The sequence below is a fragment of the Thamnophis elegans genome, chromosome 2 (assembly GCF_009769535.1).
Source record: "Thamnophis elegans isolate rThaEle1 chromosome 2, rThaEle1.pri, whole genome shotgun sequence".
In the NCBI taxonomy this organism is placed as follows: Eukaryota; Metazoa; Chordata; class Lepidosauria; order Squamata; family Colubridae; genus Thamnophis; species Thamnophis elegans.
This window is the reverse complement of record NC_045542.1, coordinates 28,987,045-29,059,133: the sequence shown is the minus strand read 5'-3', so window position 1 is coordinate 29,059,133 and position 72,089 is coordinate 28,987,045. Positions and strand designations below refer to the sequence as shown.

Here is a 72,089-nt window from a genome sequence, read left to right as displayed (position 1 = left end):
AGAAGATGTTTGGAGGACTGGATCCACAAATGGCAGAAGACATAAGATTGTTTTGCTATTGGAGAGATACAGGTTGATTGATGGAAGAGTATAATTTAAAACTAGCTAAACTTAGTTAAATTCAGTGATAATAGGTATAGTTAAATAAAAATTGATAATGATAGTAATGTATACAATGTTGAGCTGTTATGATAAGTAATAATTGGATATGAATTTTGAATGTTACCCGTGAAGGGAAGGTTAGAAATATTTTTGGACTATATATAAAGGTTATTAATAGCAATAACAATAAAAAGAACAAAATTAGATACAGCTAAGTTTTAACTAATAGGGGGAAAATGTTATGATATAGGATATAGTTAAATAAATAAAGGATAATGATAATAAACTATATATATGGAAGATTAGAAACTTTTGGTATTAAATATTATGGATGTTTAGCTAAAACAGGATATGAGGATATAATATTAATGGAGGATTTTCTAAATAAGTAAATGAAATGCCAGCATGTGGATATGTATTAAACCTTGGTATATTTTATGATGAAGGACATTTAAATAATTATAGTCAAATAAAAGTGGAGGTATGATGATGGTAATGTAATAAATATATGAGTTAAAATATTAGAATATGAATTATATTTGATGACGGTAGAAGAGATGCACAAAAGCCTTTTGTAACCAACTGATACACTTTCTTACAGTATGTAAAGGAGGATTTGTATGTTTGTTTTGAAAATAATATATATATATATATATATATATATATATATGTATGTATGTATGTATGTATGTATGTATGTATGTATGTATATATATATATATATATATATATATATATATATATATATATATATATATATGTATGTATGTATATGTATATATATGTATGTATATATAAGAGCTGACAAGGTCACACAAACTCCATTTTAATACTGTTTCCCATTGATTACCATACAGTGTCACAATGCTGCTGGTGAACCAGTGTTTCTCAGTGTGGTTACCCTTTGGATGACTTGAATTCTAATTCTCACACTACATAGTAGCTATGTTCCCTAGATGATAATCTAAAATATTTGTAAGATACCAGATATGGAAGGGGTGAATGACAGGAACTATGTGGAGAAACAACCAACTTCAAAATCCTGTATAGTTACTCAGAAGTAACTCCCATTGATTTCAATGAATGATTCACAGGTCTGCGACTAAAAAGCTGTTTGATTATTTTCATCTAATTTCCATGTATTTTGGTGTGTTGAAAACAAATAAAATATTGAAAAAACTCCTAGATGTCATGATTTGCCACAACATGCAAAATTGTCTTCAAATTTATCAATTTTTTAAAATTTTTGGTATTTTTTTATATTATGGGTTTTTAACCAAATTTAAAGTCCAAATTAATATTAATTAATTTACATAAGTGCATTTAAGATACAAATTCCAAAAAAACCTTAAAGGGTTTGTCCGAGTTATGTAAAAAAAAATATAGCACTATAAATCTGATGGTCAGCAATAGATACATAAGCTAAGCAAGTTTTAATTCTGTGCTTCTAATGGTAGAAGGGGTTAATCTTTCCTGAAGAATCCAGTGGGAGGGAGACACAGGGCAGATAGCAGCATCTCTGGTCAGTGCAGGGGGCGTGGCCAGCACTGTGACGTCTCATGTACAGAAACAGAGCTGCTCTCTCCTGCATGCCACACTTGTGCACGAATCATCATCAGGTTCTTGGTTCTAGGCTGTTCACACTTTTTCATCACAATTCATGTTAGCTCGTCATTCTTCAACCATTATGTTATGGCTCCGCGAAAGCGTATTAATTCGCCAGACAGTTTCTGTTTCATCTGTGGTGAATATACAGTGTTGAAGCAACAGCAGAATATCACAGACTTTGTGAAAAAAGTATACTTTGCATCCTTTGGACTAAAAATTGAAGATCAAGATAAAGTTTGGGCGCCTCATAATGAGTGCAAACTGTGTGTTGAGGACCTCTGAAACTGGTTCAAGGGTAAGAAAAAATCTTTCCGTTATGGGATTCCTATGATATGGCGAGAGCAAAAGAACCATAGTGATGACTGTTACTTTTGTTCATGCGATGTGAAAGAGTTTAATTCCAAATGGAAGCATTCCATTTCATACCCCAATCTTCACTCAGCAATTCGTCCCATCCCCCATGGCACAGATATACCAGTACCCAAGCCCCCTGCTACCTTGGAAGAGATACCTAGCTCCGATGAAAGTGAAGTCATACCTGAACCAGATGACGAATCAAGTTCTGACTTTGAAGATGATACAAGACCAAAATTGTTTTCTCAGGAGGAGATGAATGATTTGGTAAGAGACTTGAATCTTCCCAAAGATGCTGCTGAGTTACTCGGATCAAGGCTGAAAAGCAGGAATTTATTGTTGCCAGGAGTGTCATCTTCATGGTTCAGACATTGTGAAAAGGGGTTTGTTCCTTACTTCACCCAGGAAGACAAGTTGATTTATTGCATCGATGTCGAAGATCTGATGGGTCAATTTAAAATCCAATATGATTCAGAGCAATGGCGCCTTTTTATAGATTCTTCAAAAAGAAGTCTCAAAGCAGTTTTAGTCCACAACAGTTTTTACGCTTCCATCATATCATATTGTGCAATCTAGATTAGCAGTCCCTAATCTTTCCAGCTTGGTGGCCTGGCCCAGGCCCCAGCGCAGAGTGGGTGGCTGTGTGAGTGCCAGGTGTATGCGCACACACAGCTTCATTTGTGTGAGTGATGCATGCATGCACCCTTCACTCACACAAATGGAGCTTTGTGGATAAGAAGGTGTTTGCACTTGTGCAATAGTGCTTCACACATGAGCACAGGTGCCCTCTGCTCACCTGTGAAAATCCATTCATGTGAGTGGAGGGTGTGTGTGTTCACTACTCGCACAAATGCAGTTGCGTGCACATATGCCTGTCACTCACAACACACACATACCATACCAGGCTGCTTGCGTGAGTGGAGCTTCATGCACGCACTTGGCTATTTTCCATGTGGCCTGGTTTCAAAGAGGCTGTGGTGTGCCCTGGCAGTGGGCTGTGGCCTGCGGTTTGGGGACCCTTGATCTAGATATAATAAAATACAGAATGCATTTTCTATGTTTGTGTTTATTTCAGTGTTACAATTCCAGTTACATTTTCTAGGAAGCACCAGGTAGAGAAGAATAAACTTTGGGTTTGAAATATCACAGTGGAATGCAATGGGAACAGTATTTAACTATGGAGCAAATCCAGCTCTCCATCAGTCAGACATCTCTCATAATTCTCAGCTAGCATTCTACCTGGAAATTCTGTGAGTTGTAATCTCCATACACCTGGATATCCAGGACAAAATACTAATAAAACATTCTAGTTCAATTGATCACACTATTATCAAGGACCAGTGATAGGTCAATATAACAGTGAAACTGAAAATCTTGATTATGAGTGAATATATCAAGATGGGAAAAATGTTCAATGAAAGAGTTTCAGAGGGGAATAAAAAGGAAAGAAAACTTGTGAGATCAGTCTTCTGAAATGAGATTTGTTTAATTTGTGTGCTATGGGTCTTATGGAGATTTTTATTTGAGTGGATGTTAAAACAATTAATCTGCGGATAATCATGTCTCCAGAAGTTGTGGGTGCTCCAACATTAGAAGCTTTTAAGAAGAGGTTAGATAAACATTTGTCTGAAATTGTATAGGGTTACCTGCTTGATCAGGGAGTTGAACTAGAAGACCTCCAAGGTCCCTTCCAACTCTGTTATTCTGTTGAGCTCTATTCTGTTAAGATGATATCTGTCTTAATGGTTGATGCTTGTGAAACAAGACGGAGCTTGCTCCCACATGTAAGAAGTTGGATGAAATGACAGGGTCTAGAAATATAAAATAATATACTGGATTATTCAACTGTTCATTTCTTGTGTTTCTCTTTCATTTTCTTTCTAAAAGCAAAAATCCTCTCAGAGTCGAAGCTTCTTCGTCTCAGTTATTGCTTTCCTATATGTCCCCTTCATTTTGTTTGCTCTTGGTGAAGGAATCAAACTGCAAGCCTCTTGAAGAGCGAAACGTATGGATCACCTTTATATGCCTGTTCTAATCTGCTTGCTGCTACCTGACCAAGAAATGCTCCAGTCTTGCCAGTCAAGGTCCAAAGGGCTCCAACAGGAAGCAACTGGGTTTTTTAAAGCATTTGACAGCCCTTCAAACAGTGGTGGGTTTCAAAAAATTTTGGAACCTCTTCTGTAGGTGTGGCCTGCTTTCCGGGTCCACTGGTGGAACCTCTTCTAACCGATTCGGTAGATTTGACGAACCGGTTTTACCGAACCAGTGCGAACTGGTAGGAACCCACCTCTGCCTTCAAAGTAGGCCAACTCAGGAAACAGGCACTTCATGATCTACTACAGGGGTGTCAAACTCTATTTCATTGAGGGCTGCATCAGGGTTGTGTTTGACCTTGGGGGGCTGGGGTGGGAGTTGCCAGGATGGGTATGGTCAGGTCGACGTCACTCGTGTCGGGGGTGCCTGTGATGGCCCAAGTGCTCTGCCAATGAAAACGAGTTCCCAAACTCCGTTTTTGGCTGCGACCTCCTCCCGAGCTCCATTTTCACTAGCAGAGGCACCGTGGGCTGGTCCTTTGCTGTTTCCAGAGGAGCCCTGCAGGCCAGATCTAAGCAATCCATGGGCCGGATTCGGCCCCAGGGCCTTGAGTTTGACACCCCTGACCTACTGGGACATTATTGTTCTTCTGCCTCCCATCCCATACAGAATCAAGGCAGAGTCTCTTCCCCGTGTTTTTCCTTTTCTCTGGACTATTTTGTTGTTTACATCTTCCCTGAATACCTATTAACAATTCCGTTAATGGTTCTTACCTTCTTTCATTAGCTCTGCATTCCTCTAGAGCCCCTGAACTGAGGCAGAAAAACCTTTCAGAAATCTATGTCCAGCAATAAAATAACAACAACAACAGGAGTTCATTAGCATGTTGTGCTTTTTCAGAGCACTCAGTATGAGCCAGGGCCTCACTCTGTCTAATGGTAGGCCTGACCCTTTGCAGCTTGCCACCCTACTCTCTAAAAGTCCATTTCCCCTTACCCATGATGCCTGAGCATTACACTAAAACCTAAATGACAGAATGATAATTTGCAAGAAGTATTATTGGTCTCATTTTCCTGCCTCCCATCTGCAATATGGGGCTCGTATACTTTGCTCTAGCCTAGCTCAGTCTAATCTCATTTTGCTCAAGTACTTGTTACGTATGCTGTTGACACCTTCCTATTCAATTATTAGGCACTCTTGTGTTCACGTATATATTGTGGAACTTTCTCTAGCAGGTAGAACTCTTGGCAGCTTTGTATATGCATTTTTTTCACAATTAAAAATCAATGGAGCGAGGAGATATTTCAGAGGCCATTTTAAAAAAAAAGCCCAAGCCTTTTAAAAGCAACAACGTAAAGACAGTAGAATGATATATTCTTGTACTTTACTGAGGATTTTCTTTACAATTTCTGGTTGCTCTTATTGGGTAGCAGAGGGCTGAGTGCCCCCCCGATGCCATTAAACAACAATGGTAAATTGTCCATTATTTAGTTTAGCTTTACATTTTTATCTTTGGAGGGCAAACATCATTTGCCTTTTTTTTCTTCTTTTTTTTGCCGTAGATGTCAACGCTCTGTTCTAGTTGTTATTCTTAGGAATAGTATTTGGGTTACTGGAAGGTATTTGGATTTCTGGGGGGAAAATCCTGGGGAGGGAAAAAAAAGAAATAAAGCCGATCAATCAGGCTCATCTAAAAAAATATATGTGTAAGCTTTGCTGAGCTTCCAGCTATTGTCTTTCAAGGTTATATCCAGGGTGGACTGATGGGGGTTCTGGACAACCTCTAGCTAAGATTCTGTGCAGTTCGGAGAACCCCCAAATCCCACTCCTGGTTGGCCCCTCCCCTCCCAGGAATCCCTATACAGCCTGTTTTGGATGCAGGTAAGGCAGGGCGTGTGCAGAGGCTCAGGAAGGGCGAAAAACAGGCCTACTGGAAGTTCAAGAAGGCTGGAAATGAGCCCGTTTCCGGCCTCCAGAGGACCTCCGGAGCTTAGGGAAGCCATTTTTGCTCTCCCGGAGGCTTGAGGAAAGCCTCCGGAGCCTGGGGAAGGCACCCCCCCTCCGCCCATGGTGCAGGAGGCTGAGTAGGCCACACCCACCATGGCCACGCCCACCCAGCAACCGGGCAGAGAACCCCTTGCTAAAAATTTTGAAGCCCATCCATGGTTATATCTAAATCTTTTGCTCAAGTACAAATGTTCCAAAGGTACTTTTTTCCCCCAAAAGGCAACTGGACTTTCTTTGTTTTTCTTGGAGATGTTCTGCCTCTCATCCAAGAAATTTCTTCAGTTCTCACTGAATGGTGAACAATGGAAGGATTTATATTCCTTGCAGTCATCTGGACATTAGCGCAAGGAAAAACAAAGAAAGTCCAGTTGCCTTTTGAAAAAGCACCTTTGGGACAACTATGATCTGGATGGCTGAGAGTCTCCATAGATATTAAGCACAAATGCTAAGTTCATATGTTTCGTTCTCCTCTTTTTAACTTTGTGAATATTATTTAAATTGTTGATTTGGGTCAAAAGCTTATAATGGTTTCAGTCTTTCAAATTTTTGAAGAAAGACAATAGCCATAAAGTGTGATTATTGTTATTCAAATTGATGGTGGGTTCTGTTTATTATCCTCTTGAGCAAATTTCACAATAATTGTGTTTCTAGAAGAGTTTGGGGTATTTCTTTTATATTTCTGTCCTTCATGGCTTTGTGAGCATTTTAATATTCATATTGATTCTTCACCAGCTAAGGAGTATTTTTATTCTATCCTTTCAGTGTATGCTATTTCTATACAATGTGATCTGATGATTCATCTCTTTCACCTAATTTCAGCTGTTCTTTTATAGACTTAATTTTTTTATGCAGACAATTTTGTACTTTTCTATCATGTCTTCCTCCTCTATACAGTCTACTACTGACCCTTCCTTCCTTCCTGCATCATGTGACTCTGGCACTCTAGGCAGTTCACAATATAAAGAACTGAATAAAAATACAAAATAAATGAAAACAAGACAAGGAAAAAATAGAGAATCTGGCTGATATTCATATATGTATGCAACCTAGCTGAGGGCCTGAGAGAATAGCCAGGTCTTTAAGGCTCTCCAGAACACCATCAGGATGAGAGCCGGCAGACTCTCAGGAAGAACATATTCCAGAAATTTACTTTGTTTATTAATACCATTTAAGTCTCTCTGGAATTTGTATATTGCTACTAAAGGTCACAGGAGCTAGGCTTGTTTCGCCATGTACATCTGCAGCTCTGAGAAAAGAGGGAATCCTGTAAGATATTAGAAAGAACTTCCCCCTTATTTCCCTCTCTCACCCTTACTGTGGACACGTACAATAATTTTATTATTAGCAACAGGCAAAGCAGATGTTCTTTCAGGACACTAAACATCTCAGTGCCGGTGCCAGAAGTGGTATTCAGCAGGGTCACCGGTAGCGGAAATTTTGAGTACTTCGGAGAACTGGTAAATACCACCTCTGACTGGCCCCGCACCCATCTATTCTCTACCTCCCGAGTCTCAGCTGATCGGGAGGAAAAGGGAATTTTGCAGTAACCTTCCCCTGGAATGGAAAGGAAGTGGAGATTTTACAGTATCCTTCCCCTGGAGTGGGGTGGGAATGGAGATTTTACAGTATCTTTCCCCTGCCACGCCCACCAAGCCATGCCATGCCCACCAAGCCACACCCACCAAGCCATGCCATGCTCACCAAGCCACACCCACAGAACCGGTAGTAAACTTTTTTGAATCCCACCACTGGCCAGTGCTCATAGATTTTTTTCACCTTTGCAATAGTGAGCATCTCCCAAGTATTAGTTCTATGTCCTACTTTGTTTGCTCTTTATAATATTGCCTAGGGTGCCTTGATTAATGATCTAGATTTTGAGTTTCACCATTATGCTGATGAACTTAGACCTTTCACTGTTTAGTCATCTTTGAGGACAATGTGTGATCAATTTTATTATCATTTTGTCCTGGATATCTTCTTATCACTTGTCAAATATAGATAAGATAAAGAGTGTATTTTGGTCTGATTGTTCTTCCCATTCTCTATAATGTTTTCCCCTCAAGGATCTAAGACTATCCCATTTGCCTTTACCAGCATTTTCCATGTCTTTATTGAACACCATCTGGCTTTGCAGTCATCGACTGATCTTACAGAAAGTGTCACGTGTTGGTTTGATGAATAATTATTGATTCTGGAGAGTTTTGATGGGGAAATTGTGGCTTTATTGGTGCATGTTTTGATTGTTTCTTGATCTTGATTGTCTGTTGTAGCCCACATCTGGAGCTGGCACCAGATTCGGAAAATGAGGAGGTTGGGGAGGAACATGGGCCAGTCCTGGAGTCTGGGGAAGGCTCTGATGAGGGTTCTATGTCGGAGGCAGAGTGGGGGGCAGAACAGGATGCCAGTTATCAGCTGCCTTCAGACTCAGACATCAGTGAGGCAGATGAACAGCTGGAGCCTGTTCCCAGTGTTCGCATGCATAGAGTTGCCATACGAAGGAAACCGCTAAAGAACAGGGGTGGACTTGGGAGTAAGGCCATAGGTGGACGATGAATGGCCCCTCCCAGAGGAAATAAAAGAGGAGCAAAAGGGGAGTGGAGTTTGCAGGAGACAATTAGTTCGCTTAATTGGTTCATGACTCTCCGAGTCTCCTTGCCAAGTTCTGCAGATATCGGCCTGTCAGCTCTCCAAGCCAGATAAGGTCTGTGACTGTAAATCCTCCCTTGAAAGACTTTGCTGGATGTGAATCAGCAGAATTTACAGGAAATTGATAAAAGGGGTTTGCTTCATGCTCTTGGGAAGCCTAGGTCAAAACACTGTCTCGGGCAAATGTTCCCAATTCCCTGATCCCATGATGTTAGTCCTGAACAGTGTTTTATCCTGTTATTCTTATGTTTCATTCCATTGCAGTGCTTTTCACTTAGTTGAGTTACACACCACTTTCAACTACTGGTGCTTATGCTATATCTGTGGTTAGACACACACTCCCCTCCAGTTTCTACCCGCCCTCATTTCTTCTTCCAACTTTTTAGACACCTTAACTTCTCCCAGACAGAGTCCACATTGTGTTCTGCATTCAGGTCTCAAAGGTCTGATCTTTCAGAACTCTGCTTCTGTGACTCAAGAATCTGTTCCCTCTTATCCTTTGTGCCTATGACAGCCTGGTGTCCTTAAAATGCATTTTTCTTTCACTAATGTATTACAGTGTGATCTGTTTCTTTCATCGTAGTCCAATTAAATTTGTCATTTTCCCGGCTAGTGTTTGTTTTGCATAAATTATGGATGTATAGGGACTCTTCAGTGTCATCAGATGACTTTTAAATATGCATGGTTGTTATGTTTGATTAGTTTTAGTTGTAAATATCTGATTTATTGGTTGTGACCTTGCAAACTAATTTTATTGAATGGAATTTGCTTCTTGGATTTCATTTGCACTGCACCCTGGCAAAAAAAGATTATTAAATAAATGTTGTTGGCATTATTATCTGAATGCAAAGCTGAAAATTTCACTCTCTTCTTCTGAGTTCTTCTCCTCAGTTTAGCCTGAAGTGGAAATAAAGACAATATTTTAGAGCACTGAGGTAATTCTCAAAAGGTTTGCTCACAGTATTTGAGCCTAATATTTCATGTTCTCAGCATGACAACTAAGAAAATAAACCTATATTTTTTATATATTTTGTTGTCAATTTTCTTTCTAGGAATCAGTGCTATTTCACTCTAATTATTCACCATGCATAATTTAAACTAGTTTCATATCATGTGCCTTCTTTTTTTTAACATAAAAAAGCCAACCCCATATCTTGCAATCTTTCACACAGAAAAGCTATTCCAGATCTGTATCATTTTCATTGGTTTTTTCTGATTTTCCAATTCTGCAGTATTTTTATGGTGCAGTAACCCAGACTATACATAACATTCTGCTTGTAGATTTATAGAAAATGATTTTGTATTGGCAGTTTTATTTCTGACTCTTTCTCAAGGATGCACCCCTGATTAATGGTTTCATTAACATATCTATCACAACTTTAAATTTGATTTAGAATCCATAAATTATTAGATTACAAGCAGTGGTGGGTTACTAACCAATTTACTACTGGTTTGCTGAGAGCGTGTTTTGCATTGACATAAAACTGCTCTGCGCATGTGCAGAAATATGCCGGCGATGGCAGAAGAGACCGGGGAACCGGTTTGGGGGTGTGGAATGCCTGGGCGCTGCTGGTTCCAGTGACCAAGGCCACCATACCACTATCGGTTTGGCCGAACTGGTCTGAATTGGTAGGAACCCACCACCACTGGATTAAAAGGTCTGGGTTATGAAAGTCCAGGCAAGTAGTAACAGAGGGATATAGAAATAGCTAGCTCTCTCTTGCCTTCTAGTGATTGTTCTGATTTTTACAGCCCAGATCAAAACATCCTGAAAAACATAATATAACATAATGCAACAATAGGAAGGAGAGAGAGAGAGAAATTTTACCATTGACAAAAAGCTCATTCCACCAATCTTTTATAAACAACAATTGTCACCATAACGTCATCCTTATATCTGTGAATATATTTGGTCTGAATGCTAAATGTGCAATTCAAGATAATTTTGCACTACACATTTGGTGGGGACTTTTAAAGCAAGAAGATGCTGTGCATTGTAGTTAAAACTACCTCAAATGTCTAGCAATTTCATTGCACTAAGCAATGAATGAAAACAGATGGGTAGAACAAAACGTAAAATTAAAGCAGGCATTTTTACAGATGTTAGCATTACTGAGAAGTGGGACTATGATTTAGCTCATTACTGTGAGCAGTGGGAAATTGCAATAGGCTGTCAGAGATACTCTCCTCTAGAAAAGGAACCTGCTTCCTTATTATCATGGATATGTGAGTGGAGTGACATAAAATAGTGTGATATAGCAACACAAGCTTCAATCATCCGCAGCAGCAATGCTTTATACTACAATTATGGGCCTTCCATTTCAAAAGTTTTATAAGTGAGCTTTAAATTTAGACTTCTTTATTTTTCTTTCATCCACGCTCTTATGTTCCTCCTATTGTCTGCTCATGTTCCTTAAGATCAGCTTCTGTTCCCACAGGGCAAAGGAATTATTGGTTTCTTTTCATATTTATCCTTAACTTCTGTATATATAGAAATAGCTTTGCCTTCCTATATGAAAAAATGGGGAAAATGGAAGAAACCAGTAATTACATTCTTTCCCTGAAGGAACAGAAACAGACAATAAAGCAATTAACAGTCTCTATTCAAGGGGCAATTAAAAGCCTGTTCATCACTGGTTGAACTGGCAAGTAGGAAATTTTAATTAACCCTGGAAGTGACCTTTGGTGAATGGGACTTACTTGTGAGTGAGCCTTAGAGAAGAACCTTGGTCAATGGGAAGGTCATTGCTGTATAATAATGTCAAGTGCTGAGTGAATTTGCTTTCTATTGTAAAACCAATACTTCAGCAACCCTAAAGCATTCTTGACTGGAAGGAATAAGCTAAGAAGCCAGCTCTATTAGAAAAATTCCAAATCACCAATGCCTACATGAAGTTGTATCTATAAAGATAGAAACACTGTGTCAGGCCTGCAGTTATATTCCTTTTAGGATCTTTGGCCTGCCACACACTCTATTATTTTACTATGCTGTTTCATTATTGTAGTAATTGGGAGGGGGAATAGTAAGGAGTAGAATTATAGAATGTGTTGTTGTCATAATAGAACATTCCTTTCTAGAAGCCCAAGGTCATCTTTCGTCTCCGCACCTCTGCACCTGAATGGAACTAGATGGATGGAAATGCCAGCATGGCAGAGGAAGATTGGACCCTGCGATGGACTTGTGGGTGTGGGGCAAGGTTTTGAATTTTAAACTGGGTGGTAACTCAGGAAGCTTTCAGATTCGGGATTTCCACAGATGTACCAACATGTCTCTCTTATTAAATTGGAAGTTTAAGGAAAGTTCTGCCTTGGACTCTGATTTATTTCTGAATGATATTTGGAATGCTGACACACTGGCTGAATAAGAAAATTTGACAATTTTGAAGTATGGTGCAAAATACAGTTTAAAGTGATTAATTATGAGCAATCAAGTTGTTGTTGACACTTAGAAACCACATAGATGACCACAAATGACCAAGCTCAAATTATCCCACTTTGGATGATGTGTACACACACACAATCTCAGATTACAATCCTTTGTATAAATGCATGGAAATATATTTCCCTCCACTTAATGGGATACAATCATAAGGAAAAAGATTTAAGGCTACAAGATAATTATCCTTTAAAAGCATTGATAAATGTTTATTTTAGACCCAATTATAAATGTGTACAATTTTTTTTTCAGATAGCTATGATAATTCCTTTGGTTTAAATGTACTTTGGAAAGGAACAGCCAAAATGAATTCAGCAAATAAAAAAATATTTCTAAGTGGGCTCAGAAAAGAAAATTAAAAAGAATAGGAAAAAATAACACAACACAAAATCAGAGCGAGAGCAAGAAAGACCACCAAAAACAGAGGGGGGAAAAGTCACTCAGCACAATATTACTCAACATGGAACAATCTTAACTAATTTTTCCATTACATCAGTGCAGGATCTCTTCATAAACAGAGAGTGAACAAATGGTAGTCTTGAGATTGAAATTGTCTTTCCAAAATCACGGAACAATCTTTTTTTACTGCATCCCATGCTTGGTAAATATACAATTGTTCATATAATAATAAATTACATATATTAAGTATACTGTATAAATAAAAATACATTTTTATAAACCATATTAGTCTTTGTAATAGCATACCAGCTTATTGATATGAAACAAGTCCTTCGGGATTGCGCGGCCTATAAATTCAATAAATAATAATAATAATAATAATAATAATAATAATAATAATAATGGATCTGCACGCATATTACGAAAATACGTTATGACGTCCTAGGCCCCTGGGTGGGGCCCGACTAGTAACCAATGCCAAATCCGGCGAAACAACTGGCCGCTGTGATACAATTGTATAATAATAATAATAATAATAATAATAATAATAATAATAATAATAATAATAACAACAACAACAAAGAAGCATCTTTCTCTCAGCTTGGAACTGAACCAGATGCATTTTTCTTTCAACACTTATAAATAAAAGGCTTTTGATTAAAAACCCAATAGGAAATTGTTTTGTTTTAAAAACTTTTTTAGCTTCTTCCTCTTCCATTTGCTTTATTTCCCCCCTATTTCCACTAATTTTCCAGTCAACTGAAGTATAAGGCTGTCAAGCAACCTAAAGTTTTTTTGATCTATTTAAAAGAAAGGCATGGAACTCTTCTATTTTTTGTTTTAAACTTGTAAATATAAATTTAATTTAACATTGATTGTTTCTCTGTGACACATGTTTCTCTGTGTAAATGCAAGAAAGAGATAGAGATGGATATATCAGCCTGAATCAACCCACTGCAGGATAAAAGCCTCTTCATTGAAGGCTATGGACCATAAACTACCATGCTCATCCAAAGCAGGTTGGTAAACAGATGTTTTCCAATTTCCTAGTCTATAGCTGAAAGAAAGTGACTGACTCAAAGTTGGCTTGACTTCCCTAGCAGATGGGAAGGACAGAAAACAGGGGACTCGGCGGTCAGGTTTTGTATTTGAACAAGATTGTGTACTGCAGCCCAGAGATTGGAAAAGATTGGTGCATATACCTAAACCAAAATAAAAAATGCAAGAGAATGTGCCAGCTCAAATCATTGCAAGCAAAACAAGATCTGAGGACCCAGATTGCTGGGGGCAATATGATGACTCTGTCAACCGCTTAGAGAGGGCTGTAAAGCACTGTAAAGTGGTATATATGTCTAAGTGCTATTGCTATTATAAAATAAAACAATTCTATATGAAAATAAATGACAAATGAAAAGGCAGGTTTTTTTTAAATGTTCCATACTTTTTTTTACATAATATGCTCAGCACTTTAATCACCTTCTTTCCAGCTTCAAACAGGCATTTCTTCTACAATTGATGCTTTCTAATTTGGCAACTAGTTTATTGCCTCTGTGCTTTACTTTTCACAGGTCTAAGCAGCATTATCTGAGGCTACAACTTTATAAGGCTAGAAGGCTAGCAACTGATAGTTGGGGAATCAGCTGACATTTCTAGATGGACAGGAACAATAATCTTATAGCCAGATTCAAAAACTCCTGTTAGATTTATCAGACTTTTTTTTGAGATATAAGGGATAGAAATCAGTTATAGAACTCTTCTTGAGATTCTTACCCAATTACTTTACCTTATAAATTGGGGGCAATATGCTGACTCTGTAAACCACTTAGAGAGAGCTCTAAAGTGGTATATGTCTAAAATCTATTGATATTATAAACATATATTTGAATGTTGAGAAAGTATAATCAAAATGAAGACAGAACATCTCAAACAAAATAGCTGCAAATAATCTAGCTGGGAATTCTTTGTAAGTTTCAGAAAAAGGATTGGTGTTTACAGGATAGATGCTTGGAAAGAACTTAAGCCTAAATTTCTGAGTCATATATTTTCCCCATTTTGTTTTCATTATTAATTTTCAAGATCAGAATTGTGCAAGCCATGGTATTCCCTATGATCCTCCATGGAAGTGAAAATTATACTTGGATTTGTCTAGTCTAGTGAAAAGGGGTGTCATAGCAGTGTTCCAATATTTGGGGGCCTGCCACAAAGAAGAGGGGGTGATCCTATTTTCCAAAGCACCAGAAGGTAAAACAAGAAAGAATGGGTGGAAACTAATTAAGGAGAGAAACAACCTAGAATTAAGAAGAAATTTCCTAACAGTGAGAACAATCAACCAGTGGAATGGCTTGCTTTCAGAAGTTTAACTATCTTCAACACCAAAGTTCAGAATAAGAGTTGGAAGGGACCTTGGAGGTCTTCTAGTCCAATCCCCTGCTCAAATAGGAGACCGTATACCATTTCAGACAAATGGCTGTCCAATCTCTTCTTGAAAAACCTCACTGGAGCACTCACAACTTCTGAAGGTGAACCATTCCACAGATTAATTGTTCTGTCAGGAAATTTCTTCTTAGTTCTAGGTTGGATTTCTCCTTGATTAGTTTCCATCCGTTGATTCTTGACCTGTCTTCCGGTGCTTTGGAGAATAGGTTGACCGCCTCTTCTTTGTGGCAGCCTTTTAGATATTGGAATACTGTTATCATGTCACCCCTAGTCTTTTTCATTAGACTAGATCGTTCCTGCAAAAGTTCATGTTTTGGCCTCCAGCCTTCTAATCATCTGCTTCTGAGAATGCAGCATATATTGCAGAAACTTACATTCTGACTGAAGATGTGTGTTTTCTAACCTCAACATAAAACCATTTTTTTTCTTCTGTCCACTAGGTTTTATTTATCACACAGCCTGGCGGTACTCTATAGAAACCTTGCTTGCTGTTTTATTACCGGTTGATTTATTCTAATAAAGTAAAACTCTCTTGTGGCTTTTAAAACTTGGGCCAGAAATATGTTCCTGTACAGTTTTCCTTTCAATAGTTTAATTTATGCATTTATGCTATTATAGAAATCAGAGTCACGACAGGTTTTTTTTAACCTTAAAAAATGTTCTAGCAACTATGCAAATTATAAAAAGAATGCGTTTCTTCCAAGCGTTTAAAAGTTCCCTGTTGTTCCATTTCATACCCGCCCTCTCTTCCTTTAAAAGGAAAATGGCAAAAAAACCATGATCCTGGGTAAAACTGTTCTCAGAAGAACACCCCCAATACTGTACCGGGGTGGGAGGAAAAAAATGACAAGTAGGGCAAGCGTGCCCTAGAAAAAGAAGGCGCCCCAGGCGTCCGCGTTTCAGAGTGCCTTTCCTAATCGCGATTGGCTGAGCACGCTTCCTTAATGAGACAAAGCGGTGGCGGTGACGTCACGTTTGCCCTCGGCTACGTCGGTACTGCTCAACCAATCACGATTAGGAGAGGCCAACTGTGGTTGCGATTCAAACTGAACGGCGGGTGGGTCGCGAAGCCGTTTCTGCTTGGAGTGGATGCGGCGTCCTAATGCGGTGGGGTCCCAACGGCCTTTCCTCTCACGCGCCTCCTGGTAAGTTAAAATGGGGGAAGTAAGAAAGAAAGAAAGCGGCGCGGGAGGCTGGCTGGCATTTCAGGCGGCCTTTGGGAGGAAGCAGCAGCAGCAGCTAGAAAACGGTTCTTTTTTTTAATCAACGCACTGCGTTGATACAGACTTCGCAGTTTCCCTGGAGTTCCCCGGCTCTGTTAAGGGAAGGCGGCTGGGGTTGTTTTTATGGCCGTCCTGAATCAGGACGACCTTTTAAAAAAATATTTTACACGGTCCTCCCTCATTAAAGCAGGGTGTTCGTGGTTTTCCGATATCGAAACGGTCAGTCTTCACGGATTTTCCTGTTCAGCTCTCAAGGGGAGAGATTACGAAACGGCGTAACGACGATGAACCAGATAACAGATTAACACAGTTGGAAGGGACCTTGTAGGTCATCTAGTCCAAGCCCCCCTCTCCGCTCAAGCAGAAGACCTTACATCATTTCTTACAAATGGCAGTCCAATCTCTTCTTGAAAGTCTCAAGTGATGAAGCCCCCGCAACTTCTGTTCCATTGGTTGATTGTTCTCACTGTCAGAAAGTTCCTCCTTATTTCTAGGTTGAATCTGCCCTTGGTCAATTTCCATCCATTATTCCTTGTCTGGCCTTCGGGTGCTTTGGAAAATAGCTTGGCAGCCACTCAAATATTGGAACACGACTACCATCTCTCCCCTGGTCCCTCTCCAGTTCCCCAATCATCCAGATTGCTCTCCTCTGCACTTTTTCTAGAATCTCAACATCTTTTTTATGGTGTGGTGACCAAAACTGGATGCAGTACTCTAGGTGTGGTCTAACTAGGGCTTTATAGAGCCGTATTAGTACCTCACTTGATCTTGATTGGTATACCTGTTATACATTGAAGGAAATATAATCTATTGTAATAATCCTTTTGCAAGATTCCTTATAATATGCAGATAGTAATCTGCTCTAGGTGGGAAAGTAGCTGAAAGCAGAGGAGTATAATATAAATTGTTCAGATGAGGTTTATTCTCAGGAATAAGTTCAGGTCAGAGGCTTTACAAAAATAACAAGTTTGGAGGAGGGGGTTGAAGACCAAGGAGGCACGAGGGGAGTGAGTCATTTTAAAAAAGCAGGGGCCATTTAGGTATCTAAAGGCAGCAGAACTGAAAGAGCAAAGGTTGTGATACAGTAGGTATATGTTGAGGGTGGTCTGACCAAAGCAAGCTTTCAGAAGACTTTGAAGATAGGAGTAATGACCTCTCAGATTAAAGGGTAAACAAAAACCCAGGAAGGTATGTAATGTGATGTGCTTAGGGATGGGAGGTGATATGTCAGTTGATGTCAGGTGAGTGAAAATTGAGAAAGAACTTTAGTCGTAGCTGAAAACATGAAATTGCCGTTGGACGTGGTGCAAACATGAAATTTGGGCATTCTTCCTTTTCTTTTCACAATAAAGAACTGATTTGGTTGATACAGTATATAGGAGGAGGGCTTAAGGAAAGGCAATTTTGCTCTTGGATTTAATGGTGATGAAATATTTAAACAGAAATATATCAGGGCTTAAATAAATTTGGGGGTGAATGGAAGAGGAATGTTCTGTAATTGGAGTTACAGGTAATAAATATCTAGCCCCCCCCCTCCCCCATGTAGGCCCTCTCAGGTGACAAATTCATTCATGGATATGAGAGAGAATATAGAGGATACAAAACACATCCTTAAGCAAAGCCTTCCTCCATCCAATATTATAATTTTGGTAGGACAGCATTACAGCAAGCAGCTGAATGTGACAGCTGGTACTGAAAATGGTGGTGCTGAAAACATTGAAGTCATTGTATTTTTGAGGGTGATGTAATATCATTTAGATAAGAACAGTTTCATTGGACCATAGAAGCCAGAATCAAATTTTGAGGACACAAATGGGGAGAGTCAAAAGAGGTGCTAGGGAAACAAAACTGGGACATTAAAGGAGCTCAGAGGCAAAGGCAAAATTGGGCACCAATTTAAATGGGTTTGTTTGTTTGTTGTGCCTTCCAGTCAGATTTGACTCCTGATGAATGCTTGGACAAGTCCTTGCAGGTTTCTTCCTACAGTTGAGAGTGACCCAAAGTTATGTAGCTGGTTTTGTGCATAAGGCAAAACTAGAACTCTAGCCTGGTGCCTTAATGAGTACCCCGATCTGGCTTGTGCTTTAAATATATGGTACAGTCATATTATTATTGATAATATAGTGGCATGATTAAATACATTAGAAGAATTCATATCTGATTATTATATTGGAGGATGATAATAGTACGATAGATATAGAATAAAAGCTGGGAGGTAAAATCAGTGGAATCCCAGTAATCACTTTGTTTAATGTAAGCTTTGATGCTTCTTGTTCCTATTCCTTTTCTGATCAATAACAATAATAACTTCCTCAATTCCCTCTTACACCAAATCCCTTGGCCTAAGGGTAGCAATCTTGCTTGCAATTATTACATACAGTATCTGATAACAGCTACTTTTCTGTGTCTTTAGAAAATACATTCTTTTAAGTCCTTATCTAGTAGGTGCTTGAGGCTGCCGGAATGTAGGAATTGAAAATCATGTTTTGCCTTTGCTTCTTTATAACTGAAGCCATGGGACATTATAATTTTTAATTTGTGATTCTCTAAATAAGCATTCAATAATAATGGAAATTTCAATTATCCCCCAAACCACTATGAATCTAATCTGCCAAGAGGTAAAGGCACAATAGTTCTTGTCCTCTTACCAACAACTTTATTTCTCAGAAAATGGAAGACAGAACAAGGGGGTCTGCTTATTCTGGAAGTGATTTTCACCAAGGGGAGGTAATAGATGGAAGAAATGATTAGTATCTTGGGCAAAAGATTACCTTTTGAATTTTAATTGGATATTACCTTTGAATCTCTGATATTTGCAAAGGACCTAAGGTGAGCCAATCTATAAACTGGATTTCAGAAAATAGGATGGTTTGAAATCCTGAAGAAGAAAAGTGTCCAGGAAGAATAAGAAATCTTTTGGGGAAAAATTGAATACATAGTCACATTTTTTTAAGAAGAAAAAAATAGAAGTGATCTATAAACATACTGAGAGCCAGTTTGGTGAAGTGGTGAAGGCTTGGGGCTAGAAACCATGATCTCCTGGGTTTGAATCATATCTAAGGTACAAAGCCAGCTGGATGACATTGGACAATCACTCTCAATCCTAAGAATAAGGCAATGATAAACTATTTTTGAAAAACATTGCCAAGAAAACTGCTGGTCTGAATGAATTCCAAGTCTTCAGGTCTAAGAGAGGAGATGTCCCTACTTTCAAGAAGGCAAAGAATGAGGACCTGGGAAACAGCAAAGTTGCTAGCTTGATATTAATATTGAGTAATATCCTTGAACAGATAATCAACAGTACTCTAGTCAGGATTTGGTTAGGCATACAGTGATTTACAGGAGCCAACGTGGATTTATCACAGATTGTGACAGGCTAACTTTACCATTTTATAGATCAGGGAAACATTTAGACATAGGGAATCTGGACTTCGGCTAAATTTCAAGTTGTTTGTAATATTCCCCTTAGTAAAATTATACAATACAGATTACATAGCACAGCTGAAAAACCACACCCAGAGTACTTGTTAATGGCAATCATTCAGCATTACTATCAGTGACTTTGATGAGATACTTCAGAAGTTGCTTATCAAGTCTATAAATGATACAAAGCTGAGAGAGATAGCTTTTCTCTTTGCAGGAGAAAGAATAAACTCTAGAGAGGTTTGGGTAATGATTGAAATGAGTAGAATTTAATCAGAAGAAATATAGACCCTGCATCTGGGTAGGAAAAATGAAAAGCAAAAGCAAGGAATGGGACTTGGCTTGGCCAAGAAGTTCATGTTTGCTCAGTAGAGATGTTGTAGTAAATCCTGTAGTGCAGTGGTCCCCAACCTTTTTATCGCCGCGGACCAGTCAGCCTTTGATAATTTTACCGTGGCCCGCTGAGCGCGCGCAGGGGGGGGGGCATTGTTCGCGACGACACATTGATTGTTTATATATCAGATTGTTTTGATTAAACAACTTTTATTTTATTGTATTTAAACATGCCTTACAAAATAAAATACAAGAGCGCGGAGCGCGCGAATGCCGTGGAGAGAGAGAAAATAAATATATATATAAATATATAACTGTTTGGGAGTAAAAGCGGGGGGGGGCGCACCCGGCCGGGGGGGGAGGGGGAGGAGGAGGAAGGAGGGTGGGAAGGAAGCTGGCAAGCGAAGAACAGAAAGTAATTAGCAAGGATTAAAACGACCTGCCGGAAAAAGGAGAGGGGAAAAAAAAAACACCAGATCTGACGGCTAGTGTAGCCTCCACCGGAGGGGCTGCAGAAACACACACCGCCAGTCCTGTCCTTCCTTTCCAACCAGTCTCTCTCCGCGCGCGCATACACACACACACCACACAAACACACACCCGCCGGCAGATATGCACGCACACACACTTTTTTTTTTTTGCAATTGGCAGAACTACGGTTTTCTTTCTTTTAAAAAAAAATAATTAAATGGAGGTGGGGGGTGTGTGGAGAGAAAGGGAGAGAAGCGGACACATAAAACCGAGCCGCACTCGCGAACCACAGCATGCATCTGGGTGACAAAATTGCAGGGAGAAAGCAGGAAAAGCCGAGGAGAGAGCAAAAAAAGAAAAGAGCCAGACCAAGCGCGGCAGGGCGGGTAGGAAGGCGATGATGATTGGGGGAGGTTTGAAAAAGCAGATCCAAGCGCAAAAGTTACTGAGTCATTTCAGCGGCGGCCGGAACAGTTTTCTTGACTCCCTCCCTCTCTCCCTCTCTCTCTCCTCTCTCACTCTCTCACTCTCTCTTTCCCTGGCGATGGATCGGTGCGGGAGGGGGGAGAGAGAAGGGAGGAGACGGCGAGGGAGGGAGGGAGAGAGAGCCGAGGGTGGGACCAAAGGGGGGGGAGAGAAATGCATTTAAGAGGAGCGGATTTAAAAGAGCGATCATGGCCCCCGCCGCTGCGCGGCCCGGTGCCAGGTACTCCACGGCCCGGCACCGGTCCGCGGACCGGGGGTTGGGGACCACTGCTGTAGTGAGTAGGAAGTTGAACTACATTACTCCCAGTTCTGATTTGAAGACCAAGATAAAACATGATCTGATTTAATTTATATTTAGCGTAACTTTTTTTTTTAAAATCCCATGTTGATTTTATGTCCAGTAGATATAAATATTGAGGGAAAGTACTTGTTTAGAAAAATGTATATCAATACATTTTCAACCTGAATTCTTGGTAGCTATACTGAGAGACAGTTATTGGCTATTGTGGTTCTCTTTCTCCATCCAGAAGGCTCTTTTGAATAGCACTGATAACCTTGTGTTACAGTGAGAGTTCCATCACTGCTTAAGTGGAAATGAAAACAGACATGTCAGGAAATGCCCTCTGTCAAACACAGGGGTCCCTGACCACCACTACCCCCGGCCACGGACCATCACTGGTTCACGATGTGCCAGAAACTGGTTTGCGCAAATGAGCAAAGTCCCATCTGTTCAGGTGCGGGATGCAGACAGCACACAAAACCCTCCTCTTTCAGTGGAAAAACCTCTCTACGGAACCAGTCCCTGGTGCTGAAAGGGTTGGGGGGCACTGGTCTAATATATTCAAAAGGTCCTTATTTGTTCAATATACATTTTAAAAGGCAAAAAAAGTAGCTAGAAACTCGCATGCACTATTTATGCCCCCCACCCCATTAATAAATGGCAGATTATTCATCATGGGTTTCTTCTTGCTGACTTATGGTATTTCTCTGCAGTTGTGATTTAAATATATTAAAAATCAAAGCATAATGAATATTTACCCTGGAATAGTTTTCATAAACCTGTACTGTAGTTTGCTTAGATTTTTTTTTTTTTTAAAAAAAAGAAGGCATTAAAATTTAGTATTCTCAAAAACTGCATAATGTTTTATGGTTGTCCACCTATTTCAGCAAAATTTAACTTTTTTCTACAGATTATTGGGGTACTTCCAGTTCTACTATCTATAGAATTGTTTATATGTTGTTATAAAGTAAGATAATATTGATTTTGACCTACTTAAAATACATTGTTTTGCTGAAAGTTTGAGTAAAGGTAACTAACTTTACAGACGGCTGTTACGTATAAACTGGGTTGACAAAATCAGAAATGAGGTGATAAGCCACCTGGGAAAGCCAAGGGAAATCATCAAAGCTATTAAAAAGCAAAAGTTAGAATATTTTGGACATATGATGCGAAACCCAGAAAAATACGGCATACTTCACTTAATCCTCCAGGGGAAGATTGAAGGCAAACAAGGTCCAGGCAGAAGAAGAACATCATGGCTTCAAATCTAAGGGACTGTTTTGGACAAAACTCAGCAGCACTTTTTCGTGTGGCTGTTGACAAAAATAGGATTTCCAACATAATCACCAACGTCCGATGACGGATATGGCATAAGAAGAAGAAGAATTAACTATATGTCATTTTCTCTAATAGGTTATGATTGTCTTGATAAGAAAGATATATAGAGGAATAGAAGCATTTTAATAGTGTATTTGTTACTCTAATATTTGTTTGATTGGAATGAAAACTGAATTCTATTTTGAAAATGCTGCTGTTAATAGAATAATTGGAATTATTATGCAAGATTATTTTTTTCATTAAGTGTTTAAACTGCTGAATTAATGTAACTAGGAGCCAGGTTTGTGTAGGCACTAGGTTAAAAACAGGGATATCAGGAGTACTGATTCCTCCATAGGCACAAAAGCCAGCTGGGTGACTTTGGGCCACTCTGAGTCCTAGAAGGAGACAATGGCAAGCCACTTCCAAAATAACCTTGCCCCAAAATACTCCAGAGATTAGTTCAGGCAGTCACCAGAAATCAACAATGACTCAAAAGGAATAACAACAACAACAAAAACATGTAACTTTCAAGCTGTTGTAAGGGGAAAATCCATAATACATTGGTACAAAAATAATTTCTAAATATTTGTTTTTATGATCCTAATTCTGCTGTGGTACCTTAACTGTCAGGCTCAAACAACCAGATCCACACGTGCAGGGTTCAAGCCAACTACCATTTTATAGTCTGCCTATTATACAGGAAACTTCTCAGACTGCCAATCTTTGCTTGGGAATAGACAGATTCTATGGAGTTTTAAAAGGTTTCAATTCTGGATGTCTTGCGACTTTACAAAGACTTGAGGCTAATTCTGCACTTGAGGCCTCCCTCCTGCCTGGATAAATGTTTCCCAACATTAAATCCTTCTTTACAGTTCTCAAAACCTGTTTAAAGAACAAAAACCAATGTATGTTTTATATGGACATCGTATTAGTAGTGTTAGAAAATATGAGTTATAGTGAATGGTGTTGGGTAAATTAGGTTTTGCTGTATTTCTTTTTATCTTGAGCTTTTAATTTATTTTGTTACTTTTCTTTTTCTGAACTTCATATATTTTTCTCTATCCCAAAGCAAATAAAATCTTGGACATGCCTCTGAGGGAAGACCCCCTCTCCTACAAGAATTAAATATTTTGAGAAATATTAAAAAGGCAGAATGTTACATTTTCCTAAAGAGCTCATCACATGGCACAAACTCCTAAGGACATTGCATCACCCCCAGCAAATTTCAACCAAACATATCTCAGACAAACATAGCCCCATGGAAGTCTGACAACAGCCAATAGAATACATGATCTTGCACAGGAACAGGAAGCTCAAGTTCAAAGCCTAAAAAAGGTATAAAAACCCCTCTCAACTCAATGTGGTCAACTGTACCAGAACCACTCATGTGCTTCTGTTTCATCAATAAACCGTCTTTCCAATCAGCCTCCTTATTTCCAGTTTCTTTCTCCCAGCTTGGAACTGAACAAGATGGCTAGTTCTTCCAACACTTCTACATAGCTAAATTAGTAGAATTTAGGCATAAATGTCAAGCAGTGGAAGAAAGATACTAAGAAACTGACAATTCTAATACTGACCTATGGTATGTCCATGTTGCATAAAATGGAAAATAACCAGCTTAAATTCTAACATACAGATTGTGTGCATTTTATATGGCCAGATTCTGATTTCAGCTCAGAATTGTTTTGTGACCTCACAGAACCTCTGAATCTGGGCATTCCTAAAGATGTTTCTCATTTGGAAGAGAGCTACTGAGATATTTTTGTATTTGAGAGGTTAGCTTTGACTTGTAAGACAACTAGTTGTTAGCTATTATTTTTGTGTGTGTGAATATTATGGGTGTTTTTTTTTCTTTAGCTCTAAGACAAATGGATACAGTATATTAGTGATAAATATCCAAATTTACATGAGCAGATTTCCACTTATTTGAAACCCTAACCCTAATCATTTTCTATCTAAAATTTGTTTTGAAGGGTTTAGATTTGAAATATTTGAAACACATTTGGAAGATGGTTAAATATAGGTTAGATTTAAGAATATTTAAAGAGATGGATTAGACAAGAATGGATTAGTGCAGCGGTCCCTAACCTTTCTGGCTTGGTCACCTGGGGGAGGGTGATTTTATGTTATTGTTGGGCACGTGCAAGTGTGCACAGCTCCATTTGTACAAACGGGCATGCATGCCTGCCACTCAAATGGAGCTTTGCGCGGAAGCACCCATCTCACACAAGTGGACCTGCCACACACACAGAGTGCAGTCCACTAGTGGGCTGGGGCTTGGGGACCCCTGGATTGAAGGGAGAGTGCTCTTACTCCAGGCATTGGATACTGCTACTATTTATATAAGTAGTCCTTGACTTATGATCATAATAGAATTACAGTCACAATCATTATGGTTGTTAAGCAGGTCACCACAGGATTGTGCCCAATTATACAACCTTTTCTGCAGCTGTCATTAAGTGAATGCAGTGTTTATGTGAATGTATCCAATGGGTAATTTGTGCCAGAAACTGGGAGAAAAACATTGAAAGTTGTGGTCATGTGATCATAGGATGCTTCATATGGCTTTAAAGGTTGCCAAGTGCACAAAATATGAGAACTTCAAAATCAGGTTGTAAGTAAGTATCTTTTAAATGATCTAGTTTATAGTTTATAGTTTTATTGATTTGTTTGCCGCCCACTCCCGAAGGACTCCGGGCGGCTTACAATAAAACAAGGGAGGGGGGATAATACACAAAAAACATATTAAAATATACAACAGTCACAATTTCCGAGGGGCTGGATATTTCGAGAGCCCCCCGGCCTGCTGGAACAGCCAGGACTTAACGGCTTTGCAGAAGGCCGGGAGGGTAGTAAGGGTCCGGATCTCCATGGGGAGATCGTTCCAGAGGGCTGGAGATGCAACAGAGAAGGCTCTCCCCCCGAGGAGTCGCCAGCCGACATTGGCTGGCAGATGGAAACCGGAGGAAACCTAACCTGTGTGATCTAATCGGTCTATGGGAGGTGATCGGCAGGAGGTGGTCTCTCAGGCACCCAGGTCCGATGCCATGAAGGGCTGTGATAACTTTGAACAGTTGCTAAGCAATCAGTTGTTAAATGAGGACTACCTCTATAGAATTGTAAATTTAGTAATATTGGGTTATGAAACTATTAAACTGGATAAATTGCTAATGATTTGAGGTACTGAAAGAAACAGCTCAATTATTTTTTTTCTGCACACTTCAAATTATACACTTTTCTGGCAAATTTCATGTACAAGCAGAATTTTGATTTACTGAGTTTTTCTTATCTTGCAATATTTATGTCTTCAGATTGAATATTAATGGACATACAACCTGACTATATTGGTTGTTAAAGTAGCTGCCATTCACTGCAGAGTAACAGTTTTGACTCCTTGGGCTGCTACAAATATTCAAAGTTCTGCATATTTTCCAGCTTTCATTATTTTTCTGCAATCTGCATCAAGGTTTGTAGATCATATGCAATATCTACAATAGTAGTTATGTATATTTAAAACTTCCCACTAAAGAAATGTTTATTTTTAGCTACATGGGAATTTTTGAAGCAATATATATTTTCATTTGTCAGAAGTGTTCAGGTTTTTTATGTTGTCATTTAAAAGGCTGCAACTAGTTTATGGAAGCAGATGTGTTTTTGAATTAATAGTTTAGAAGGGAAAGGTCAAATATACTTTTCTTTAAATGATTTGCCTTGCTTTGATATAATGTAGTCTTTTCTACCCTGGTATTCATTGGATGTATTGTTTGATAGCCAATATAGCAAATTAATACTTAAGTACAGAAACAGAAGTCCAAAAGTCCAGAACTCTGAAGGGCAATAGAGTAGGATATATTTGCAGGTTGGAAAACATTAATGGTAGTGACTCTGACTGATAGCTGTGATGGAGAGAAAACATGTTTTAGTGGTGAGAAAAATAAAAGTCCGAAGAAGAAAAAAGGGACAAAGGAATGGATCAAGACAGTCCGTCGCCCTTGAAGCTGGATTATATTTGAGAAATTATAATTATTAAATGTAATGTATTTAGCCTGACTGCTAGCTACTATAGGCAGATACAACAAATCTATGAGATTTAGTTACACTGTAATTTAGTAATTACTAAAACTGAACAGTATTATTTATTAATAATCATGTTAAGCCTCTAGAGTCTAGAATATACTTCTGCTAAGCTCCCTCATTATGGTAGGGAGGTTTTCCTTGAACGGTGAGTGAAGAATGCCAGGAGTGCACCCAGAATCTTCTCAGCAAGATCACCCAAGGTGTGAAAATCATCTCAACTGTCCAGCTAAAATAAGAAAGTTGGGATGTTTGAAGATGATGGATGCAGATTATCACTTTAGTGTCAGTAACAAAAACATTTCATATTATGCAGGAGATACATACATATACAATTTTCCCGTGCGCTGCTTGGAAAGTCCAAGCAATGGACTGAATTGAAATTTTGACCATGCCTCCTAGTCTCCCGGTATTTTCAGTTTTTCAATTCAGTCCATTGCCCATTAGGACGTTCTTTTAGTCTCTCCTGAGACTTTTCTCCTTTTTTATTACCTGTATCCTTTATTAGTATTTGTTTTCCCTTTACTCCTTATTTGTTCCTTGCTTAGATCGATTTTTTCCTTCTAGCAGCATCAATATCCCTTCACCTCTCTGCATTGCGGCGGAGAGGCTTGGCTCTCCAGGTGTCCCGGGGTGTTCTGGGCACTGGGAGCTGCTAGCTGGCTGGCTCTCTACCGCCGGGGTTTTGTCCGTCAGGCAACCTGCATGGTGAGATGCCGAAATATTCAGCGGTGGTGAGCTTCGGAGCGGAGCGACAGCCGGCTTTTCCCTCCATAGTGGAGGCAACATGATGCTTCTCTGGGCGCCGCCATCTTGCGCTGCCCCCTTCGGCAGCCATTTTCAAGTGGCAAAGTTTCCCACCACCAGCGCGATTGCTGCCTTTTGCTCAGTGGCGGCTGGTGAGAGGCAGGACGGCAATCGGAGCGCTCCCTTGAAGCCGTGAAAGTTCAGGCTGTTTCTGAGGTTTATCTGGCTGAGGCCACTCTCCACTCTCTAGCTTTCGACTCTGATGCACTCCTCAGGGATCTTCCCCTGGCAGCGTTGAATTGTGTCCTGTTGGCGCACGCTACCCCTGCTTCCCAGCGACTTGCCAGATCTCTGCCTGGCCACCGCAGAGGCCAACTACCTTCATGGCGGATGAGATCACCTTGGACTCCCTTCCGGCAGGCCTGTTACCCATTCCAATGGGGCCCTATCTCAGGAAGGCGGGCAGGGCTGCTAGGGAAGCCACTGGGGGGACCAAGAACAGCAAGCCTTATTCCAGGCAGCCATCCAAGGCGCAGGAGAAGGATGCTTCCAGGCACCAGAAGGCCCTGGAGAAGGAATTCGAAAAGCCCCAAAGGCAGATAGTGGCTCAAGTCCACCAGCCAGGTCAGCCAGCAAGCTGTTGGTCAGGATCCAGTTGAGCCTCCCTCTCCTCCTCCAATTATCTCTGAATGGGGGGGGGGTGTCAGAGAGGTTTCCCTCTCCGGGGGCTCCAGGTCCCCTTCCCCCTCCCTCCGGGGGGGTGTGCAGACCTATTTGAATGCAACCTACCTTCCGAGAGGGAGGGCTCTCCTCCGCCTGTTCCTACAGCCAGAGATCCCATTCTCAGGCCTACTGTGGCGGGGACCCGCCCAGTAGAAGACCTGGGCCCAGGTCTATCAGCGGAAATGAGCAAGTGATTGCTACTGCAATCTCCCAGGGGATAACTGAGGGCCTCCAAAGGCACGAGGCACAACCACAGGTTCCTCAGACAGCTGCTCCCATTGCTCAGGCTGCTCCAGCTCCGCAGTTCCCTCAGGGCCCTGGTGAGCGACAAGGCCTCCACAGACCTTTTTCCCCGCCCCCTTCGGTGGCCAGTGCTGACTCAGTTTGGGACAATGAGGGCGTGGGGGGTCATGACCTATTGCTGGATTGTTTCAACCTTCCCTGTTCAAATCAATCCTCCTCAAGGCCAAGGTGTCCACCCACATCGATGTGGCAGTGCCTCCTGATCAGGCAGCGGCGGATCCTACGGATCACAGTAAGGGCCTGTTTGATGAGAAGATTCCCGCTCAGGAGATCGTCCCTTCTCCCAAATTCTTCAAAGATGTAGTCCAACGCCAGTGGGTCCAACCAGGGACTCTGGCCACCCTCGGCGGTAATGACAAACGCCTTTACTCAGTGGATCCTTCAATGGAAGAGCTTCTTAAACTCCCCTCTGTTGATCCTCCAGTTCAGGCTCTCATCTCCTCTTCAGTGCTCCCTCTGGACTTTCTAGAGGGACTTAAGGCGGAGGACAAAAGAGCTGAACAGGCTTGTCACAAATCCCATCAAGCCGCAGCTTGGGCCATTAAAGCGGCCACCTCCGCCTCATTCTTCAGTAGGGTCACTATTGCCTGGTTTCGCCAGTTACTTACTAGGCTTCCGGCAGGGGACGCCAGACTGCGGCATGACATAAACAAAATTGTAGCCGCGGTGGAATACTTACTGGCCCTCCCTTTGAGCCTTTGCGTCATGTGTCCTTACGACACCTGTCCCTGAAAACTGCCTTCTTTGTTGCAATTACCTCAGCCCGCAGAATTTTGGAAATTGTGGCTCTATTGATCCGGGACAATTTGTGTGCTATCCACCCAGACAGAGTTGTCCTTCGTCTCGATCCATCGTTTGTGCCAAAAGTTAACTCATATTTTCACCGGGCCTAGGAAGTCATCCTCCCAGACTTGCCCTCATCCAAATCACCCAAGGGAGCGTCGGTGGCACTCTCTTGATGTTCAAAGGGCAGTCAAGAAGTACATCAGACGCACGGCTCTTTGCTGGTCGGAGGCCTTGTTTGTCACCTTCCAACCGACCTCGGAGAACCTTGGGGATTGATTTGAAATCTTGAACTTCATAGCTAGGGGACAAGAGCAACTGTTAAAGGAAATCCAACAGGTTGTTAAGGATAAATATGAAAAAAAAGATTGCTGAAACAGAAGAAAGCAATCTAGATGTCAGAACAGATAGTAGAAATTGCCTAGAAGAAAAGCCAAGAAAGGCAAAAGATCTCAGGAAATTTCAAAAAGCTGTTACAAACAAGCGACACTACAATGATATCTATAAAGACATCAGAGATGAAACTGACTCTTCCAAAAAATCTCTGGGAATGCTATATGCAGAGCAGAAAGCCACAGCACAGACAGGACATGGTCAAACAGACTGACTCCAGTTTGGCAAAATAACGAGACATGTCTATATATGTGCTTCCTTTATTCAACCTGTAAATATCAATCCACCTGCATTATGCTTTTGACACTACTCTGATAGGTGAAAATGCAATTTTTTAAATTTTCTTTAAGTCAGAACATCATATGCTTGTTGTTTGCAACCTCATGCCAGCTTCCTCATGGTCTTTGTTTTCAGAATCTGGCAAATAATATTGCAAATGGTGACCCCATGATTACAGGGACCCCAAAACTCTGATGACCGGTCAAATCATTTTTCAGTTATGTGTGATTGAGTGTGATTTGTAACATCCATTTTTTTGCAGTTTAATAATTTTAACTGGTGCACAGGCAGAAATATTTTAGTTTCCAACAGTGATCCATGCAAACATTGTAGACAAAATATAAGCTAATAACCATCTCTACAGGAAATTGTGTGACCTCATTAGTTTATATATAATTTGATTTGGAATAATTTTGCATAATTGCATTGTAGTAAATTGTATACTTTTTCATTAGTAGTGGCAAATATGCAAAACATAACATTTGACCTTTTATTTCAGCAGGTTAAACCAGATGTTCTTTGGGAAGACACAGCTTTTAATTCTGAGCCTCATGCAGTATAGAATTTAAGAATACGTTATTACAGGTATTAATAATATCCATATATTTGTATACCTCTACAAACTATTCTAATCTTACACTAATGTTTATTTAAAAACAAATGTTAGCCAAAATGTTATAAAGAAATATAACTTAGTTGTTGTCAGACTTCTCAGTAAGCTCAGCTGGAACAAATAACCAGTCACACAAGAATATAAATATCTCTGATTATGTAGGACAGATGAAAAGCCATTATAAAAGTATTCCACTGACTGTTCTCTTTGACTTTAATCTGTGCTATATTCTTGAAACACTTTCTCCTGCTTGCCTTATCTAAAGTAACAAATGACTTGTTTTTGGGAGAACAGACAGGAATCATTTATTTTTAAAAAAAGAAAAAAGGTGTGTGTGTGTGATACAAAGATATATTATCCATAAGTGACAAAGAGGCTGCAAAAGTTGCACTGTTAATGCTCAGTATATCATTAATGAAAAATTAACCATGAAAACTGGGATTAACTGTACTGGGTATGGAAGAGGTTCGTATCTGTAGTTGCCATCATGAGCTATTCAAAAGATAAGTGAATTGGAAAGTCCTTTAATTTGATGACAAGACCAATAATGTCCAGTTTGTTTTATGTTTTAAAACCTTTTTTGTTCAAAAAAAGGGGGGGGGGGAATTCAGCTAATTTTTTGTTAGCTGAAGTAGTGAGGTTTTATGCCTAGATGTTTCTAGAAGCAGGGGCAATATTTTCTCCATTACATGAAAATGAAATTACATTTTCCCTGGATTGTAGTGATAACAAATATTAGTAGCAATATATAAATTTGCAAGACGAGTAATGATTCAGGTTGGTTCCAGACTTTTACATTAAAATATTTATTGAAAGGTGGTTCTTACAGTGGTATGAATTTATAGATTTTAATTTAGATTTTAAACAGGCTGATACTCAGATTCATTATAAGCAGCATGCAGCATTGTTGAAATATTTTCTCCATTCTATTTTAAACCGAATTTTATTACTTTACATTTTCTTGTAAATATTTACTTCCTTAACACCTAAAGCTTTCCGCTTTGCAGTAGAAGTACTATATGTTTTCTAGAGATATTCAGATATGAGGGAGTCTAAGGTACCCTGAGGCTTGTCCGCTAAATGAAAGAAAGAACAGAGTTGCTTTTGTTTTTTCCTCCCTTTATGTTTGGGGATTTAAGTTTAGAGCAGCTGAATGGATTTTCTATTTTTCTCCCCTGGGATTGAATGTGGTAGCTCCTATGTCAGAAATGCAGTGCCTAAGGATGTTTTTTAAAAAACAACAACAAAGAGTTTTTCCAAGGTCTGAACTCATTATCCAGCCTTGGAAAGGGGGGAAATTCAGTCTCAGATAAGTCATTCAGACTTATCAGAGATCATTGGATTGTACCTAGATCTTCATTTCCAGCTATTGTACAGGACAATTTATTTTTTATTTTTATTTTATTTTTGTTGGCTGGTAGGCTTTTCTATTGCCTATTTGAAATTGTAAATCCTACATTGCTTATATAATTTCATGAATCTCTTTGTGCAAAGCTTTGAAGTATACTGTTCATAATTTTTGCAAGATTTCTGATATTAGTTTGAAAGAGAAAACATAAGTATATAGTTTAGCATCACAGTCATCAAAACTTATGTGTGTGTATGTATGTGTATATGTATATGTATACATACATATACATACATATACATATGCAAGTGAATATTGAATCAGTGGCTGAGTTATTCATATTACAATTTGTTATAAACTCATAGCATGATTATACTTGACTTTAAGATCTGAAATCGTTGACAAGGGTTGCTGTGCCTGACAGAAAAAGAAGACAAAGTAAACTTATCTCCAAATCATTTCAGTTTCATGTGACAAAAATGGAGACGACAATTCTGAATTTACGGAATTTCTTTGACCAGCTCATGTGCCAAGCAGAAATTCTAAATGAAAACACTGAATACAGTAAGTGATCACTATTGTCTCAGGAAATCAGGTTACCTTGCTATATATTTTTGCAATTCTCAAAAAAGTTCAAATGAAGTATATGCATACTTCAATAATGTAATAATGTGTTGGAAGGGTTAAAAAGAAAATACTGCTTAATGAAAAAATCCAATGCTTTACAAATATCACTTATCAGGAGAGAAAGTCAACATTAGGCAGTGTTGAACATCTAACAAATTAGAGTCGTTCCCCCCCCCCTTGGATCAATATTTATATAATTGTCTTATCAAGTTGCAAATGCAAACATCTATAATACTAGTCAATGTCAATGAAGCACATTTTAAACATTTTGTTGAATGTCTTCCTAATATCATAATCATTGATTGCAATATAATCTGTTCACTATTTTGCTATAACTGCAGTTTTGTTTGTATGACAGTTGTCTCTTCATATTATATACATTGCTTTAGTAAGGTTATTATTTATCACATGATGTAACTGATCATGCTTAACATGGAAATACATTGAATACCTGAACTGAAATCCTTGAATTGGATTATAGGGGGAAACGTGTTGACTGAATTCATCTTTAATCTGTCTTCTGTTGGATTTACTGGCAGAAAAGCTTTACTTTTAGAGATAACTATTTCTCTCTCTGCACTGTGTTCTGAATAATCAGAGTGGTGGGGTTTTTTTAGCACTGGCATTATCTATTTACATCAGTGGATCTCAACCTCTTTTTCCACACAGATCTCCTTTAAGCACCTTTTGTGTCCACAGACCATGGCCCTCAAGCCTTAACTCAAGATTTAAATCATAACATTTCTTTAAATCTTCGCTGATCCTCTGTGATCATATTACAGCCCCCTTCCCTCCCGTCTGCGGACAACAGGTTGAGAACCACTGATTTAGATGATTATCAAACTGAGAGGATATTTAAGGAGTATATAGAAAAAATATTTAAAAAATTAAGTGCAAATGGATTAAAACTTTGCTTTTCCCAGAATTTATCCAATTGGCCAAGAATTTTGAAGAGTTTAGGAGAAAATGGCAGAAAATGGATCATGAGGTGGCCAGGTACAAAGATTTACTGATGAAAACAGAAACTGAGCGTAGTGCTCTTGATGTGAAACTGAAACATGCACGCAACCAAGTGGACGTGGAGATCAAGAGAAGACAACGAGCTGAAGCAGATTGTGAAAAGTTGGTATGTATAACATTTCTCAGCTTCTTTTTTCAAAAAGCAACATCAGATTTAGAAGAGGAATGTAACAGCTTTGTTAAATATCCATTTATGTGACAATAGATATGTCTTTTTTTTTTTTACCAGAGGGTAAAATATATATTGCAATAACGGTATGAACATGGGCTTCTTATTTGGCTGATAAACCTGTAATCTCTTGGTTTAATCGATCTTAATTTTGTATACTTCAGACATCATTTTTTAAAATCCCGCAGCACACTAAAATAAGGATTATTTAGGCAGCAGTCTAAACAGTAGAGATTCCTTCCGTTAAAAATGGATAAGTTTCTATTTGAATTCTAAATGAGGGAGTGAAGGTACTAGGGCACCTTTTTTGGCTCGCATGCCATAAGTGGGGGGAGTGCAGGGGGGGTCGTGCGTGGGCATGCCACACCCATAATGCAATTCACGACACCCCCCCCCCAGCACGCATGCATGACAGGCACTCCCCCCATTTTTTTGCATGCTTTTTTCAACCCCCCCCCCCCCCCCGGCTCCAGAGGCTTTATAGGAGCCTTGGGAGAGCAAAAACAGCCTCCCCGCACCCGCGGAGGCCCTCTGGAGGCTTCAGGAGCTTCCCTAAAGCCTCCGGAACACAAAAAACCGGCCCTACGGGCAAACTGGAAATTCAGGAACAGACTTCTGGTTTGCTCGTAGGGCCGTTTTTAGTCCTCCAGATCATTCAGCAGGCTTTCCTGAAGGCTCTGGAGGGCTTAAACTGACACTACGAGCAAACCGGAAGTCCGTTCTTGAATTTCCGGTTTGCCCGTAGGGCTGATTTTTTGCGCTCCGGAACCCCCTGAAGCCTCCAGGGGGAGGCTGTTTTTGCCCTCACCAGGTTCCTATAAAGCCTCTGGAGCCTGGGGAGAGTGAAAAATAGCTTTTAAAAAGGCTGAGCTCAAGGGTAGAGATAATACTGGGAAGATCAGCAAGTAGCATGGTGGGCAGTGATTGGGCTAGGAAAACTCAGGAAGAGAAAGAAAATAAATGGCAAGAACATTTGGATTTAATAGATAACCCTTTTACCTGAACTTTCTGTTAAATTAAAATTTTCTTGTAATGTAATTACTTGATTGCAATGAATAAAAGTGTAATTATTTTAATTTCATTGGCGACATGGACTGTTTTCCAGTTTGTAGTACAATAAGAGTTCTTTTATGAAAGGGAACCTTTTGCTCAAGGCAAAGTAAAGAAGCCGTTTGGAAGCTTAACAATGATGAATGGATCCTTCTGCACCTATTTTTTTAGATCCCTCCCTTCTAATGTGTATCGTAGTTTTGAAGTGGCATTTACAAGTTTATTCCACAGATTCAATAGCCGCAATTACCCCTTGCAAAAGGCGTCTTTTCTCTTTTGTGGGACTAAAATGGTGAATGCTGTTGTGATTAGTCAATGGAATTGGTAAGATACCAGCAAATTGCTTTATAGCTGAAAGAAATCTATTTGAAGTATATGAGCTTTTATACTGGTTAGAAATTGGCTCCAACAAAATCCCTTGGCTGTTTTAATCTTATGCTATAACTTGAGAGATCAGTGTATGTGCCTTGCATAGGGATTAGTATGCTAGTGGCATAGTTGTGTTTCTCAGAAGGTTTTGCACATTATGTGTTTTCTGTGCTATAAATGTAATATAAAACTAATTTTAATGTTTCTCAATTTGTAGGAGCAACAGATTCAGCTGATCAAAGAGCTTCTCATGTGTGATTCATCAGGCAGCATACAGCTGAGTGAAGAACAAAAATCAGCACTGGCCTTTTTAAGCAAGCCTCAGATGTCCATTGCTGGTAACAAAAGGTAGGCTGTTCATGGTTTATTTCAGGTGGATCAGATTGTAATAATGTAATGGCTAATATCTTCCTTCATTTTGGCTAGGGAACATTTTCCCAATCTACTGAGTTTTTTTCTTAAGAGTCAGAAGTCAAAGATTCAACCCTACCTTAATAGAAGGTAGTTAAAATAGCAAGATGCCTTAACACATTTTTATGCATTGTGTTATTTAAAATTTTCAAATATTGAAGTACATGGGTTGCAAGTGACATGTTAAACTTCCCAATGTCGTCTCTGTTTTTACTTTTAAATTGTGGTAAGATACAGAGAAAAGTCATGGAATATATAGCTACATGAAAGAGGTAAAGAAGTTACTTTATTGGAAAGTGGAAGTCAATCACAAAACCAGTTTTATTTCTTGAATTATATCCAAGAGGTTCTGTTTATCAACATGTTAAGCTTATGAGAATTGAATAGAATGGGACCAAATTGTTTGGCAAAACTAAAAAAAAATGAGTTGGGAAAATAGCCTAGATCTAGGCAGGAGCTGCAGAGAAAAATGTTCACTTCCTACAGAAGAGGCAGTAGTTCAGATAGTTGTTGACTGTCCCATTATTAGCTGCCTCCTCTTCCTTCCTGTTCATGTAGCTCATATTTTTTAAGGGATTGGAAAGAATTCCAGAAGCAATGTGCTACATTGTTTTATCTTGTTTTTCCTGGAAAATAGGATTTTCAGAATTCCAACTTGTATCTCAGGAAATATGTCATTTTATATACAGGCAGGACGAATCCATTACTGCATAACTCTGTTTATTCATCAGCTACACAAAATCTACCCAAATTCTATAAATATATGAATATATGGGGTTTTTAAAATAGTTTTTCTCCCATAGGGTTTTGGTGGAATTATAACAAATTTATGGGATTAGAGGGTACAAAAAAGACGGTAAATATAGTAAATGTTTTATCTGAAGAAAATTTAACTCCCATTGAGTTAGGCAGTGGCATAACGGACATTTTCAGTGTTGTCCCACTGAAACTACTGAAATATAATGTTTAACCTGAGCTGTTAAGGAGATTTAAAATGATTCTGTGACTTTTAGTCTTTTTTAGTATTACTACAGTAAAGTTTTTACATCAAGATACCAAATCACATGTTTTTCATGATAGAATATAAAGAATTTTGAATATGTTATAACGTTCTTTTCAAACTCTGCTAGTTTATCAAGTACTAGATTACTATCTATGATAAAGTAAGATTTTAAAATTTATGTGTGATTTTTATTTTAGGCTCTCAACAATAGATGAATCTGGTTCAATTTTATCCGACATCAGTTTTGACAAAACTGACGAATCATTGGTAATGTAACCATTATCTAAACTCATTTCTTGTACTGTCTCACAATAAATTTTTTAAAATGATCCCTTGTAAGTTGTCTATTATTATGAATGAATAATCAAAATTAGGCATAAAAGAATGGATAGATTGAAAATACATGCTTTCCATCTGTTTGATACTAAAGAGGTTCTTTTTCTAATACTTAGGATTGGGATTCCACAATGGTAAAGACTGTTAGATTGAAAAAAAGAGAGAAAAGGGTATGTATGGGTTTTAAAAAAATTATTTGTACTATCTGATGCAAAGAGCAGGTTTCATTGATTATTGGAATTTACGTTAGTGATTGAGATTATGCCTTTAATGCAAAGGTTTTCGGCTTGGGTACATTTAAATCATATTTCAATGTACATAACTGTTATTTTTTCATTAGAGTTATACTTCTAAATTTGAAACGCCTTTAATGCTCCCAAAATACCCTACAGCCAAGCATTATGTAGAGAAAGATTTAATTTCCATACTTGTTGCTTGTGCAATAAGTAGGACAATTCTGGCAAATATATTTAAGAAAATCTGATGTAACAGAATAACAGTTGGAAGGGACCTTGGAGATCCAGTCCAACCCCAACTCAAGCATTTCAGATAAATGTTGCCCAATTTCTTCTTTAAAAAATCTCCTGTGTTGGATGTTGATGTGAAAATTGCCACCACAGTTTTCCTTTCAGTTAATATACAGTTGAACTTTGGAATTATATTTAATATATACTTGAGATAATCTACCACACTTCCCATTTAATTCTCTTTACTTTCATCTGTACTGCTTACTAGGTAATGCAAAAAGTATGTTGTCTCTGCATGTTCTGAGTAGGAAATGATAATTTAGATAAATTAATCACTTCATATTCTGCTTGGAATCTTGGAATTTAATATTTCTCTAGAATTTTCACTTCACTCAAGAATGCTGTCATGCTTTCACTCAGAGACTTACAAATGCTTCCTTTACAGCGCTCTTCTAGACAGTTTATTGAAGGCCCACCTGGTCCTTTAAAGAAAACTCGTTCCATTGGCTCTACAGTAGATCAGGTATGGGCTTTTACAAAGACTATTAGATACCTTCCAGAAGTAGGTCTCTGATCTCTAAATACCACATATTTAACTATAGAGGGAGTGTTCATTAGTATTTGTTGCCTCATAGCTTTTTACTCACTGCAGATTCATCAACAATTTCATGTTGCCAATAGGAGGGCACTGTGTGTGCGCGCGCGCGCCCAAGCACGGACGCACACACTTTTGTTTTATTGTCCCAATCCTCAGAGAAAGCCTGGACAAGTCCCTGCAGTTTTCTTGGCAGAATTTTTCAGAATTGATTTACATTTCCGTCCTTCCTAGGGCTTTGAGAAAGTGACTGGCCAAAGGTCACCCATTTGGCTTTGTGCCTAAAGTGAGATTAGAACTCACAGACTCCCAGATTCTGGCCTTAACGCCTTAACCACTAGACCAAACTGCTCTTGACTCCAGAGTTGTAAGATAGTGTTCTCTCAGGTGTGCTTCCTGATGTGATGAGAGCTATTCCTAGATATGCTTTCAGGTTTTGGTTATGGTCACCAGGAATTTTTGGGGCTGTGATCTCAATGTATCCGGAGTATACAATTGTGGGGAATCTATTGGAGAGTACGGGATTTATTGTTATCATGTGGAAAACTTTTTCTCACTTGAAACCAGGGTTTTAAGTTTTGCTGCATAGGATGCTGAATATGTGCCCAGATTGCACTATTAAAACATACAAATATTCTGAAATATTCTTGCTTGCTTGTTTCCTACATGCTTCTTGCAACTATTTTATTTCAGGGAAATGAATCCATAGTTGCAAAAACAACTCTCACAGTTCCTAATGATGGAGGCCCAATTGAAGCTGTGGCCACGATTGAGACTATACCTTACTATGTGGGAAACCAGAGAAAGGCAGGTAAATGTGTCTGTGTGAAATTTGGACTATTATGATTTCTTCTTTGTCACAGTTTTTAATCTGTTTGCCAGTTACAATGCAGATGCTGATAGAAATGAAAGTAAGGGGCTTCTGATAGTGTCCATCTGAACTGCAGTTAAAATGTGTTATGAGTCACGTAGGACCATATTTTCTTTCCTCGTGTAACACTACGTACTTTTAATTTTCAATCTTTTCCTTCATTGGATTTTATATAACGGAAAGAAGAAACCTGCCAGTGAAAAATGTATTTATTCTGTTAAATCCATGCCACGGATCGGTTCTTTAAGAAGGTTTAAAATATCCTTATAAACCTGAGCTCTTGTGCTGAGGAAAGGATCTAAAAGTAACCATTTGCTTCCCCCCCATCCAAAGTGAAGTTTTACCTATTGTAATAGAATTGAGGAAAGAGCAATAGCTTTATCAGGTTAACAACACAGGTATTAGTTTAAACTGGGAGTATCTGCTGTCAGTTTAATCCTATCGCAAAAACTGATTTTTCAAATTGTCTCTTTTTCCACTCAAGCCATCCTACAGCCTTGGAACAGTGACTCAAGCCTGGGAAGCAGGAAGGTTGGAAGTAAATCCGAAACAGATGGATCTAGCACTCCTGGAAGCACTGGGACAAGACTACATGAATTTGTATCAAAAACGGTGAGTGACGAGGCCTCTCAGCTCTGGGCCCAGTTCAAAGCTCATATTATTTTGGATCTAAGGTACCAGTCAGACTGACTTTTTGTAGCCAGTCATACTCATTCTCTGATTGTCAGCTGAGGTTATGTTCTGAAATGTTCTGAAAGAAGAGAATGAAACCTGGCAGTTGCTATAATAGATACTATTCCTGACACAGTGCAAATTTGTTGAATGGTTTCATAATACATCAGATGTGATGTAGAACCTTATTTTGGTTTGTAAAGGCTTGTCCAGGAAGCCATGTTAAGGGAGACATTTGCACCTTTTTTTTTTTGAAAGAAGTCAAAGGTTGGAAGGAAACCACTTTCCAAATGTTTAACCATACAACCACAAACTCATGCCCTATTTTCATTTCATTTTCATTCATTTCATTTACAAATTATATATAAAAATATAGTTGAAAAACAATCAGCTTTACATTTTAGAGTTTAAATAATGATCCTGCCATAGTATTGTTTCTAGCTGCCAAGTACTACAAATGCCTAGGTAATGTAATATAGCAATCTTGCCGAATAAGAAGCTGGTTAAAAGAGCAGTACTGTGGCTGCTATAATTTGCTTTTGTTACTCATAACTGGGATTTTAACAGTTCAGAATTAGTTATGATTAAATTTGTGTTTCAGAGTGTGGGTCAGGATGAACTGATACACATGTGCACGGACGCGCGCGCACACACAAACAGACACACACACACACAAAGCCAATAATTAAACAAATTAAGGCTTGTATTTCGGATACTAAGATCCCTACATAAAAGAAACAGCATGATCTAATCATATATACAAGTAAAATTGTTTACAAAACCAATATGTATGTAAAGAATAGAACACTAATTATAGTAAAAGAAATCGAGTCTAATTTTTCTCACCCTTATGTTTCTTCCACTCATTTTCTGCTTGTGATTTATTGTAAGTCTTCTTATATCAGTTAATGACACTGGAATATCTTATCAGTTTTCTCCTGGTTGCCTTTAATTCACAAATGTCTATATCCAGCATCTGAATCTCACTGTACACAACACAGTCCATTTTCCTGGTCTTTCCACACACTCTCAAACTGCTACAGAAACTGCTTTTTCTTCTGGTTTTCCTCCTTGTCCTAGAACTGGCATCACTAGACTTGGCCATTTCTCTGCTCAGCTCTCCAGCAACATGTCTTGCAGCATCCAGCATCTCTCCCTTTCTCTCTTTTTAAAATGCTTTATATCTAAGACATGTATACAAATGCATTCTGCCCTTTTCCTCTTTTCTACCTATGTGTTCTTGGTCTTGTGAGGGCATCTGCCTTTCCTAAAAAGTAAAATACATGACCTTTGTGGAGACCCAGACACCTTCCTCCAGCTGGGCATTCAACGGGTACAGATATAGAATTTAAATAAAATAAACATGTATACATTAATGTCTTCACATGAATGTATCTTAGTGGTTAGTTGTACGTACTTGTCGGTGCCTATTTATTGAACTCAGTATATTTCATTGCTTATTCTCGATCATGTTAGTTTACACATATTTTCTCTCTAGGTTATTAAACCTGAGTCATGTGTTCCATGTGGGAAGCGAATAAAGTTTGGAAAAATGTCCCTGAAATGCAGAGACTGCAGGGTAGTTACACATCCAGAATGTCGAGATCGCTGTCCCCTGCCCTGCACCTCTACCGTGGCAGGAACCCCTGTCAAAATTGGACAGGTATGCTTCTAAATAAAATGCCTTAGCGGCTGATGTCTATATATTGGACCTCAAAAACAAAAATAATATTGAAGATTTCAATAAGTGAAAGTGTTAGTTTGCTGTGAAAATGTTTTTGACATAGGCAGCAGCAATGTTTCACGTTATTTTCTGGCAAATAAAGCTACTGTTGATAACAGCCACCAACTCTTGTTATGCTGGAATTTAAAGAAGTTCTTTAGGTTCTAGATGCTGATAGAAAGAAAAGCGTACACTGGGGGCTGGAGTTTTAATATAAATGCAGTGTATATGTGTAAAGCTTTCTTGCTATCTGTTTTTAAAGCACAAAAAGAGAACAGAAGAAAAGAACAAACAGTGCCTGATATTTTGAAAGGAATTGTTTACTTATATCTTCGTATTTATTGCTCATGTCTAAGATTTTTCACAAGCATATTATGTTCCAAATATCGAAGCAAGGAAGTAGTATGTAACATATACTAAAAAAAACCTCTTGCATTGTTACTGTTATTGTTATACCATTAACATATATACCCTTTTACAGTGCTCAGAAATATGTTAAATTTTTATTCTTGTATTTCTTGTATTGAGTTACTGAACATTTCATGCCATGATTTTTCTTTTTGTATTAGCGCTATGGTACATTAATTTAGTTTATGGGTAGAATCTTAACATTTAAGCTGTAGAATCTGGCACTTAGTCACACAAGTTAAATGAGTTCCTTGTCTCTTGTTTACTTGATATGCACTTACACAATGTATTTCTTAAGTGATTCTTACTGGTTTTACTGTCAAATTAGATATTAAAAACCGTGCCTTTGCTTTCTCTTTAATGAAATAAAAATAGCAAGAATAACTTGTAATTTCCCATACTTGTTCCTTTCTCCCCTTTTAGGGAGTTCTGGGGGATTTTGTACCTCTGACGACTCCAATGATCCCCTCCATTTTAGTTCATTGTGTAAATGAGATTGAGAAACGAGGCTTGAATGAGGTAAAGTAAACTTAAAAAGTATAAATCTTATGGAATGGTGTGGAATGCAGAAAATGTGTATGCTGTCTGCTAAGACCTCCTATATCAGGAGTGTCAAAACTGGCACTCCATGGACTGGGTGCATCATGCGCAGGTCACACCCACCCCGAAGGGAAAAAACATCACGATACGTCACATGACGGCAATGTGATGTGGCAAGTTTGACATCTGTGTTCTATATCCACCAATATGTAGCTACTTTCAGAACTGCTGGGATGGTGATTATGGAAGTCAAATGCTAGCAACATGTAACATTAAAGCTGGAGGGATTTCAGGGAAACAAGTTTGGGATCTTGCTTTAAAAATCTTTGTTTCAACAGACGGGCCTCTACCGAATTTCTGGCTGTGACCGCACCGTGAAAGATTTGAAGGAGAAATTCCTTAGAGGGAAAACAGTACCTCTGCTTAGCAGAGTGGAAGATATCCATGCTATATGTGGCCTTCTTAAAGATTTTCTCCGCAATCTTAAGGAGCCTCTTCTTACTTTCCGTCTCAATAAGGACTTTATGGAAGCAGCAGGTATGAGCGATATAACACATTTGAGTATAAATGTTGAATATACTTCTCTCCATTGGGCAAGCTAAAATGCTGACTCTTACCCTTTTAATATGTTTTTATCCATGATATTAAAAATATTTCTATCCTGCATTTATTATTTTTACAAGTAGCTCAAGGCAGCAAGCATATCCAACATATACCCTCTTTTCCCCACAACAACAACCCTTTGAGGTGGGTTGGATGGACAAAGAGGTGACTAGTCCACTAGATTTATAGTACAATATATCTATTGTATAGATCTATAGGCTTCACCCTGCCCCCAAAATGTTAAGTACTGTGATTTAGTATTTATTTGCTAAAACTTCCTTTGAATTCCTATATATTGACTTCATTCTATTTTTTTATTTTCCATACTGTCTGTTTGAAAATCAGTTTTCTGTTTTTGTTGTAACAAAAGAGCCCAAGACTAAAAGAGTACAATTATGCATTGGAATAGGGGTCTCCAACCCCCATGCCGTAGCTCACTACCGGACCACAGCCTGTTAGAAATGGGGCCAGACTAGCGACGGGCAAGCACATGTGCGCAGCTCCACTCACACAAGTGGCAGGCAAGCACGTATGCGAAGCTCCACTTATGTGAGCAGAGGGTGCTCGCACACAAAGCTGTATGCGTGTGCCTGCTATTCATACACACCCCGGCGCACCAGGCTGGGCCACTAAGTTGTAAAGGTTGGAGACTACTGCATTAGAAGTCCCTTTCTTATTGTTTCCTATTACTTGACATAATACTTATTTTTAAAAAAATTCAGTAGCTCAATTCTTTATTTCAACAATGTTTATTTTCATAGAAAGTAATAGATGTTAATATGTTATTGATAGAAATATATAGAAATTATTTGGTTGGGAAAACACCTTGGAGGTAAAATGCATGAATTTTTGATCAAGAACTTTTTCTTGCCCAAGATTTGGAGAGCTGTGCATCACACATGACAGAGTGATTTTTGGGGGGATAAATTTAATGGTTGTTTGAATCCAGCCCATTGCAGTTTATTCAGTAAATAATTAAGCAAACAATAGCTTAGTATGATATATGAACATAACTATATGTTCGGAAAGGCATAATATGTTGCCATTTTAAATTAATTCCGTCCCCCCTAACATGGAGACCAAACTCTTAGAAACCTAAGCAGTTATAATTAAGGTACCTGCAGAAAATTCATTATTTTCTCCATTGTAATAAATTGGAAGAGGTCATGGAAATACCTTTTTATGTTTCCATTTAAAGAAATTATAGATGAGGACAACAGTGTAGCAGCTATGTATCAAACTGTTGGAGAGCTACCACAGGCTAATAGGGAAACTCTGGCTTTCCTCATGATTCACCTGCAGAGGTAAGTTCAGTTATGTTATGAATTCTTGAGTTGATAAAAAAGATTCTTATAATTCTGTTCATCTTGTGGGATTGGGGTGACAATGAAAGGAATAGTTCATAAGAAAAAAAAAAGTATTGTTCCTCTTTGCACAAATGCTCCTACATGTCTGTCTTTTCCTTAGAGTGGCTCAGAGTCCAGATACCAGAATGGATATTTCCAACCTGGCTAAAGTCTTTGGGCCTACCATTGTTGGTCATGCTATACCAGAACCTGATCCCATGACACTACTCCAAGACACAAAAAGGCAACCTAGGGTAGGTCACAAGTGTGCATAACAGAATGGAAATGTTCAATATTTCAAATGATGGAGAATGAAGCCTGTGTTTTTAAATGCTTAGCATTGATTTGAAAGAATTAACAAAAGAAAAAATATTCTTTATATGTCAATGTGAATTTGTAGGTTGTGGAACGGTTGCTCACTTTGCCTGTGGGTTACTGGAGCCAGCTTATCATGGTAGAACAGGAAAATATTGAGCCAGCTCACATCATTGAAAATGCCAATGCTTACTCCCACCCCTGCACGCCTGATTTTAAAGGTAATTATGCCTTTGAATTGTTAGCTATGATCCAACACATGTGCTAATTGAAACTAGATAATGTGAACAGTAATGTTGCTTTTTCACACCAAAACATGAATATGAGTGTGATGATACCCAATTATGCCATCAGTATACCTTTAAACTGGATTCAGTGGGAGATGTTGTAGAAGTCCTGTCCAAGTGTCCAGAGACAGCCACAGTCTGGTTGGGGAAGCCAAACAAGTTGAAGTGACTGTTAATTTGAAAGTTTCTGTAACATAATTAAAATTAATTAATTAAAATTAATTAATTAACATTTGATGGGAATCTGTTCCCCAGAAAGAGCAGATTCACAACACAAACATTCCTCCCAGACTCACTATTCCTACTACAATTAGTAGGGAGAAGCTGTGACCAGGAGATCCTTCAACTGGTACACCATTTGCAACTTTGCAATAGGAAGATCACTCATGTCATTGTCACCTCCCCATTAGATTATTGTAATTAGTTCTACTTGGGCTACCCACAAAGTCTAGCCAGAAACTTCAACTGACCCAGAATGCAACAGTCCACATGTTCACAGACCAATTTCTGTACTGACCCATTTCAATACTTGAGAGACCGCCTGCTGCCAATTACCTCCCACAGACCCATTAGATCTCACAGGGTTGGCCTCCTCCGGGTGCCATCTACCAGCCAATGCCACCTGGCTATTACCCGGGGGAGGGAGGGCCTTCTCTGTGGCAGCTCCGGCCCTCTGGAATGAACTCCCCGCAGGGATTTGGACCCTCACCTCTCTCCAGGCCTTCCAAAAAGCCGTCAAAACCTGGCTTTGTCGGCAGGCCTGGGGGTGATGAGTTCCCTCCCCTCTCGACATGTATGGTTGTGCGACTGTTGTCTACTTTTATTATTTGTATTTTGTCTTTTTATGTCCCCCTTTTTCCCCCTTGAATTGTTCGCCGCCCTGAGTCCTCCCAGAGAAGGGCGGCATACAAATAATAAAATACAAATACAATGCTGTGGGAGCTATATTGGCTGTCATTGTGTTTCCAAGTGCAATTCTAGGTGCTGGTTGCTACCTTTAAAGTTTCCCTGTTTGGCTCGTGTTCTGATATTTAAGGGACTGTATTTCCACATAGTCTCTGCTCATTCCATCCTGACAGCTAGAGTGTGTTTACTAACAGTTCCCACCTATCAGTACACAGGTGGCAAGAGGGGGCTCAACACTGGACTTTCTTAGTGGCAGTTCCCTTCCTGTGGACAACTTGTCATTTGATACAAAAATCACCCCACATGTGTTATAGAAATCAGTAGAAACTTCGCTTTTCTTGAAGACTTATGGACAAATGCATGCACATACCCACAAAAACACATAGAATGTGAATGTATGTGGATTTGTATCTTTTATTTGATATAATTTTGCTGAAATTTCAAAATGTAGTTTTATTTTATGGTTATTTTAATCTCTGTAAACTGCCTAAGGTTTTTGAGGATTGATATGATAGATAAATTGCAGAAATAAATCAGTTCGACGGGGTTATCACACAGTGAAAAACCTCTAATTGTTTCCTTTCACATTCAATCTTATTCAAGGGTCGTAGTAGTTAAGATGCTGAGCTTGTTGATCAGAAAGGTTGGCGGTTCGAATCCCTAGCGCTGTGTAACAGAGTGAACTCCCGTTACTTGTCCCAGCTTCTCCCAACCTAGCAGTTCGAAAGCACATAAAAATGCAAGGAGAAAAATAGGAACCACCCTTAGTGGGAAGGTAACAGTGTTCCGTGTGCTGTTGCTGTTTAGTCGTGCCGGCCACATGACCACAGAGACGTCTTTAGACAGCGCTGGCTCTTCGTCTTTGAAACAGAGATGAGCACAGCCCCGATAGTCAGGAACGGCTAGTACATATGTTCAAGGGGAACTTTTACTTTACAATCTTATTCTCTGCTCCTGTAGTATGTAGTCCTCAACATATGGAGCGTATCTACCCATTTTTGGGGTCTGCTACTTCAGTCTACATAAATCGGGTTTCGGTATTTGGGCATTTTGCTTGCAGAAAAATTGCTGGACAATAATATGATTTGAATTATTTGCATTTAAGCTTATTTTTTGGCGAGAATTAGATTCAGATTAATTGTGATATTATTTGAGAGAGAGAAAGTAAGTCATTCTCATTTAAGTTTTTTCATCACTTTACTTATAATAGCTGAAGCTATTTGAAACGTTGTAGCTTAAGAATAGTAACTGTAATTGTTCTTATCACATAGTGAGCATGTTGGGACCACTCACTACTCCAGAACAGCAATTGGTAAAAACTCCTTCAAGCAGCTCACTGTCTCAGAAAGTCAAATCTACATTTAGCAAAACCACTCCTAAGTAAGTTTAATTATTTATTTGGTCTAATTAGCAAAATATCAAGCCAAATCCTTATTGAGGTCACAGACCAGAATAAATTAGCAAAGTGTGTTTTTTTTCTATCCTTCCTTAGTGTTTTGGAGCTATAAATTGTGTTTGTGTAATAACTGATCACCAATTAGTGGGTGATATCACAGCAAAATTTTGGGGGGAGTGAATTCTGATTCTTAATATATAATTTGGAGTACTGGGGAATGAAAATTGGTAAGACCATTTGAGATAGAAGAAAATATGAGGAATAATTAATACATATCCAGATGGAAAAAGTACTCCAAATGAGCAACACACTAGTTGTGAATACTTCCAAAGTAAATTTCAGCTCAAATGGTTGCAGCTTTTAATTTGAAATATAAGGCTATCTTATCACTTTATCTGTGAATTGCAGGCTCCTTATGTGAATTTTTGTGGGGTTGTAATTTTTTCCTAAATGTGTTATATAAATACAACACAGAATAGCCCAACTGCCTCTGTTTCTGGACTATTTGTGGAAGCCAGGGGAAAGGTTATTTGCATTAGTTTCATGGAGTTTGTTGTATGTTTTTTGTATGTCAAGGAAAGTGGAAATATGGATCAGTGTTCAATAGATATTAATGAAAGATATAGAGAGATACATTTCAAGAGTAAAAGGTTATTTTTCTATCAAACAAATGCTAACACATACAGATATTGGCCGTATTGGAAACTGCTCATGATGAATCTTTCCACTTACTTCCTAGATTTGCAAGCAAAAGCAAGTCTGCAACAACTCTTGGACGGCAAGGAAACTTTTTTGCTTCTCCAATGCTAAAGTGAAATATCCTGGCGTTCTGATTACCTGCTTGCAGTGCAATGATAAAGACCAGCAATAAAATCTCAAGTTATTCCTTCACTTCCTAACAACAATGTGTAATAATTTCAGTAATATATATCTGCTTTTTAGCTTTTCTTAAATTTTAGTTGTATTTTATTCAGTCTAAGATGGCTAATATCACATTTATTGTAGGGTATAACTGGCATAGTCCACTCAATGTCTAAGTAGGGAATGTGCAAGTTTGCTTGCTTTTGAAAATATGTCTCTAGCTGGGAAGCTGCCATCATTGGAAAGGAATGTAGTTTGAAAAACGAATAGTTTTTTTTTTTCATTTCACAAGCTTTGGATCAAATAAGTGCTGATCCATTACAAAGGGTATCTACTTGAAACTATATAAATTCAAAATGTGGTCATGTGAAAAATTGAAACTCAGTGGTCCATTAATGCATGTACACATTGTATAAGATATTTCTTTTTATATCAAAGAAGGACATAATAAATGTGATAACTAATTGAGTAAATGCGATAATAGCATGTTGTCACTTTAACTCTACTCTCACCCACTTAGATTATTTGAATTATATACGCTTGTTAAAATCATGTGCTTAGCATTGGGAAGACTGTTAAGGTTTTGAATGTACTGCTTTCTGATAAAGGGAATTCTTAAAAGAGCTGTTATTAAATAGAAGTTAAATGTAATATCGATTGATAGATGTATGGGATAGATCTTCCATTTGACTTTTTAATTATGTTCTATTGTATGTTAAAAACCACTCTGTTTAAGAGCATGTTACGTTTCCGAAGTGAGGCGTGGGAGGAGTTACACATGGGTATTAACCCAGCCCTTTTGCCCTGGAGACTGAGATAAATCTTGAGGCCACACCTTCGTTCCTCCTTCTAACCTCCCAGATTAACCTCAGTCTCCGGCCCAGAAGGAGTGTTTTTCCTGACTCTCCCTCACTTCGAAGACTTAGGAGTTTTTTTCTATAGGATTCTTCCAATTTACCTTGAATTTAATTGCTGCACCCCTCCTCTGCTGTGCTCAGTGCCATTAGCGTTTAGGCCTTGCCGCTTGCTAGCATGCGTGCCCCAGTCGCGAAAAGGGGAAGGAAGCCTCCGCACAAAACATTTTTGTTGCCAAATTTATTTAGGGATATTTGATATTTGATTTCCAATACTTGGTTCTAGATAACTTTGGATAGGTGAGCGGAAAAATGGCCAAGGACCATTCTCTCAAAATTGTGTAAATTATGAGGAAAGATTATTATAGGGCAGTGATGGCTAATCTTTTTCTCCTCGCATGCTGAAATTGTATGCATGCGATAGCAAGAACTCACGTGCCCACACCCATAATGCAATGCACTCTACCCCCTGCGCATGTGGGCATGACACCCCCACCCCACCCCGTGCTCTCCCTGTCACCTGCACATAGACGTGCCTCCCCCTGCGCACCATTTTAGGCCTAGAAGGCCTCCCTGAAGCCTCCTGGGACCAAAAATGGGCCGCGGGGCGGGCGCCACACTCCACCGCACCCCGTTTTGGGCCTAGCAGGCCTCTCTCCCTGAAGCCTCTTGCGACCAAAAATGGGGTGTGGGGAGCACCGCATGCCCCTGCGCATTCACGTGTGACCCTCCTGCACATGCACACAAGTCTCCCGCATGTGCTGCAGAAACCCGAAAATCAGCTGGTTGGTAGGAGGCGCCTGTGCATGCGCAGTGGAGCTGAGTTGGGCGACTGCTTGCATGCTTGCAGAGAGGGCTACACATGCCACTTGTGGCACACCTGCCATAGGTTTACCATCATGGCTATAGTGTTTTATCTTTGAGAAAAACCTCAGTATATTGGGTATCCAGAAAGTTTTGTTGACTCTAATGGATTATCTGTGTCTACTACCTTACTTAAATGAGATTTTGATATAATGTTAAGACAACAGTTCCTAGACAATGTACATGCAACTTTAATTTCTTTGAAAGAGCACAGCTTTGTGGTTAATCTGGAAAAGAATATGTTACGAACTGCAGTGTGTACAGCATTTGGATATAGTTCTGGACACAAGTCAAGTTTTTTCTGAATACGAAGATTGTACAGGATGGTGTCTTCCATTCTGACATAGAGCTGATGCGGTGTATAATGGATTTTGCATGCCTTCAAGGTATAATGAGATAACAAGGTCTGATTTTTTTTGGTCTTGATTATGAGGATCAAGAAAGGAGTCAAAAGAATTTTGAAAGGAGTGGCAGTGATTTGTTCTAATGCTCATCCATTCATTACTTAGAAAGTTAATTGGATTTCATTTTGGGAATTTCCCCTTTGAACTCTACTTGCACTTCATTTAATTTTTCGTGGTTGGGAGAGTATGATGAAAATGTATGCAAGTTGGGAATACAACCACCACAGGGGCATCAAAGCACATTCAGAGGTTGCAGCTTCAGCAACTTTCAAGAGGAATTCTTTTAATAGAAAAGATTTGTAGAAATGTGATTTGGAAGTCAGTGCATATCTTTACTAAATATTATAAAACCAATAAAAGTACAAATAGGTTTTCCAGTGGTAATGTAGTCAGCAATTTTAGAAGTCTTCCTGAGGGACTATTGCTGTGATATATCCTTAGGTTAAGAATTGTAGTACTCCATTTGTAATCAACTACTGCTCCAAGAATGTTTTTTTTTACATATTGTTTCAAGGGGAGCATCCCACCTGTACTAGTAGATTTGATCTTTGTTTCTTAAGTAAAAGTTTGGTTTTATGTTAAATTTTATTCTATAATAATTTGATCCATTTTAACTGAACAATAGTATTTTTTGTTTTTTAGCTGATTTTGTGTTAACAAAATGCAATAAACATTTTCTATATCTTTTCATCTAAGCCAGTGGTCCCCAACCCCCGGGCCGTGGACCGGTGCCGGGCCGTGGAGTACCTGGCGCCGGGCCGTGCAGCGGCCGTGGGCCATGATCGCTGCAGCGGCTGTGGGCCATGATCGCTGCAGCGGCCGGGGGCCATGATCGCTGCAGCGGCCGGGGGACATGATCGCTGCAGCGCAAAGGCTCCTGGGCTGTGCGCAAAAGCTCCTGGGCCGTGCGCAAAGGCTCCAGGGAAGAGAGCCCCGCGCTGGTACGCACGTGATATATAAACAATCAATGTGTCGTCGCGAACAACGCCCCCCACCCCTGCGCGTGCTCAGCGGGCCACGGTAAAATTATCAAAGGCTGACTGGTCCACGGCGATAAAAAGGTTGGGGACCACTGATCTAAGCTACTGATATGCATTTTGAAGAGTAGGACTGAACATTAGCATCTATTCAATACCTCACTCCATGCATGAAATTTCTGAGCTATCAATATACTAGTTATTGGCATTCATCCCACATTCAGCTAGCTTTCTCATTAGAATGCTGTATTTTGTGGTAGTCTGCTCAGTTGTGTATTAACATCAAGATAAGTTATGTATAGCACTCCCATGATATATTAGGAAGATTATCTAGTTCTTTAAAAATTGACCAAGTTAGTTCATTAAGATTTCTCTATGTTAATTATTGTAATATAGTCAGACCACCAGCATTTTAAAATGCAATTGATGTGATCTGGAAATTCAAATAAACAAGACTATGGAATTCCAAGTTTGAATACCTCTTATTCTATTCATGTTTATTATTCTAACCCAGTGATGGCTAACCTTTTTGTCCTTGCGTGGTGAAAGAGCGTGCATGACGGTGTGTGCACATGCCCACACCCATAATACAATGCATGTCTCCCCCTTGCATCCCCATATGCGTATGCACAGGCAACAACCCCACCACCACCACTCCATTTTGGGCCTAGCAGGCCTCCCTGAAGCCTCCTGGAACCAAAAATGAGGCGCCTTGTATGCAGCTTTATTCCTCTCTAGCATTCATCTCTATTGTTCAATGATGCATTTCCTGCCTCTCTAGGATTTACCTCTATCTGGCACTTCCTGTTCCTGTTGGATGTACAGTATATCGATGGCTTGTATAGTGTTTTGCAGAGACCCGAAAATGAGCTGGCAGGCAGTGCATGCTTGGTGGAGCTCAGCTGGGGCTCCTATGCTGGCAGAGAGGCGTCTGCGTGCCACAAGTTCGTCATCATGGTTCTAATCTCTTTTGGCAACTTCAGTCTGACGTTTAGCTTTCCTGACTTTAAGTTTAAGGACATCTATAAGTACTTATTAAGGAAATGACCTGGGCTTCTTTTTCTATGCCTGTGTCTCTTTTTTGGTCCAAATGATTGCTAATATTTTTTTGTGCAGCCATATTGATTTCTTTTTTCCTTTCCCCCTGGAATTGTTTGCAATTATACTTTAATATCTTCTTTCTTAGGAACTCATTTTAGGAATTCTTGCCTTCTTGGAGTGCCTCCCCCCTCCCCATCCTCTGTCTTGAAATCCTACCTGTCATTGCACTTATTTTATTATATATACATACATACATACATCTTAAGCCAGCTTCCCCTAAAATCAAGAAGTCCAGTATTACATTGTCAGTTTCCTCCCAATGTTCCTTCTTTTTCCACATCATTGATTGAGTCTTGCAGGATAGAATAAAGTCAGGCATAGCCTTGTGATTTCCTCAGTTGTGTGAAGGTAACTCTATTCATGCCTATTTTGCTTTTGGAAAGCATGTGTGGTACTCATTTCTGAAGATATTCTGATATCTTGGATTGTACTATATACATAAAAGAGTTTGAAAACCTAGCATGATGTTATCAAAGTTGGGGCATAAACAAGACTAGTTAGAATCTTCTGCACCTGTCGCATGCGATTTTCAAGGGTATCCGATAATACACATTCAGTCATGGTTGGTAAAGCAACTCTTAATTAATAAGACTATGGCTTTATCAAAAATATAAAATGGAGGGCTTACAAATTTGACTTACACAAAGAGAATAAAGACTTATATGAAATTAGAAGAAACAGAATTGTTCCATAATAACTACTGTGTTATCTGCTACTAGCTTTGCTCTAGCAAGGTACATTCATGTTTCTACAAAAGCTCAATATACTTGCTATGATCTCTTTTGTAAATGCACTGGATTATTGGGATTAACACTTTAGGCAACTAGGCAAGGGGCAGAATGTGACCAAAGCCCTCCAGCTACTTTAGGTAATTGAACCTAAAAAGCCAGCATAGTCTTCTAATCTCAGATTAGTGTTTTATAGCAAACATGGCTATTTCAGGCAGTGAGAGAAATCCTACTGATGTTGTGTTGATTAGTAACCAGTCTGCATGCAGAAACATTTTTGAAAAGCTATGCATTGGAAATACGATAGAAGCCTCAAAGAGCTTTTGTGTTTCTAACATGGCAAGCCATTTTTCCTATATAATACTGCAGGTTGCAGATTTTTCACTATATATTTGCGTCAGAATGAACCACTGCATACCAAATAGTTTACGGAATTGGCTGTTTTGTGTCCAGTATTTCATCCCCTAACACCATTTGTTTTAGCTCTTTTGAAAAATGTAGGTGTGCGCTATGTAGCATATTTGGAGGAACATAGATATAGAAATGTAATTCAGCTCTGTATTTTTCTGGATTTGCTCAATTCTCTTGTCATTTAATTGTTCAGTCTTTTCCCTAGCGAGTTACTGCCCTCTGTTCCATTGTATATGCCTGTATACTGATTATAATGTTATTGCTGATACTGTTCCTTAAAATCATTTTTATAATTCCTGCTCTGCTCCATTTCTTTAATGGAAATGTGGATTCTTTTTTTTCTAACTTATTTTCTTTAAAAAAAAAATTCTGACATAATTTTGGTGCCTGTGGAAATGGTTTCCTGGACTGCTACTTTACCCCTAACATATGCATTCTGTTAGAACTTCTATTAGCAGCTTTCAGGCACCCTAAAACAAATTCTGGAGAATTTTAATCATTTTGGTCTTTTCTTTAATCTCTTCCACTGCTCCCTTGTAAGCATTCTTTTTTGTTTATTACAGTATATATCACTGGGAAGTCATGTCAGCAAACTGGAACTTCTGAAAGTCCTAAGTATTTTTCAACTTTCAATATTATTATCATCCATAAAACTGTTTAGATTATCTTGTATAAAATTTCAATAATATACTGTACCAACCAATATGGCAAACCATATTTTAGGATCCATTTGATTTGCTGCTGATTCAATGGAATTATTTTCCTACTTTTACAAGACACTTTCTCATCATTATTAAGTGAACTAGCTATTTTATCCATCTTTGTCATAACCAGGAAAAAATAAGTTGTTAACTTCTATCTATCGTTAGTTGAATATTCAGCTGAGCAATCAAACAAATTACTTTCTCTATAGATTCTGATTCTCTTGGTACTTCTTGGCTCATACTTCATACTCATGGTCATGTTTATAATTTGTTTAATAATAATGATAATAGTTTTAGTTATTTATTGTTTTTAGCTTTGTTGTATACTGGCCAGAACCACTGGCAATTTAAATTAGATAGGTAGGTAAGTACATAAATAAATAAATGTGGAATAGGGTACGGTTGCCAGCTGAGGGTTATAGAATGTTCTTGAATGAAGTTCTACCCAGAACACATGTGAATGCCAAATGACAACTTAAAAAAAACAGTTTAAAGTCAGCAATAGTTCATCCCATTCCTTAAAAGCCATAAACCCAACATCTGATTGCTATTGTCACTAGGATACATTTTTATGATCAGCCACCTTTGGTTTTTATTACTTAACCTGATTTTAGTATTGTTTGGTTTCCAAAACCTTTACGACTTCAACATTATCAATGTAGAGAAAATGTTTGAATTACGTTCATCTTTTGATTTCTTTGCCCTGTTGCTGTCTGTACCTCTTATGTATTTGCAAAGAGATTTTGCCTTTTTTTGTTATGTTTCATGCAGACCGTTGTATGTTATTAGTGCTATGAATGATGCAAGAGCCACTAGATGAACTTTGGGAATCACAGATAATATGAAAAAGTGGTTAATTATTTTATACTCCGTGAAATATGTCAACTATATTTCTTTAAAAGGGGAGAAGTGATAACTCTTTAGAGAAAAATGGTCATTTTAAGGATTTATTTGTCTTTGAGAATCAAGTCAGGAGAAAGATTCCTAATCTTACAATTTCAAAATTGTTGCCCTCCCTTGAGCTTATTCATTACATTATGTTACCCAAAAAATACCTCTGATGCCTAATCTCTTAAATATAACATCACACCAAGAGAAAATGAGTTGTCATATCTGTTAACACCTCTGTTGCACTATTATGGTGTTTTAGTTTAATTACTGTTTAAAGCTGTAAATACAGACTTGTTATATATAAACACAATTCCCAAAGGTTCATCTTTAAACATCTGCTAATACAATGCAAGGATTTCACACAATATGTGAAGCCAGTCAGTTAATTTCTGAAGAGAAAGAAAGAACACAGAAAAAGACCCTGATAAGGTTTTTATTTCAGGGTTGTGATACTGATAAAAGAAACAGCATGGTAGAGAGTAAGGTTGCTTGATCCTCTGCTGTGCATTGACTTTCTAGCTAAATCCAGCACTTTGATGTGAGTCCATGCAATATATACACAATCTCTAAGTAAACTGTTCAGTTCCCATAATCTACTTCACCAAGCTGTTTCCAAATTGCTTCTTACTCTCATATTTTGCATTGTCTAGGAAAGGAAGAAAGTACCTGGGTTTTTTCCTCCACAACAGAAGCATTTATTATACCCTTATTTAATGATCTATAGCAGTGGTTTTCAACCTGTGGGTCGGGACCCCTTTGGGGGTCGAATGACCTTTTCATAGGGATTGCCTAAGACCATGGAAACACATTTTTGAAAAAATACAGAAAACATAAAACAATTATGGTTGGGGGTCACCACAACATGAGGAACTGTATTAAAGGGTCGCGGTTTTAGGAAGGTTGAGACCCACTGATCTATAGGAAGATGGAGACTCGGAACAGTAGAGAAAATTGGGCATTCTTTTTCAAATTGCTGAACTATTTTATTTTAAAAAAATGGTTCCTTTTGGCAGCTGCTATTATGATTTCTTTCAGAAACACTTGGATAAACAATAGAAAAGATATTTTCTGACGTAGATATCAGCCATGAGAAAATCTATGTCTAAAAATCAACATCTACTAAATGCAAACTAATAATAAAGGACAGTTACTTTATTAAGCATAATTTATTCTGTACCCTTATAATAAAAATGTGGTTTTTATAGGTGAGCAGAAAGCATAAGTAACTACACAAAGTATTCAAACTCTACCAATACTGTCTTTCTTAAACAGCCCATTTCATTTTATGCTAACATCTTTCTTGTAAATGTAACTGAACTCATATCACAAACAAGGAAATGTGTTTCATTTTGGCTTAGGGTTTTGTGCGATGAACGCAACCAGTTGTGATTTATTCAGCAACAAATCATGACCTAGACCGGATGTGTGAATACAATCAATAACAAAACATAACTGGGAAGCTTATTATCATACTACTTCTATATTTTATTGGAATCATGTCATAAATTAAACAGCATGTGGGAACCATAGCAGGAGCTGCAGTTGTAGTTCTGGAGGGAAAAGATTAGTTACAAGCAGCTGAAGTGTGAGAAACGTTAATTATATTACCTCATTTCAAAGGCAATATTTTGAATTCATACTGAAGCATCCACATAGCAAGCAGAGCAGTGTTCAGTGGTCATCCCAAATAGACCCCTCAGCAGCAATGTATTCAGGTGCCAAAGACAGATGATCCCTTTAGTAATCAGCAAAGGCATCAATACATGTTGCAAGGGAGAAGGTCATGGGACAACTGTTTTGCCAAGAAACCACATAGGAAAAATTAATGATGTGTGCAAACTATTGCACAATGTCCTTAATTTTGCATACCAAAACAATGCTTAGGATCATCCAACAGAGCTCTGCAGAAAAGTAAGTGCCAAATGTCTGTGCTGCCTGAGGAGGAAGAATTATTGTGATACAGCCTAGATAATTGAGAAGGCAAAGGTTGATGGATTTTTTTCATTAAGGATAGAAAGTTAGGTCAAGCTGTGGAACTATCTTAGGGAAATGGGAATCCCAGAGCATGTTAACTGTCCATACCTGAAACCTATACACTGGACAGAAATCCATAGACCAGATAATATGGGGAAATAAACTAGCTCCAGGTTGGTAAAAGAGTAAGACAAATATGTATATAGGTAGTCCTCGACTTACAACAGTTCATTTAGTGACTTGTGGCCCGGCATCAGCTAGCAGCAGATTCGGACAGTGAGGAGGTTGGGGAGGAACATGGGCTAGTCCTGGGGAAAGTTCTGATGAGGGAACCAGAGCTGTATGCCAGTTATCAGCTGCCTTCGGAGTCAGACATCAGTGAGGCAGAGGAACAGCTGGAGCCTGTTCCCAATGAGCGCATGCACAGAGTTGCCAGACAAAGGGAACAGCTAAAGAACCGGGGGTCGACTTAGGAGTAAGGCCACAGGTGGACGATGAATGGCCCCTCCTAGAGGAAATAAAAGAGGAGTAAAAGCGGAGTGGAGTTTGCAGGAGACAATTAGTTCGCTGAATTCACTGAGACTCCTTGCCAAGTTTTGCAGATATAGATCTGGCAGCTGTCCAAGCCAGATAAGGTCTGTGACTGTAAATCCTCCCTTGAAAGACTTTGCTGGATGTAAATGAGCAAAATTCACAGTAAATTAATAAAAGGGTTTTTTTGTCAGGACCAGGAGTTTGCTCTTGGAAAGCCTAGGTCAGAACAGGTACTGAGAAAAGGACTTATGACCATTTTCCACATATATGACCTTTGTAGTATCCCTATGGTCACATGATCAGAACTGACTCATGATTGTTGTAGTGTCCCAATGTTACTAGATTACCTTTTGGCAAACAAACTGAATGGGGAAAATGGATTCACTTAAAAACTGTGTTACTAACTTATCAACTGTGGCAATTCACTTAACTGTGGCAAGAAAGGTCATAAAATGAAGCAAAACTCACTTAACAAAAGTTTCACCTAACGATATAAATTTTGGGCTCAATTATGGTCGTAAATTGAGGACTACCTGTACGATAGTATCTCATTTACATGACCTGTACGTTGAATATGGATATGTTGAGAGAGGCTGGATCAGAAGATGCCTGTGGTTTAAAACCAGGAGGAAGATGCATCTAATAACCCATGCTGTCCTGAGGACACTGCTCTCTCATAGCTGAAAATGCAAATAATCTACAAGCTCTAGTGAAAGTCAAGAACCAAGGTGAAAAAATGAAATTTGGTTTAAACATGGAGAAGAAAGACCAAACTAATTAGAACAGATTCAGCAACCAGACTAAAATTGATAATGAAGCCAACTGAAGTGGTAGATCGTTTCCGCCCTCTGGATCAATTGTCAACAGTAAAGGAACAGCAGTTAAGAAATATGCCAACCACTGACGATAGAGTAGCAATGAAACCCCTGGATAAAATAGATGCTATGATATGTCTACCCACATAGATCAAAATGGTGCAGGACAACAGTTTTCTCATGACAGTCAATGGGTGGAAGATTACTTTGAAGAAGCAGAATAGAAAGTGTATTGACACTGGATATTAGAGAAGACTCTTGAGAAGACTATGGTTCAGCAAGGAAACAAATGGATCATTGAACAAATCCAGAATTCATAAATGACCAGGCTCAATTTATCGAACACATTATGCAAAGGCTCAGCTCTCTGGAGGATTAATAATGTTGGGAGAGGTAGAAAAAAAGAATGAGAAAGACTAGTAACAAGGTGGATGGACTCAATTACAGCAGTTGATGGATGCAACATTGGAAGATATGAAGGATCATGTTGGAAACAACATCCTGGAAAAAATCTGTGTGGTTGCTAAGAATCGCTGCCAAGATGATGGTACGTATCATCATCAATATTTAAGTGGAGGAAACTGTCCTTTCCTCATTAGTAAGCTTAATAGTTGCAAGGGAAGAAAAATAAGGGAGGGGTCTCTCCATCTCCTGCTTGCAAGTACCCCAGAGAGATCTGGTTAGCCTCTGAGCATTTAGGTCTTAGCCTGCTCAACCAAAACTGTGCTTATCAATGCTTTTCATATTAATTAATTTTCAGTTTATTTTGCAGCATCTTGCCTCCCAGAAATATATTTATCTAATCTGCCTCAGAAGCAAATCTGTCTTTTTTTTTTACCATCCCCCACGTTTTTTATCCCCCTGCCCCAATACTGTACATAAAATTGTACTTACAGAACCTTTCTCTGTACATCAGATGTAATCAGATGTCCACAAAACCTAATGCAATCATAAAATGGTTAGCCTTTAAAGTGTTAAAACTTTGACATAGCTCAACAGGACTACTGCTCTGGGGATTCTTTTAACCTTTATTACATTAAGAACTAGACCCAATTAGATTTGCCAATATTTTTAAAGCATTTATGCGCCATGTGCAATACATGCGTGTATGCCTGTCGTGACAGGTACACAAAATGCAGAAAAGAAAGGCTATTACTTTTGGAAGAAATGCCCTTCTGGGTTCAGTTCCAAGTGGGGAAAAATACACTGGAAACATGGAGGCTGCTTGGAAAGATGGCTTAATGGTGGACAGGATCACATGGCTTGAGCTCCTGAGCAAAAAAAGGCCAAGATGCTTAGAGAGCCTGAGTTTTATAACCGCTTTTGGGGCCCATCTCTCTCTTTCCTTTTCCTGTGCAAGAAATGTATCCCATTGGCTGTCAGATTCCCAGGGACCGGGTTTTTTTAGCTAACTTTGTAGGTTGTCTGTCTTCCAGGCTTGGTTGACTTGCTGGTGGTGATGATCTTCCCAGGTACCATGTGGTTAGATGGGTAAAGGGCTAATACTATCATGTTCTGAGGCCCAGGAAGAGGGTAGATCTTTATTATGTGGAATAGACTGGCTCAGGCCTTAATGGCTCATTCACAAAAGTGGGGGCTTTTAAGCGTGAGTCTGTTTCCTGCCTAAAAACATGTTTCTCTGGATTTCTACTTCTCTTTTTAGGGGGAATATTCTGCCTTTTTAATATTTCCTAAAATATTTCATTTTCTAGTAGAGGGGTGGGTTTTATCTTCCTACATTACAAAATGCAGGGAAAGAGCAATCAAAAAGATAGAACCAGGAGAAGAGCAAAGGAAGGGAAACAATCTGATTCAAGCATTACCATTTGCTTTTTTTTTAAAAAAAAACTAAATCGAACTCTCTTACTTTCCTTATTCAAAGTAGAATAAAAACTGTAGGAGGTTAGTTTAAGGGTGATTGCAACATGTTTCGAAAATATACAAGAGATGATCACAAAATCTGAGCAGTAGAGGGTGGCTTCGTGCCTAAAGGGGATGTTCAGACCAGATGTTGCTCTTCATCACGTCACTAAAAATGTCTGAATGTGAAAAATTGGATGGCATGTCTATGGATAGAAAATGCATGATGATATGAATAGGCTTGAACTGTGGAATCTTTGCAAATGTTGAAGGTGGGTGACTGAGTGTGATGAGTGGAATATGAAATGAAAGCATGGGTGGAAATTAATAGAATGCATATTTAGAACTGGTCAAAAGAAGAAGAGTGGTCAGCCTTGTCCAATTGTCAGTGTAAGCCATGATCTTAAACAGCATGGCAGCCTGCCTTGAGAATGGTACGCAATCAGAATTGGGTAGACAAGTTCCATTAGATCCCTTTCAAGGGTATAAAAGATCCAGCCCAATGAGATCCCTGATTTTGGAAGAACTCCACTGTAGAAAGACTGCAGATTGTATTCCTTTCCCATGTTATCCATTTTTATGGGTATTTGGAGATGAATAGGCCAGCTGGGTAAAGATTCTGTTAAAATTAAATCTGCTCTGAACATCTTTAGCAAAAATGCTTTGCCTAGGTCTTCACTTTGTTATATCTTGCTTTGTGTTTAATAAAGGGCTGTGGTTTCTTATTCTTATAAGTCACTACATCAGGCAGAGTCGTATGCGCTGAAAACACCTCTGAAATTCAAAGCAGCTGATAAAAATGGAAGTATTTAGTGAGAGTGTCTTCCTAGGATACAGTTGCCTCGAGATCACATTTCTTTAAGCTCAAAGGAGCCAAAATCCCAGCTCTGCTGACAGGGTATTCTGCAAATAGTCTTCAATTGGAAATAAAGCTCTCCTGTGCTTTGGTCTGATTCCCAGAGATTCTTCCAGTACTTTCAATACAGTTCATTTCTGACCATAAATATGTTACTTTACATGAATATCTTAGCTTATGGAGTGAAACATACTTAAATCAGTCAATGGATTACTAATCTTAGACGTGGCTAAAAGCGCAACAGAAACCACCATGTGTTGAGCTGAAGTAAATAGGCAAAAAGAGAAGTTCTCGTCAGTGTGAAATAGAATCAAGAATGAAAGAGAGCAGAATTAGTGTGACTGAATACTAAAGTGTTATGAGCCATAGTACATGAGGTTGTTTCATCATATAGAAAGAATGAAGATGGGTCTGAATCACAAATCAACTAATGGAGAAAAAATGAAGGGTTGAAAGAAAAATGAAAGTCATGGCTGAATAGAGTTGATAATAATCACCAAAAGAGGAAAGTTTGAAGAAGAAAAAGCAGTTATATGTTCATTTAAAAAGGGGAAAACATTCACAAGAAGTACAGTGTCTTATACAACAGAGTAAGTGCCATGAATCTGCAAAGTGATTATGACATTCTAATTATGTTGTATTTACATATAAAGTTTGAAGTGAACTGTTCTGTGAAAGTTGAAACCAAGTCAATTTTAGTCTTCCAAAAGAACAGTTCTTAAGTTTGAGATGATTGGCAGTGATAGATCTCAACCCAATGTTTATTAAGTATACTGGGCTTTTTAAGTACACAAAAATACAAATCCCAATAATTACTATAAACATATCCCACACAAATAAAAACAAAAACATACAATTAATGATTAATTTGTGACCCTTAACAACTTGCTAAATTATAGCTCCCAGAATCCTTCATATTGCCTGAGGATGTTGGAAGCTGACCAACAGCTTTCAGAAGCCTGCACATTTTCTGTTTCTGTCCGTTTGGGGGTAAGAAATTATTAAATACTACAACAAATCAGGGAAGTTAGTTTGGTGCAGTGCCTAAGAAATGCCAAACACAAATCACTGGATATCATTCCTTGCTCTGTCTTGAAACTCTGACTCTCTTTAATCTTCATGTATGGAATATTACTGCCATGTCAAGTGAGGGCATGCAATCTGCCCTATATTTCTTAACCTGCAGAGAGTTATTGCTAAGTAAATGCTTCATGTTCATTACAACAGGTCATGCTGTTGTAGCTAATTGGTGTTGGACTCCAAGGATATCGATCTGGAAGGTGGCAAGCTCCCTGTTGCTGCCCTAAAGAACAGTGAATAAGAGCCTAATCCATACATTAATAATATGTTTATTTTGTTCATCCCCATAGGGGGAAAAAATACATTCTTCTATCTAGAAAATTCAACAAGGACCTGTCAAGGAGATGGAATTAAAACGACTTTGTGTTGGTGTTGCTCTGTGTTGAAATGGAACAATAAGCTTAAACTGGGTGCTTGACTGCTGCTGCATTCTGTCTCTGTGGACAATTTGGGCCTTCAGTCATTTTCATGCTTGAGATGGGGACCGTCTTATGTGCAACGCGATGGTGATTGTAAAAATGGTGAACGTTTTGATACAGAATCCAGAGTTAGAAAAATAATCTACTTTTAACAACTTATACTGGGGCATGATTGATGATCAAAAGTACCCAGCGGCCTGATTTTAAAGTACAGATAAATAAAGCCAGCTGTGGGTCTTTTTGTGTGTGGGTGTTTTTTTTTAATGATTAGCTAAAGTCAAGATGGGGGTGCTCAGTTTTCCATTATTCTGCCACTTTTTCCTAGACAGCACCCTGTACTACAGAAAAAGTTCTAGAATAAAGATCTTAAAACCAGGGGTGAAATCCACTTAAATTTGCTACTGGTTCTGTAGCAATGTGAGTGTGAGCATTATAGATAAGAGATAAGGAACACCCCCCACACACATGCACACAGCATCAAAAACAGTGATGATGTCCAGGCAGGTGGGTGAGCGCCTGCAAAGGTACCGGAGTATAAGACGTACCAAGGTTTTGAAGAGGCAATTTTTTTAAAAAAGGTTTTGCACTCTGCAAACCTCCCCAAAATGGCCCGTTTTTCATCAAAAAAAGGGCATGGATAGCCTTTAGGCGGTTTATAGAATGCTCCTGGGGGCTGGGGGGCAAAACTGAGCAAAAAAAATGAGCATTTTTCGCTCATTTGTGCCCTTCCTAGCCCCCAGGAGCTCCCTGAAAGCCTCCTAAAAGCTATGTACGGCCATTTTAGTGAAGGGGGTGGAATTTCAGGAGGCAAAAAATGCCGTATTCAGTGTATAAGACACATCCAGATTTTCAGCCCTTTTTTTGAGGGAAAAAGGTGTATCTTATACTCCGAAAAATACAGTAAGTGAACAGCAGGGGGGGGGGGGGGGAATCCGCTGAGCCTGAACCGGAATCCTGAAACAGGATTTCTTGCTTTCTAGTTAATCAAACCGGTTCAGGCAAACCAGTAGCACTTTTACTACCAGTTCGGGCAAACCGGTCCAAACCGGTAGCATTTCACCCCTGTTTAAAACCCATACATTGAATGCTTTGTTCCTAAAACCCCAACTTTTTCCAATAATTGCCTCAACAATATGTTTAATCTTATACTGTCAAATAAAAACCATTTATAAACTTCTTAGATTCCAATCTGGCAAAAGCATGTTTTTGGCCCATTAAAAAAAACCAACTACAATTTACTCAAATACAGGCATATCAGCCATTGCTGATACTATGCATTTCATAAAATCTTGCCTATAAAAGATCTGAAAAGAAAGAATAAAAAGTTATTGATGGGACAGAATTTTCACTCTTTCCTGTATTTCCTTAAGGGGGGGGGGGAATCAGAAGGATCCATTATTGTTGAAATACATCTTATTCAATGCTCTTTGCCTTGAGCCAGTGGGAAATAGCAAGGTCACAGAAAATGAAAAGAGAGATGAAAAGAATGTTTGATGAAGGAAGTTTGGGTTAAAGAAGGCCAGACACTTTTGACATGATGTTTATTAATCCTGCGCCTCCGGTGCCCCAGGAAAGAAAAAATGAGTAGATTTCACCCACACAGAAAAAATAACTTCGAAAGGGAAGCTGAAACCATATTGACTGCTTTGTATGTTTCTTTTTTATGCTGTCTTTGTATAATAGTAATTATTAATAATAGTAATAATAGCAAAAAAACCAACCCACAACCAAAACCATCTGCACAAGACAAAAGAGATTGGAAAGGAGAGAAAATTAATGCTGCAGGTCACAGACAATTGGCATTTGGTAGACTTCCCTTATGCATCTCTACTATAGGTAGTCCTCAACTTACAGCCATTCATTTAGCAACCTTTTGAAGGTAGAAGGGTAGTGAAAATGGTGGCTTATAATCAGTTCTTGTACTTACAACCATTGCAGCATTCCTGTGGTCATAAGATCAAATTTCACCAGCATGTATTTACAATGGGTTGCAGTCTCCCAGGGTTACATGATCTATACGTATTTGCAACCTGGAGTATTTGCAGATGATCCACACCCTCTCCTTGCTTAGAGAGGATTTCTGATCCATTTACTGATCCTCTTTCTGCCAAAGTTGTTGGCTCCACTTTCAGCAGAGCTGTTTTCAATTGACCATTGCTTTCCTGGTATGGAGAACACTTTGTTGTTGTTAGTCGCGAAGTCGTGTCTGACTCATTGCGACCCCATGGACAATGTTCCTTCAGGCCTTCCTGTCCTCTACCATCCTCTGGAGTCCATTTAAGCTCATGCCTATTGCTTTGGTGACTCCAGCCAACTCATTCTCTGTCAACCCTTCCTTCTTTTGCTCTCAATCTTTCCCAGCATTAGGCTCTTCTCCAGTGAGTCTTTCGTTCTCATTAGGTATTTGAGTTTCCTCTTCAGGATCTGGCCTTCTAAAGAACAGTCAGGGTTGATCTCTTCTAGGACTGACTGGTTGGATCAACTTGCAGTCCAAGGAGCTCGCAGGAGTCTTCTCCAGCACCAAAGGCCTCAATTATGTGGCGCTCAGCCTTTCTTATGGTCCAACTTTCACAGCCATACATTGCAACTGGGAAAACCATAGTCTTGACTACACACACTTTTGTTGGCAGAGTAATGTCTCTGCTTTTTAGTATGCTGTCTAGATTTGCCATAGCTTTCCTTCTAATTTCTTGGCTGCAGTCCCCATCTGCTGTAATCTTAGAGCCCAAGATCTTTGCCTATATGGTCTTTTAAAATATTGGCAAGTCACTTCCCCACCCTAGAATATCCTGACATGCTTAGTGGTTTAGTACCTTGGTTGCCTTGTACATTACCTGTCCATTTAGAGATAATGGAGAAGGATCTTTATTTGTCTCGGCATAATTGGTTTTCTGGCTAGAGCTAGGCTTTAATCTTAATAAAGGGCTACTCTCATTACCTCTTAGGCTGCCACTCTTATGTACAAATGTTTCATTTGTGAGAAAAATTTCCCCTGTGTTCCTCACCCTCTTCAGATCCAAGGCAATTTCTTGTCTTGCCTACTGTAGAGGTTAGGGAATTCCCCATGACCTGAGTGGGGTCAAAGGATCTGAGCTGGATTCATTGGACAACTGGGTAATAGACCTCAGAAAATGCAAAGAGGCAAATAATGCAAGACATGTAATTTTCACAATATGAAGCTCATTTTATTTGGCACTAAACTTTTCTGCTCCAGCTGTGAAGGAGGATCGTATTGAACACATTTCTATTAGTCCATGACAGCATGAAATATACATCTGCCATGATCTAATAAACCATGTAATGTAGGAACAGAAAGGTAACCTTTACGCTAGTATATCAAGTGCCTACCATATTCCATATTTTTCTCCTAAGGCTTACGTAGTTAGGTTTCCTTCCTTTCATTCAAACATTTCCAGGTATGTTTATTAATATAGCCATTTTTCTTCATGAAACATTTTTTCTCTGCCCATGTACCGACTTTTAGGAATAGTAATTGGACATGCTTTTTCAAAAGGACTCGAGCAGTAATCAGTGATAGATGACTATAGTACTGTGATGGCGAACCTATGACATGCAGGCCACAGGTGGCACAGGCAGCTATATATGGTGGCATGCCAGTGGTCAGATTTTTTGCCCTTCTGGAGGGCCAGGGTAGACCATTTTCACCTTCCCCAGGTTTCAGGAAAACCTCTGGGAAGGGTGAAAAACAGCCCCTACAGTCCAACCAGGTGTTTGTTCCTGAACTTCCGGTTGGCTCGTTGGAGCCGTTTTTTGCCCTCCCCAGGCTTCAGGAAGGGGAGGGCGAAAAATGACCCCAATGACCCAACTGGAAGTTCGGAAACAATGCATTTCTGACTTCCAGAGGGCCTCCATGGGCAAGGGGAGGTTGTTTCTACCCTCTCCATGCTTCAGGAAAACCTCCGGAGCCTGGGAAGGGGTCGTGCATGCATGCGCGCAGGGGAAAGGGATTGAGTGGGCATGCAATTTTGGCACTCCGTAAGAAAAAGGTTCACCATCACTGCTATGGTACATAATGTAACAACAGAATTGTACATCATGTAACAACAGAATTGGAACCATACAGAGATAACAGAATAACAGAGTTGGAATGGACCTTAGAGGTCTTCTAATCCAACCCCGACTCAAGCAGGAGACCCTATACCAGTGGTGGGATTCAAATAATTTAACAACTGGTTCTCTGCCCTAATGACTTCTTCCAACAACCAGTTCACCAAACTGCTCAGAAAGTTAACAACCGGTTCTCCCAAAGTGGTGCGAGCTGGCTGAATCCCACCACTGCCCTATACCGTTCCAGAGAAATGACTGTCCAGTCTCTTCTTAAAAGGCTCCAGTGATGGAGTACCCACAACTTCTGAAGGCAAGCCCTTCCACTAACTAATTGTTCTAATTGTAAGGAAATTTCTCCTTAGTTCTAGGCTGCTTCTCTCTTTGATTAATTTCCATCCATTGCTTCTTGTCCTGCCCTCAGGTGCCTTGGAGAATAGACTCTCTTTTCTTTGTGGCAGCCCCTCAAATATTGGAACACGGCTATCATATCAACTCTAGTCCTTCTTTTCACTAGACTAGACAAACCCAATTTTATTATAAGAAATTTTCAAATCAAGAAGCAAACTTTTTGGAATAGGAGTAAGGACTTTCCTCTTCTTCCTACATGAAGGTTTCTTTTTTTAATTCCTCTTTTTATTCGTTCTGGGCCTTCTCACTCTGTAAAGTATTATCTACCACTCTTTAAGCCAGTGGAAGAGTAAACCAGCATGCAGTTTGCTGTCTCCACCACCAATCCCTTTACTTGTACTAAATATCTGCTTTATCTCCTGATGCGACACCCGGAAAAATACATCATACTTCACTTAATCGTCCACAGAAAGATTGAAGGCAAAAGAGCTCCAGGCAGAAGAAGAACATCATGGCTTCAAAATCTAAGGGACTAGTTTGGACAAAACTCAGCAGCACTTTTTCATGTGGCTGTTGATAAAAATGGGATCACCAACATGATCGCCGACTTCCGATGACGGATATGGCAAAAGAAGAAGTATTTGTTTTGGCTTGCCATTAGATGGCAGTATCCTGATTTTGCCAGTGTAAGACATGCTAAGCAAAATACCGTCGTTAGTTAAACTCTCTGATTTTGCCTCCCCGTTTCTGAATATCACCAGCCAGGGGGAAATCATCTGTGAATCACAACACAGCTGTGATTAGCAGATCATTTTGACAGCTGGCCAAACCCAGGGGCTTAGCCATCTGCCAAAACCATCACATTTGCCAGATAGTTGATTCACTGTGTGGGAGGACTCTCCAGCAATGTTTTCTGAGCAAGGAAGTCATCTTTACAATCACTCGCGCCTTGGGCGTTTAACAGATAGATTAATGAAGTGTGTTCTACATGGGGCCATCCTTGAAGACCACTCCAAATCTGCAGTGATGAGCAAGGCTCACTAAACCTAAGTAACACTTCTGCTCTATGAGCTGCAATGGTTACCAGTAAGCTTCTGGGTGAAATTTAAGGTGTTAACTATGACCTTTAAAGCTCCCAAGGGCAGGGGTGGGTTCCGGCTTCGTTACTGCTGGTTCGCTCAGGGATGTGCTTCGGGTGCGTGCGCACTATACATGCATGCACAGAAGTAAAAAAAACCAAGATGGCGCCATCATAGGTGCCGCTGATAGAACCAGTTCGTGGGCGTAGCCTGCCCGAGTTACTACCTATTCGGCCGAACCTGTCCAAACTGGTAGAAACCCACCTCTGCCCAAGGGGTAGGACCAGGTTATCCCAGGAACTGTTTGCCTCCCATAGATCTGTTCAGTTTAATGAAAAGGAGGAGGGGGTGACCTGACACAAGTGTTCCAGTATTTCAGGGGTTGCCACAAGGAAGGTGGGGAAATCAATCTATTCTCCAAAGCACCTGAAAGCAGGACAAGAAACAAAGGATGGAAACTAATCAAGGAGAACCAACCTAGACCTAAGAAGAAATTTTCTGACAGTTAGAAAATTAATCAGTGGAACAATTTGCCTCCAGAAATTGTGAGTGCTCCAACACTGGAGATTTTAAAGAAGAGACTGGAGGGCCATTTGTCTGTATAGGGTTTCCTGCTTAAGCAAGAGGTTGGACTGAAAGACCTCAAAGGTCCCTTTCAGTTCTGTTATCTCTGTCTGGTTCCTGCAGAACCAGCTTGCTTCAGGTCCCATTAATCAAGCAATGTCATTCAGCAGCAGCCTTCTCTGTTGTTCCCCTCACAACAGCCACACACACCCCTTCTGAGATTCATGTGACACGAACACCACTTGCCTTAAAGCAAGACTAAAAGCCTGACTGTTTTCCCAGGCCTTGGTTAGTGTGTGATCAGGCCCCTTTTAAGTTAGAGGTGATCTTTTTTATTTGTTCTGTAGGAAGTTAGCACCCACCTTCTCCTAGAAAAATAAAATATTGAAGGAAATATTAAAAAAGCAGACTATTATATTTCCCTGGATGAGAAATGGGGAAACATGTTTTTAGGCAGGAAACACATTCACTCTTAATAGCCCCCACCCCCCTCAATAGTCCAGAAGAGATGAAATAAAGAGATAAAGAGATAGCTAGGTCTATTCATAGGCAAATGCACTCATCCAAGATCCAACAAAGGTAGGATTAGCCCTCTACCCATCTCACCACATGGTGCCTGGGAAGATTACATCACCCAGCAAGGCTCGGACAAGTTTGGGGCTCAGGACAGCCTACAGAGTTGCCCCTGCATGGTCCCATGGGAGTCTGACAACCAATCAGAATACAAGCTCAAATCCCAAAGTCCTGAGAGGGTATAAAACCCAGGCAAACACTCTCAGCATCTCCTTTTTTTCTTCATCCACCATCTTCAAGGCATGTGATCCTGTCCACCATTAAAAAACATCTTTCCAAACAGCCACCATGTTTCCAGTGTCTTTCTCCCCACTTGGAACTGAACCCAGAAGAACATTTCTTCCAACAGTTCCTTCGGAGCAACAGCTTCTCTTTTCTTACTTGAAGATTTCCATCTATTTAATTGTGAAGCCATCCAGAGCTGTTCTGGAATCAGGCGACCTGGAAATTGAATTGATGAATGAATGAATGACTCTAATGCAACACCAGGCAGCACCCTCCCATTCACAGAGCAGCTGCCAACATGCCAGCTGCAGATTTTCAGAGCTACAGAGCCTCCTGTTTGATCACCCAGGTCACCTATCTTGCCAAGGAGCTATCCAGAAGGCTCGAATTGACAGTGGGCTTTGCGCCCTTTCAAAAGTACAAGGTTCTGCTCCTCCAGCCATTAATCTCTATGTGTGGAAAGCTGCAGTGAGCTTTGCAGAATGGCAGTTGGTGCTCCTGTCCGGCTTCTTTCAACTGGAAAAAAAATAAGCAAAATAAAAATATGTTGGGGGTATTGTCCAAGCCCATAGAGACGCCAGCTTGAAATGGCCACTCAGCCCTGGGTTAACCCAATCACTAGTGGGTCACCTGATTGCAGCTGACAGAATAGTTAGCAAAGCACATCCGAAGCTGTCCATGTTGGCATTACTGTAGGTTACTGCCAGCTTAAGGGGCAAAATGCAAGTTTAACATCTTTATAACTGAAGACAACTGCAGCCTTCCTTACTCACAGGCTGGAGACAACTTGAAGGCGACAACATAAGACAATGGTGGAATAAAGAGATGGCTTGTGGGGAAAGGCTCTTGATTTCTCCTCTTGAACGAAATATCCGGGGGACAGTTAAAAAAAAAAAAGAGGAAACTTGGTCTCATCTCATGCTTTGGTTTGGAGGAGCATTGGTGAGCTGGCCAAGGGCCATGTGTGAATTGTTGGTGATTGTTGGTGACTGAGTGAGGCTGTGATTTAAAAAAGTGCTCAAAAGTGAAGGTGTCAGGCCTGCAGCCATATTCTCTTTTGGATCTTTGGCCTGCCACGCTTTCTATTATTCTACTATGCAGTTTCTATTGTGGAAAAATGGGAGGGGAGATGGTACGGAGTTAAATGCTATGTAGCCAAAATAAAATTCCTTTCTAGAATCCAGGGTCATCCTTTGTCTCTGGACCTCTGCACCTGACGGGAACTGGATGGGTGGAATTGCCAGCATGACAGTGGAAGATTGGACCATGTGATGGACTTGTGGGTGTGGGGACAAGACCATGAACTTTCAACTGGGTGGGGAAAACAAGGAAGCTTTCAGATTCAGGTTTTCCCAGATGTGCCAACAAGGCTCTCTTAATAAATTGGAACATTGAGCAATGCTTTGCCTTGGAAAAGCATTTTGGTTGCTATTTGGATCCCTGACAGAAGGTGTATCTAAAATTCGCCACTTATTGTGTCACAGATCTTGTCTTGCATATCGCAAAGAAAGTTCTCCTGTGGGAGAGAGTGCAAAAGGGGATCATATGACCTTGGGACACTGCAACCATCATAAATACAAGCCAGTGGTCAAGCATCTGAATTTTGATCATGTGGCCATGGGGATGCTGCAGTGATCGTAAGTGTGAGAAACAGTCATAAGTCCCTTTTTCTGGGCCGTTTAACTTTGAATGGTTATTAAATGAAAGGTTGTAAGTCGAGGATTACTTGTATACCATTCTGCACCAAATATGGAGTAAGATATTTTTGAAAATATTCCCATCACAGAGTATCTCTGAGACTATTAAATAAAGGTGTGGGGAGAGGGAATTTTGCTGCCATAACCAGGGAAGTTCATCATCACTTTTAAATCTCCCACAAAGTGGTGTCTCTGCTGGCTAAGCAGCCAATGGACAGAATCAGGAAGCCCATAATGCCAGTCCTGCAGCTATTTGTGGAGCTGCAAAGACTTAGAGGACCATCTGGCGGCCACCATGGCAGCTCAGTATTCACCATCTGTCCTGCTAAGGTGCTGCTTTAGGGCTAGAAAAATTGGAAATGTCTCCCTGTGCTGTAAGTTGCCTGCTGAAAGCACCTTCAAGTGAGTGCATTATGAATGTACCCTGTTTTCCCGAAAATAAGACTTATCCTGAAAATAAGACCTAGCATGTTTTATTCATATGTCTAATATAAGCCCTACCCCCAAAATATGCCCTACTTAAGAGCCTGCACAGCTGGCTGATGGCCCATTCCGGTTGGTTGCTTGCAGTGCCACAGCCACGAGGCAAGGCGGGGTGGTCGTGGAGTTGCCTCACGTACCTCGCGCACCAGCTTACCTCAGGATCCCCACAGCCAGGCCATCCATGCCCTGACACCTGCCTCATGGCAGCAGTACCAGCACCAGCCCAGTTCTTCTGCTTGACGCAACAGATCAGGAGGCGAAGTGAAGTGTTGGTGCCACATCTGTAAGGCAGGTGTCAGGCATGAATGTCCTGGCTGTGGGATCCCTGAGGTAAGCTGCTGCTGGGCACATGGGGTAGCTCCACCACCCAACTGGCCTTATGGCTGTGGCACCAGTGCATCACTCAGCCTTCTGTTCTGTTGCGGCAACCAGCAAGCAGAACAAGTGGGCCAGCAGCCATGCAGGGTCTTGTTGGACAGCGTTGTCAGAGTCGTGGCGGTGAGGTAAGAGAGGTGTCGGGGCATGGGTGGCCTGGCTGTAGGGGCCCTGAGGTAAGTCAGTGTGGGGAGCGTGGGATAGCTCCACCTCACCTCACCTCATGCCCCACAGCAAGCAAGCAGAAGTAGTGGGCCTCCTGTACATGTGGGGGGGGGACACATTCCCTCCCCAAATAAGCCATAGTGCTTATTTTGTGGCCCAAATGGAAATAAGACCTGGTCTTATTTTCAGGGAAACACAGGATATCATATAAACATTTACTTTATTTTTTAGTTTATTATTTTAT

The 72,089-nt window shown here is 39.5% G+C and overlaps 1 protein-coding gene across 3 annotated transcripts; it reads left to right on the top strand.

The window, feature by feature from the left end:
- The first annotated feature begins 16,060 nt into the window (after positions 1–16,060).
- RACGAP1 (Rac GTPase activating protein 1) lies at positions 16,061–48,264 on the top strand. Of its 3 annotated transcripts, none has more exons than XM_032210717.1 (18): positions 16,061–16,167; positions 30,360–30,445; positions 32,286–32,385; positions 33,372–33,574; positions 35,274–35,404; positions 36,668–36,737; positions 36,923–36,976; positions 37,719–37,796; positions 38,562–38,679; positions 39,224–39,351; positions 40,910–41,074; positions 41,966–42,061; positions 42,421–42,619; positions 43,884–43,989; positions 44,153–44,285; positions 44,432–44,567; positions 46,811–46,919; positions 47,675–48,264. In XM_032210717.1, exons 3-18 carry the CDS (start codon positions 32,301–32,303, stop codon positions 47,748–47,750), a joined length of 1,887 nt encoding a protein of 628 aa, XP_032066608.1. In that variant the 5' UTR covers positions 16,061–16,167; positions 30,360–30,445; positions 32,286–32,300; the 3' UTR covers positions 47,751–48,264. The 3 variants fall into 3 exon arrangements, with proteins under 3 accessions (XP_032066608.1, XP_032066609.1, XP_032066607.1); XM_032210718.1 differs by having other exon boundaries at positions 16,069–16,167; positions 30,363–30,445; positions 32,209–32,385; XM_032210716.1 differs by having other exon boundaries at positions 16,069–16,167; positions 32,209–32,385.
- Positions 48,265–72,089: the final 23,825 nt, after the last annotated feature.

Bases quoted from the DNA above. Each gene is read 5' to 3' on its own strand.
- RACGAP1 (XM_032210717.1), top strand. From the start codon at position 32,301: ATGGAGACGACAATTCTGAATTTACGGAATTTCTTTGACCAGCTCATG. The intron at 37,797-38,561 runs GTATGGGCTTTT...ATTTTATTTCAG, and splicing joins TTGGCTCTACAGTAGATCAG to GGAAATGAATCCATAGTTGC. The intron at 44,568-46,810 runs GTAATTATGCCT...CTTATCACATAG, and splicing joins CTGCACGCCTGATTTTAAAG to TGAGCATGTTGGGACCACTC.